The 70,507-nt window shown below is 46.2% G+C and overlaps 3 protein-coding genes across 6 annotated transcripts in view; 2 read left to right on the top strand and 1 right to left on the bottom strand.

Annotated features, from left to right (window-relative positions):
* Positions 1-2,216: 2,216 nt before the first annotated feature.
* Positions 2,217-28,819, bottom strand: ZBTB49 (zinc finger and BTB domain containing 49). 2 transcript variants are annotated; one of them, XM_027545025.1, is made up of 8 exons: positions 28,680-28,819; positions 23,659-23,829; positions 19,242-20,344; positions 15,813-15,859; positions 8,858-8,931; positions 7,033-7,115; positions 6,785-6,946; positions 2,217-3,296 (listed from the first exon to the last, which is right to left on the bottom strand). In XM_027545025.1, exons 2-8 carry the CDS (start codon positions 23,808-23,810, stop codon positions 2,620-2,622), a joined length of 2,298 nt encoding a protein of 765 aa, XP_027400826.1. In that variant the 5' UTR covers positions 23,811-23,829; positions 28,680-28,819; the 3' UTR covers positions 2,217-2,619. The 2 variants fall into 2 exon arrangements, with proteins under 2 accessions (XP_027400826.1, XP_027400827.1); XM_027545026.1 differs by having other exon boundaries at positions 28,719-28,816.
* A 29-nt stretch (positions 28,820-28,848) lies between these two features.
* On the top strand, positions 28,849-49,569 carry LYAR (Ly1 antibody reactive). Of its 2 annotated transcripts, none has more exons than XM_027545027.1 (9): positions 28,849-29,018; positions 37,770-37,947; positions 39,266-39,380; positions 40,232-40,339; positions 40,461-40,544; positions 44,109-44,520; positions 44,915-45,001; positions 48,630-48,715; positions 49,245-49,569. In XM_027545027.1, exons 2-9 carry the CDS (start codon positions 37,826-37,828, stop codon positions 49,377-49,379), a joined length of 1,149 nt encoding a protein of 382 aa, XP_027400828.1. In that variant the 5' UTR covers positions 28,849-29,018; positions 37,770-37,825; the 3' UTR covers positions 49,380-49,569. The 2 variants fall into 2 exon arrangements, with proteins under 2 accessions (XP_027400828.1, XP_027400829.1); XM_027545028.1 differs by lacking the exon at positions 28,849-29,018 and adding an exon at positions 34,499-34,712.
* A 14,068-nt stretch (positions 49,570-63,637) lies between these two features.
* TMEM128 (transmembrane protein 128) overlaps positions 63,638-70,507 on the top strand; it is a 15,246-nt gene continuing 8,376 nt past the window's right edge. The window contains exons 1-3 of one of the 2 annotated variants that reach the window (XM_027545030.1): positions 63,638-63,775; positions 65,392-65,533; positions 69,640-69,798. In XM_027545030.1, the coding sequence (XP_027400831.1) occupies positions 63,679-63,775; positions 65,392-65,533; positions 69,640-69,798 (398 nt within the window). In that variant the 5' untranslated portion in view covers positions 63,638-63,678. The remainder of the gene's footprint in view (positions 63,776-65,391; positions 65,534-69,639; positions 69,799-70,507) is intronic. The other variant, XM_027545031.1, reaches the window with a different exon arrangement.

A 70,507-nucleotide genomic window follows, 5' to 3' on the forward strand; every position in this document is an offset into this window, starting at 1 on the left:
GACTAGGGCTTCCCCCATGGCTCAGTGGTAAAGAATCTGCCTGCCATACAGGAGACGCAGATGGGGGTTCGATCCCTGGGTTGGGAAGATCCCCTGGAGGAGGGCATGGCAACCCACTCCAGTATTCTTGCCTGGAGAATCCCCATGGACAGAGGAGCCTGGCGGGCTGCAGTCCATGGGGTTGCAGAGTTGGACATGACTGTGTGTGCTTGCTCGTTTGCACCAGAGGTCAAGTTTCAAGTTCACAGTCAGGCACGCCCCCCGCAAGGAGACCTGAGGCCTCAGTCTTACCAGCTACACGTCCTTGGGCAGGTCGCCAACCTCCCAAACCTCAGGCTCTCCCATCCGCAGGGCGGGGATGATGCATGCCGCTCCAGCCTTGCGGGACGGCGGTGCCCTTCAGGCTGGGGAGCGCCAGGAACTGAACCTGCACCTGACTTCAAGGCTGACTTCCTTGAAGTGTTTCCATGGAAATCCTCACCTAACGTATGTTTCTCTCTCAATGGCTGTATTTCCAAGCCAGCGCTGATGACGACAGTATTTGGAGGTGTCCTTACGAGCCCTAGTCCTTTGTGCGAGCAGCTCTAGAGGCCAGTGACTTCCACTGTCCACATGCGTAACTACAGTTTCACGCACTTGCTCTCACTCGGAAGCTCCCTAGACAGCACTACAAGGCAACTCACCCTGCGGGGGCCAGCGCGGCTCTGCCGGGCGGCTGAGAAGAAGGATGCATTCAGAAGCTGTCGACAGCCAGGCCCTGGGCAGGTGTTTTCAAGTGGATGAGGAGATCATTTGAGCCCTGTAAGACTACCGAAAGCTACTCACCTCGCACTACAGAAAAGTGGGAGAAGGCACTGGCAACCCACTCCAGTATTCTTGCCTGGAGAATCCCATGGACAGAGGAGCCTGGCAGGCTACAGTCCATGCAGTTGCAAGAATCGGACATGACTTAATGACTAAACCACCACAGAAAAGTGAACCCACAGAAGTTTCTGGGAGATTGAGGAGCTTGCCCATGACCTGACTGGGATGTGGCAGCCAGGACCCAGGCTCTGATCTGTGGGTTCCTGAAGCCACTGTCCAGGATGACGGAAGAACTGAACCAGGTATTCATCCTCAGGGTGAGACCTCCTGGACGCTTTTTATTTATTTTTGGCTGCACCGGGTCTTTGTCGCTACACACGGGCGTTCTCTAGTTGTGGTGAGTGGGAGCTTCTCTCTGGTTGCGGTGTGTGGGCCTCTCATTGCAGTGGCTTCTCTTGTTGCAGAGCGCAGGCTCTAGGTGCACGGGCTTCAGTAGTTGTGGCCTGAGGGCTCAGTTGCATGTGGGATCCTCCCAGATCAGGGATTAAGTCCATGTCCCCTGTGCTGGCAGGTGGATTCTTAACCACAGGACCACCAGGGGAGTCCCTTTAAAAAAAAAAAAAAAAAAAAACTTTTTCTTTTAAGCTTTCAATTTATTTATTTGGTTCTGACAGGTCTTCGTTACACATGCAGAATCGGGGTGTGTGGCTTTTCTCTGGTGGCGGCAGGCAAGCTCTCTAGTTGTGGGGCACAGGCTCTGTAGTTTGGCTCAGTTGCCCTGAGGCATGTGAGATCTTAGTTTACAGACCAGGTATCCAACCTGTGTCCCCTGCATTGGAAGGTGAATTCTTAACCACTGGACCACCAGGGAAATCCTGATGTTTATTTTTATTCCACTATCGGAGAAGGCAATGGCACCCCACTCCAGTACTCTTGCCTGGAAAATCCCATGGGCGGAGGAGCCTGGTAGGCTGCAGTCATGGGGTCTCTAAGAGTCAGACACGACTGAGTGACTTCACTTTCACTTTCATGCATTGGAGGAGGAAATGGCAACCCACTCCAGTGTTCTTGCCTGAAGAATCCCAGGGACGGGGGAGCCTGGTGGGCTGCCGTCTATGAGGTCTCACAGAGTCGGACACGACTGATGTGACTTAGCAGCAGCAGCATGGTCTTTAGGTTAGGGCTTCCCTGGTGGCTCAGTCAGTAAAGAATCCACCTGCAAAGCAGGAGATCTGGGTTCCATCCCTGGGTCGGGAAGATCCCCTGGAGAAGGCAATGGCAACCCACTCCAATACTCTTGCCTGGTGGCCTACAGTCCATGGGGTCCACAAGGGTCAGACAGGACTTGGCAGCTAAACCACCACCGCCACATGGTCTTTAGGTTAATAAGAATGTTGGAGGAAACACAATAGTATGCAGAAAGGCAACTTCCATTTATTCAAATTAAATTATTGTATGAGTTCCCTATACAAATAAAACCTTTTTTGTAAATAAAAATACAAAATGCTACAAATTTCAACCATGTAAAAATGCAAAAATAGTATCTGGATTATTATAGATGTGTATTTTCCCTTTACCATGACCAAAATGTGCGGCGTTCCCCGCAGTCCACACCGCCCGGTCCATGAGCCTTGTTCAGTCCCACGTGCCCCTCCGCGAGGGGCCGGGAGGCTTTCTTCCGCACGCTGAGCTCAAGGTGCTGGGGCGCTCAGCCCCTCCAGGTCAGGATCGGGCTCTGTCTGGAGCTGGTGAGAAGGCGTCCTGCCCCGAAGCCCGGCCCCAGCGCCCGACGCTGAGTGAGACCCGACAGGGGCGTCATTGGTCTAGCTCGCTTTCGTTCTGCAGCGTCTTCATCGCCAGCCCCCAGAGGGTCATGCTAGAAAAGAACTGGCCCTCCGAGTTCCTGTAGGTGGGGGCAACGGCGCGGCTGCCCAGGGGGTCGGTGCAGGGGGGGTGGTCCAGGGCCGCCAGTGACGATCGCAGGGCGGCCACGCCGTCGGCCTGCAGCGGCTCAGCGCCGGCTGGGGCGTCCACGTCCGGGTAGCCGTAGGCCTGGTGCTGCGCCGGCGGCACGTGCGGGGGCTTGGCCAGCTTCACCGGCTCCAGGCTGAGCTTCTCTGACTCACTCGGCCCGTGCTGGGGCTGAGCCACCGGCTGGAACTTACAGGGGCTGTCAAACCCCGCCACCGAGTCCTCATCCACCGGGTGCGCGGGGATTTTGACGGACACGGCGGGCATCAGAGGCACGGACACGTCCTGGGAGAAGGAGTCGGAGCTCTGGGACCGCTCCAGGTCCGGGGCTTCGATGGCCCGCGCAAGCGCCTCCAGGGCGCCCGGCCCCTCGTCACTCGCCCGGCAGTGCGTCTTCTTGTGCCTCCGCAGCACGGCCGAGCGTGTGAAGCACTTGTTGCACACGTCGCATGTGTACGGCTTCTCCCCGGTGTGCGTGCGCACGTGCCTGCGGAGGTCGCCCGACCCTCCGAAACACTTCCCTGCAGGGACAGACAGGGCGCTCTTCAGAGGAGGACGTTCGGGAGGATGTCCCCGCCGCCCCCAAGTGCCAAACGACCCCGCTTTCCTGTGAACTCGGCTGCGCCCTGCTGTCACCCACTCATGTCGGTTCCAGACCCTTCCACGCCCCTCCGCTGCAGCCCCCCAACCTGCAGCCTCGGTCTCCACGTGCCGTGTCACCTGAGGGCTCCGGAGCCCCATCCCCCTGTCCAGGAGCATCCCCTGGGGGCCTGGGCGCCTGCCTGACAGCCCACGCTGGGAAACCACATCAGGGCTATTCTGCTATCCCCAAATCGAACACAGCCAATCGCTACTTGAGAAGCATCTTTTCGAAAGTTACTTATACACTCCATTTTTAACGTAATTTTACGCTCCTTCTCCAGGTACTATTTCCTTTCTCTAGGTATAAGCTAGAGGTAGGTGATCTAAGGCCTACCATGAGGTCAGAACACCAGAAGAGAAAAACCAATACATAACCGTATAGAAGCCATTTACAAAGGACTGAAACAAACTATGCTTTGTTTGAAAAGACGCTTGCCCCTTGGAAGAAAAGTTATGACCAACCTAGACAGCTTATTAAAAAGCAAGGACATTACTTTGCCAACAAAGGTCCGTCTAATCAAAGCTATGGTTTTTCCAGTAGTCATGTATGGATATGAGAATTGGACTATCAAGAAAGCTGACGCCGAAGAACTGATGCTTTTGAACTGTGATGTTGGAGAAGACTCTTGAGAGTTCCTTGGACCGCAAGGAGATCCAACCAGTCTGTCCTAAAGGTGATCGGTCCTGAGTGTTCACTGGAAGGACTGATGCTGAAACTCCAATACTTTGGCCACCTGATGCAAAGAACTGATACATTGGAAAAGACCCTGATGCTGGGAAAGATTGAAGGTAGGAGGAGAAGGGGATGACAGAGAATGAGATGGTTGGATGGCATCACCAACTCAATGGACATGAGTCTGAGTGAACTCCGGGAGTTGGTGATGGACAGGGAGGCCTGGCGTGCTGTGGTCCATGGGGCTGCAGAGCCGGACACGACTGAGCAACTGAACTGAACTGAAACAAACTACATGATTTACATGGACACACCTTTCAGAACTTATCACGTAATCCTATGTCCCTGTATTTGAATTCTCAGCTATCCAGCCCTGGTCAAGCAATGGTGGGCTGTTTGGACTGCTTCCAACTGTTTGCTACTATACCTGAGGGTCAGCTCACATCATCCTTCCCCTTGTTTCCTTAAGATAAATTCTCAGTAGTGGACATTATGTGGCAAAAGGCGTCAAAGGATATAAATTTCATTTCAGCCACAGGAGAGTTCCCTAGAGAGGGGAAATGGGAGGAGGAGTCTTTCCTTTGTACAAGTCAAGACAGGGGCTTGATGCGGGTCCCTAGGAGGTCACAGTGGAGCAGCACCTGCCTCCGGCATGGGGAAAATGGAGACAGCTCGCTTACTGTATGGGCGGCAGACAGAGAGAGAGCAGACGGTCACCTCTTCACCCGCGTGGGCCTGCAGACCCCAGAGCACAGAACGTGAGTATTTCCACAGATCAGACGAGGGTCATGCTTGCAAGGAAGCCAGCCTCAGAACCTAAGAGGACTGCCCAGAGGGGCAATGGGACCCCAACAGAGAAAGCCTCCTCAGGATGAACGGCTACAAAACCGAGGGCTAAAGGAGAAAGTCCAGCCAGAAGAAAATGCACCTTTCCATCCTGCAAAGTGCAGCTAAGTGCTGGGGAAGGAGAACAGCATGTAAGGGGGAGGCTGTCTTACAAAGAAGGTGAAGGAGGAGGGAGGGAGGAAGAGGCAGAGAGGGCGGGAGGGGGAGGAGGAGGGAGGGAGGAAGAGGCAGAGAGGGCCCGGCTTTCAAGTCAGCAAAGCTCAGACTGTGAAGCCACCATGAAGTGGAAACTGTCTTTTGAATCCAAGAAAACGAAAACATACACCCACACATACACTTGCATGTGAATATTCCTAGCAGACGTGCTAAGTGAAACGAAGTCAGTTACAGAAGGCCACACATCACAGGATGCAATTTCTATGAACTGTCTGCAACAGGCAAACCTAGGGACGGAGAGCAGGCCAAGGGTTGCCGAAGGAGCGGGTGTGGAGTGACTGCCCGTGGGCACGGGGTTTCTTTTCTGGGGTGATGGAAATGTTCTAAGACCGTGGCGAGGGCAGCATAGCACTAATGCACCCCAACTGCTGACATGTTCACTCCAAATGGGTAGGTCCCATAGACAGGACTCAACTCAGGAAAGCTGTTACTACAGATCCGAACCGGTCACACAGAATCACTCTCGCTCCCTTCTTCTCCCTGCTTTCCCCGAAAGCTGACCTCATCTGGGTCAGAAGCCTCAGGCAGTGAGCAGCGGGGAGGGGTGGAGATGAAGGACAGGGGGAGACAGAGGCCCGTTGCGCTGCCTCTCCTACAGGGTCATAGCGGGCAAAAGCAGGTCCTGGCTGGAAGGAAGAGAACAGTGAATCTGAGGTCAAGTTCACAGTCGTAATAATAATAACCGACATCCTACACTAGGGATTTGAGACTGCAACTGTGATTGAAAGTGATGCAATTTTATCCTCTAAGAGGGAGCAGACAAGTCACGGAGCTGCCAATACTGGTGTCCAGGAGATCTGACCCAGCTTAAGCGGGAGACATGAAGGAAGCTGCCTCCAGCCACGTCCCACATATCCTGCCCTATTTTAGGGACCAACCACAATGAGAACAGAGCCGCTCCGAGGATGCCCCAATTCCAGGCTCCCCACGGCCTGACTCTGAGCATTTTTCCTCTTTGTTCTAACCAGGTAATCATAAAAATGGTTACTCACTCATTCAGTCCACATTGCCAGTGGCACACATGTACACGTGTGCGCACGCGCGCGCGCGCGCACACACACACACACACACACACACACACGCCCTCCCCTAGTTCTTTAGAAGCTCCAACACTCTGTGATCACGGGTACTTAACTCGAAGCCCCAGTTCCCTGGCCTGTGAAGTGATGTGCCTGGAAACTGAGCCTCCCGATGACGTCACTGATGCACTAAATGCCGCAGAGGTGACCTTTGCTTTGTGACACGTGACACGATCTCAAGAAGCACCCCTCCCGAGCCCACTGTGTGCCCCCAATGCCCCGCAGGCCACTGTGCCCTGGCCCTGCAGCTGCACCGCACGCTCTCCCCCACTTTTCCCACTGCCAATGCCCCGTGGCACCTGGGACTCTGTTATCAGTCACCTTTGTATCTAGGGCAGTTGCCGAGACTTTGGGTAAATGCCACATGGACACAGATGAATCAAAGACCAAGGTGATCAAGAAATAGCAATCCCTTCCATGCTACCCACGAGGAGAGGGGTGACTTATCTGAGCCCCCGCTAATGACCGAGGACGGTGTGTGGGCACAGAGCCCGGCATCCCTCCCACGGGGAGAAGCAGGTGAGCACGGGGTCTGAGGTGGGCGGAAACTTACCACAGGCAGAGCAGCTGTAAGGCCGCTCGCCCGTGTGCCGGATTCTGTGCTTTACCAACTTCCTCTGCATGTTAAAAGACTTCCCGCACTCATCGCAGGTGAAGACTTTGTCAGCCGTGTGCGTCTTTTTGTGCTCCTTCAAATTACTGAAGTTACTGAACCCTAGAGGAGACCACACACTAGAGTTAGGCTGAGGGACGGAGAACATTTTAGTCGGAAATCTTCTGAAGGGAGACGCTCGGCCGTACCTCGACCACAGATGTCACACAAGTGTGGCTTTTCTCCTGAGTGGATGATAATGTGACGCTGGACATCTCCCGAGGCTGCAAACCTGCAAATGCAATTTGGAAAGTCAATTAAGAGCCTGCCTGCGTCACTGCAGACCTTTCTAACTCCAAGTCGCCCAGGGAGGAGACGAGCTGCTCCCTCGGAATGTGACCAGGAGTGGCCTGATTTCGTTTGAGATGCTCATTAGAAAAGAACATCTTTTTTTCCTCTTCTTTTTAAAGGAAGAGTAGAGAATGATCCTAATGTTTCATTTCTAAAACAGTTTTTCCCTACCTACTTGCGTTAACCTTTCTTCCTCAGAGGTGATCGCTAGGTGGGCTGGGGGGGTGGAGGGGCAATCCCAGCCCAACCCAAGCCCCGGTGTGGAGCTCAGTCCCTCTCTGTCCTGCCTCACTTGATCGCAGGACCACAGGTTGCATCTGGGAAGATGTATCTGGGAAGACTATAAACGCACGCTTTACTTCTAAATGGGAGTTCAGAAGGCTCACACTGAAAACACCCTGAGAAACAAGACTTTCAAGGACCCGCCCCCAGCGAAACAGCAGAGGGCCTGTGCTACAAGGCACCCAAGACAGGCAGGACCCGGGACCTGGGCGCTAAACCTGGCCTTTAGTGTCTGGGCAGCTGCAGAGACACTATCAGGCCAGGAAGCCTTTACTTCTCTGTTTTCTACCATCTGCAGAGACAACTGCTTTTTCTGGAACTGAATCAAGGGTGCTGCCCTATCCCAGTAGAAGACTGTGACTATAACTGCCCCATATCATCCCACCCCCACCCCCGACTCCTGAATACGAACCTATCAGGGGCAGAAAATGTCAGTGTTCCCATCATAGCACTTTGCATATGCTGCTAAGTCACTTCAGTCGTGTCTGACTCTGTGCGACCCCACAGACAGCAGCCCATGAGGCTGCCCCGTCCCTGGGATTCTCCAGGCAAGAACACTGGAGTGGGTGCCATTTCCTTCTCCAATGCATGAAAGGGAAAAGTGAAAGTGAAGTCGCTCAGTCGTGTCCGACTCTTAGCGACCCCATGGATTGCGGCCCACCAGGCTGTTCATCCATGGGATTTTCCAGGCAAGAGTGCTGGAGTGGGGTGCCATTGCCTTCTCTGACTTAGCATATAGTAGGTGCCTAATAAATGCTAAATGGCTGAATGGTTAAATGGATGAAGAAAACACTAGTGACTGGTAGAGGCCTGGCTGTTGCCTCCTGTTGCCTCCTAGAACAACCAACCACCAGATGACAGAGGGAGTGGAATCCCGACAAACGCCCCCCAAGGGGCAGGGGGTACAGGCTGCAGGCCGGTATGCCCACAGGAGGGGGCACTTCCACCTCCAGGGGCAGACTGTGGTCTCCCAAGTGCTTGGCCTCCCTGGCCTGAGGCTCGCCTGTCCTTCCTATGGCTGCACTTTCAGCCTTCTCACGGGTCTGCGAGCAGGGCTGGCGTGTCCCCAGCCCCCCTCTCCTGATTCCAGGAATTGAGGCTGCCGAGTCTCATTTCCCTACCAGATGGTCACCTCCGTGGGACCAGTCATCTTTTAACAGACATTTCTGGAATGTATGGACATTTTAGCATAATTCTGTTTCCCGTAAAATCCCATTTCCTACGACTGCATCCTAGATTCCTTTTGATTAACATGTCCATCTCTTTCCACTGTTCTCATGTGTGTCACATGAAAGGCCAGCAGGTTTGGCTCTGCTGTGTTCCTGGGTGACAGCGGCCCCCTCGAGGCTCGGAGATGCCGAGACGGTTCCTCTCGGGCGGGTGACCGAGCCCTGCACTGACCTCTTCCCGCAGATCTCGCAGATGTATGGCTTCTCCCCAGAATGCCGACGTAAGTGAGTCTGCAAGTTACCCGCCTGTGGAAAAGGAAAAGAAAAAATATGCCAATAATGGAAAAAAAACTTTTTTAAGGGCACATACATTCCAAAGGGATACTAACAGATTTAGCCAGGTTCCAGTCCAACTTCCCAGTGAAGATCCCAGATGCACGACTCAGAAGCAGCCACGTGCAAGGAGATGGAGGCCCAGCCTGGTTCTGATTTAGGAGCGGCCCCTGCCTGGCAATGAACTGAACAGGGGGTGACTGATTTCAGCTCGGCTCCATGCCAGCCCCTGGCCCATCCCTCATCAGGGGTACAGGCCACCATGTCCCTGTAAAATGGGCCCGACGTTCTGTGGGGGCTGCTTTTAGGGTTGCTAAGCTTGTATTTTGAACAGCTGTTGATGTATTATATTTCTTGTTGTTTTTTTTTAACCTCGACCACCTACATGCAAACATCATTTGAAAAAAGGTAGTACTTGTACTTGGTCATTTCAGTATTCATTGTTTTTTTTTGAAAAACATGCTTTTGTTCATAAGGAAGGTAAGACATTTCCAAAAAGTATTTCCTCTGGTGGTACAGTTGCTCTTACTGACAGGTTGGTCATTTTTACTTCTGTGCAAAAAAAGCGAATCAGGAGATGCAGGGTGGTCCTTCAGCTGCAGGCCTTCTGTTTCTAATCTCTGAAACAGCAGGGCTTTACGAAGAGTAAGTGATTTAAATGGAGATCACAAAATAGATTTCCATGTGCTAATCAACAGGAAATCAACACTAAATTGCCTAAAGTACAGTGAAATTAAACCTGCAAAGGCCTGACATTACAAAAGCTACTGGCAAAAGTTTCAAATTGGGACTGGAAAACACAATCTTCCATCGCTGTACTGTACGTTAACAGTCTCAATCTGTCACTTCCCGACTTAATTTTTTATAGTGTTCTGCTATGAAAAACACTGAGGAGGACGAAGATATCCAGGGTAATAATGTGCAGGCCTTACGTACAAAATAAGCCAAAAATAGAATGAGCAATAATCTCCAACTCATAAATTTGGCTTCTAATTTTTTTTTTTTGGACAGGTAAGAAGTGGATTTATTTAGAGAGAAACACACAGACATTGTGGGCCACCTCAGAAGGCACGAGTGGCTGGCTTAAACTGTATTTTAGATGAAATTCAAAGACAGTTCATGGTTATAGGACTGAAAGTATAAAGAAAACTGTGGATTTTATGTTATGTGACAGAAGATTCTTTAGGTCTATCAGATTCTGAAACCACTGAGTTAGATACTATATTTCAAAATATGATAAATATGGCTTAAGGGAAAAAAGCTGGTTTATTTTAGGTAACCAAAGAGAAAGTATTTGGCAAAACAATGGGAAATAACTAGCTTTTAACTGAATGACTATTAATAGCAACAAAACAGCAAATGTCAACAGCAATAGACATTTGGTCTACTCACACATAACAAATTACCCTTAGAAACTGGTATATTGTCTCTGTTTTCTAGGTGTACAATTGAGATTCAGATAAATCAGTTGCTCTGGTTACACAGTAGGCCAGAAATTAACGTTGGTTGATCTGAGCTTAAACTCTTGTCTTCCATGAGGGCCTGCAAGCTTCTGTGAATAAGCTAGCTTGGGCTGAATTCTCAGTATGCCAGTGACTGTGCTATCCAGGAAACAGCTCACTGGATTTAAGATAACACACATTTTAAATCAGTCACTTCCAACTTTCAGAAAAGTTGGTCATTTAAATAACAATTTGTATGGCACCATCTGCTCAATAGTTTAATTAGATCCTCGGTTTCAAGTTTTTATATAAACCATGTATTATGGTTGAAATACATTCGGATTCAATTCTTAGCAATGGTGCATCTTTCCTTTTTAAATACAGCTTAACAATTACTTGTTTTCAAAGTAAATAAAACTGAATAGTCTTCTACTTAACATTACAGTGGTGGTGGTTGAGTAGCTAAGTTGTGTCTGACTCTTGGGACCCTATGGACTGTAGCCTACCAGGCTCATCTGTCCATGGAATTCTCCAGACAAGAATACTGGAGTGGGTTGCCATTTCCTTCTCTAGGGGATCGTCCCAACCCAGGAATCGAACCCAGGTCTCCCGGATTACAAGCAGATTCTTTACCGACTGAGTTACAAGGGAAGCTTAAATATTACAGTAAACAATAGTAAAACAAACTTTAAGATGTTTTCTTAGCTATTTAATACTGATAATGTATAATGAAAATAATTATCGTTCCCCCTGATAAAGAAGCATATATTAGTCTGATAAATGGCATAAAAGTAGATTAAATAATGGAAAGATTCAGGCAAAAAAAATTCAATCATGCATTCAGATAATGTATACCAAATTACATAGCAAATTGGGGCCCTGATTATTTGCCCTTTAGTCAAAAGTCTTTATTTTTAGTAAATTTTGCTATGCTCTGCGTGCTTGCATGCTAAGTCACTTCAGTCATGTCCGACTCTTTGTGATCCTATGAACTGTAGCCTGCCAGGCTCCTCTCTCCATGGGATTCTCCAGGCAAGAATACTGGAGTGGGTTGCCATGCCCTCCTTCAGGGGATCTTCCTGACTCAGGAGTTGAACACTAGGCTCTTGCATTGCAGGTGGATTCTCTACCACTGAGCCACCAGGTTACTAATTATATGCTAAGTACACAGACAACATCTTAGAAATTATCTATATACTGCTGGATCCATGAAAACTCCAGCAAGTGGTAAATACCAGTAGGTCTCCTTTGTTAAGAGTTTACTATGAGTGGAACACTTGGCTCACCAGTTACAAACTGACTTTCAGAGAATCCTCACAATGTCCTCATAAAGTGTAATTCACCAGCTCCAGGAGGTAAACAGAGGCCCTGGGAGGGGAGCAGCCATGGCCCCTACAGCTGGGACGGAACACTCCCCAATTCGACTTTGTCTGTGGACTCAGCTGTTGGGCTGAAAAATATTAGCAAAAAAGGAATTCTACCCTTTCTAAGTGGACACCACTTTAGTTTAGGATGGAGTTGTCAGAACTCAAAAACTCTGCTGCAGAAAAGAAGTTAACACCTGGTTTGTTGAATAATTTAAAAAACAAACTCCTTCCAATAGGCACCTGAACCTCAGCATTTAATCATGATCAAATCAAACACATGTTCTTAGGCAGAGTACTCTTCTAGTGGTGGGTGACTGTTTCTGTACAGAATAGGGAACTGTGAAACTTTAGAGACAAAAGAGAACTCAGATCTTAAAAGTCATCTTGAGAAGTTTTAAGACTATAAAACAGGAAAAAAAAAAATCTGGAGATTAACATAAGGCTATCACCTAAGGAACAATGATTACTCCATTGATAAAAGGACATTTAACATCAAAAGCGTGGGAAATACCACCTCAGAGTTGAAGAATAATTTAGGTTCACTGAAGTATTATTTCTGGCACATTCACCACAGATGGGATGCAGCTTTGCGACCTCTGGCATGGGGCCGCATCAGCACCCTGGAACATGTGTAAGCAGCCTCCTAGGGATGCAGTGCCCTGTCAATCACACCCTGGACAAAGGAGACGCGGGGAGGGTACTGAACCTCTCAGAACCCGTCCTTCTGCAGCAGCTGTTCAGGGTCTCTATTCTGCTTCACTGGAGAGGCGAGGCAACTCCACTCCTCTCCCCCAAGACAGCTGAACACACCGGGTTTCCCTTTGCCTGTTTTTCTTGTGACAGGTATTCCCTACCTGCCATGGTCTTAGATTTCTCCTGTTTGCACTGAACAGCCGGGTTCTCCTGCACACGGGAGACACGTGGCTCCAAATGGGGCCTCGTGCATACTGTCAGCTCCTGCATGACTCTCACTTGCTGTCATCCAGGCAAGGGCCGAGTCCAAAATTGCATTAATACACGCAGAGCCGGCTGTCACAATCTAGGCTTATCACAGCTTTCCCAAAGCTGAGGTAAACTGTTTGCTGACTCATTATTAAGGTGGTGGCTATTTTAATTTTTTTTAAAGACTAACCAACCCTATTAAATACTACAATGAATAAAAAGTTAATTCTTATTGGTAGGTCTGCTTTCTGATTTCTGAATCTTCCAGAACGGAGGGTTATTTCCAGTCCACTGTAACCACATGTATTCCAGTTCATTTCAGAAATGAAGGACAGGTTACTAAAGTGTAAACACCGCCATTGCTCCCTCCGCCTGGAACGCCAGAGCCTCAGGCCCATCAAGGCCTCCCATCTTCAGGGCCCCGCCCCAGGGACACATCCCATGACCTCACCCACCCAAACATCACAACTTTCAGGTAGGAACGACCACTCCCCTCTTCACCCAAACTGTTCCCTGTAAAACAGCCATGGAAGTTCCACCGTTTCATTGTGCTTTACCACTTTATGCACCTGTTTCTTCCTCTAAACACAAAGCTCCTTGAAGCCTTATTCATCTTTGTGCCCCAGCGCAGGCAGAGCTCCTCAGACATTGTAGGTTTTTAATAAATATTTGTTGAAAGAGTCCTTATTCACAAAAACTTCATCATTAGGAGGTAAAACAGCGATATACATCTAAAAACCATAAATATATGGTTATGTTCATTAAAAAAAAAACCTTGATGTTTATAAAAGTCTGATAAAAACACAGACACCGATATAGAAGAGGATTTCTGTAGCGTCTATCAGACACGGCTGCCCTTGGTGGGACTCGAGAGGAACGTGTAGGACAGGTCTGAAGCAGAGGACAGGGTGCTATCAAAACCACTGTACTCAAACGCACCAACACTGAAGCCCCAGCCCCAACCAGCAGCGTCAGAATCTCTGAGGGTGAGCCCCGGCATTAACTCCAAGAGAGAAGGCTGAAGGCAGACTCAATGCCTCAATGTCTGGTTTCACTTTATTTGGCTAACAGTGAAAACCCATGGGATTCCGAGCAAGAAAAGGATAGAACCTAAACTGTTACCACAGTGTAAACGTATAAAGGACTTTAACGTCCATTTTTTTTTCATTTAATCTTCATAATATTCCCATGCGGTGGTATCATCTCTATTCTAAGAATTAGAAAAATGAGACCCAGAGAAGTTGTGATTGCTAACTATTAATGGCCATTAAGCCACTTTTTACGGCTTCCCATTACAGCAAAGCTGGAAAGATCAAAGTGGTGGGGGGTGGAGTGGGGGGGAGTGTGCCTTCGGAAGACTGGTCTGTAAGAGCAGAGAGGACAGAGAAATGAGAGGCAATGGCCACAGGAGAGGGACTACTGATGTGTCCTGAGGACTCACCACAGGCCAGGCGTGATGCTGAACATCTTTAGTTGCTCAGTTGTGTCTGACTCTTTGCGACCTCAGTCGTGTCTGACTCTTTGTGATCCCATGGACTGTAGCCCACCAGGCTTCTCTGTCCATGGGATTTCCCAGGAAAGAATACTGGAGTGGGTTGCCCTGTCCTTCTCCAGGGGATCTTTTCAACCCAGGGATCAGACACTCCTCTGCCTGCATTTGCAGGCAGATTCTATACCACGGAGCCACCTGGGAAGCTGACTGTCTTATAAACTCATTTACTCCTCACACACCACAGGGGTCAGTGGTCCCCCACCCCTGCTTCACAGATAAGGAAGCCAAAGTGCCAAACATGGAGCTTGTCCAAGGTCAAAGCAGAAAACCAGAGGCTGGATCCAAATCCACACTGTCTGGCTCTAGAGGCCAAGTTCTGACCTCCAGGGGAGGCTGGCTGGAAGCAGCACCGGCCTCAGCTCGAGTGCATGGCAGGTAGACCAGCAATCCCTCCACTCAGCTCAGCAGAAGCTTGGTGGGGTGCACAGCCCCTGACTGGACTGATAAGGCCACGGAACACACTGGGGCATGGCGAGTTGTGGCTCACAGCCAGCAGGAAGAGTGAAAAGCAGCCAGACGGCAGGTCTGGGTATGTGGGAGACTGAAGAAGGGGACGTGTCAGCGCTGGGGCCACGCCTGCGGTTCCCGTGCTCCACGGGGTGAGGGGGTCCAGCTCCCCCACCAAGGCCCAGCCCCAGGGTCCTTCCCCAGTCAAGGAGCATCTGTACATGCTCTTACTCCATGATTACCATGCGAGTGTAGAAACGGTTGTGAACTGTTTCCTCTGGGCACTGGGCCTTGCGAGCAGCTTCTGGGAACAGCAACCTTCTGTCACAGAAGGATAAGCAGGTTCCCACAGCCATTCTACTGCGTTCAGAATTTCCTCCGAAACCTTCGCTCTCTCTGTCTGGCGCCCAGGTCAGTACAGAGCCTACAGGAGGACACAACACATACTGGCCAAGTGAGAGGACGTGTGCAAAGGCAGGGAATGCCAAGTGTGTGGTATCTTCTCCAACACCCTAACACCTACAACCCCAATAAGAGTAAGAAGGCATCTGTCTTGGGTCCAGCCTGGCATAAACTGCAGCCCCCACGTGTGTGTTCAGTTGTTCAGACTCTTTGCGACCCCACGGAGTGTATCTCGCCAGGCTCCTCTGTCCACGAGATTCTCCAGGCAAGAATACTGGGTTGCCATTTCCTTCTCCAGGGGAATCTTACCCACCCAAGGATCAAACCCTTGTCTCCCATACTGCAGGCGGATTCTTTACCACTGAGCCTCCTAGGAATCCCGCAGCCCTCAAGTGGTGCTCAATATGGTTTATATCATGCACAGGAAGAGAAGAAATATATTCGAATTAGACCCATCGTTAATGAGGGAAAAGGTATTGTGAGAGTTCACAGTTATGTTTATAAAGAATGGTACCCCCCACAATGAGCTAGAAATTTTTTTTCTTGAAAATTATTTTCTCCTGATTTAGTCTGAAGTCTTTTAAGTTACAGATATCATCAGAGTCTTCTCTCACAAGTTCCAAAATTATGTGTCATCTGTAATAAAAATAAACACTGGTTTTCAGGTTTTTGATTATTAACAATAAATAAAAGTATTCCCACCTGAGAGAAGTGTTTCCCACAAATGTTACATTCAAAAGGTTTCTCACCTAAAACAAAAGAAAACAACAGCGGGTAAAATCATTAGTAATACCTGCACGACAGTTTTCCACTTACAATGTTTAAACTGCCTTCTGTGTCCCACCATTCAAAACAGCATATAATACTTCATCATCAGGGTACGAACATGGGGAGCCTCTGTCCTCACCATCTCTCTCACCCTCAGATACAGGCAGAGATGATAAAAGTGAGATCTATATCTGCGTGTGTGTGTGTGCTCAGTCACGTCTGACTCTGTGACCCCATGGACTGTAGCCCGCCAGGCTCCTCTGTCCATGGGATTTTCCAGCAAGAATACTGAAGGGGTTGCCATTTCCTCCTCCAGGGGATCTTCCTGATCAAACCCGAGTCTCCTGCATTGGCAGGCGGATTCTTTACCACTGAGCCACCTGGGAAGTCCCAATCTATATTTACTTCTCTCTTAAAAAAAAAAAAAAAAAGGTTCTTCAAATTTAAACCCGTATTGAAATCAAACATATTTATCTGCACTCAAAAGTATGGGGCTTTGGACACAGATTTCCCCTTCAGTCGAAAATCAAATGTGAGTTTTCTTGCTGAACAGCACAAACCCATCTTTTAGCCTGGCTCCTGCACTGACCACAGGTGAGTCCTAACAGAACCAGGGGGACTCATCCAAACAGAGCAGGACCTCCTGAGCGTGTGCTGGGAAAAAGCCCCTCCCCACTGCCTTTTAGCCTTGGTTGAAACGTGCCAACAGGGGAAAAGAAGATTCCACCATGGGACGTGTTCCCTTGCTGACTGCTTGGCCCCTCTGATTTCAGCAACTTTGAATGATCACATTTTGGGACAGAACAGATGTAGAGAATGGAACTCTACTACAAAGAAACCACAACGGTTCTGAAGACAGTCTCCAGAAAATGGTCTGTTTAAAGACGTACTTCAGGTACTGCCTTTAACCTATAGAACCCTAATAAACAAACAGACCCCATGAAGGCCAAGAACCTTTCACTTTCCCCATTCCCCTCAAATCAAGTGCTTTCATTAAGATCCCTTCTAAAAAATAATGTTTCCCCTCCTATTGTGTTGCTGGAGTTGGCTAGCTTTCTGGACTTCTGCTAAAGGACTTTTGATCTTATCCTCAAACTGTTTAATGGCTTCCCCAAGGACGAGTGGGGAGCTCCTGACCACAAGTACTGATGACCCTTGAAGCGCAAGGTTTTAACTGTGCAAGTCCACATACACATGGGTTTTTTACAATAGTAAGTATTACAGTAGTACATCATGGAGGTTGGCTGAATCTGCAGATGTGCAGGGACGGGTACATGGAGGACCAACTATAAGTTATACCAGGACCTGACCGCTCAGATGGTCAGCATCCCTAAGCCTCGAGTTGTTCAAGGCTAACTGTAATTATAATCACATGGATACGGCATTTTGAACTACATTTATGTCTGAAGATAAGGGAGATAACAGATAATGTTACATTAAAGCCCCCACTATGAGATACGAGAGTCTGAAAAAAGAGGTTACTAGTTCCTAAGAGTCTCAGGTGACCAGGGTTAATAACCCTTCACCAGTGGTTCTCACACTTTTTGCTCTCAGGACCCCTTCACACTCTTAACAGTTGAGGACCCTAAAGAGCTTTTCCTTACGTGGGCCATATCTGAAGGTACAGTCTGTATTAGAAATCAAAACGGAATGATTTTTTAAAGGAACGGCTAGACATTTTTCATTGGCCAGCAGGTGAAGCCCTCATCCCACATCCTGCAGCCTTGAGCCGACTCCACCGTACACTTGCTCTGAAGGAGGAAACGGCACCCTGCTCCAGTCTTCTTGCCTGGAAAATTCCAGGGGCAGAGGAGCCTGGAGAGAGACAGTCCGTGGGGCCACAAGGAGTCAGACACGACTGAGGGACTGAGCACTGTACACTTGTTGGGGGAGCAGGAGGGAAGGAGGAGCATCCTACATGAGGATACAAATAGTTCTGGCCTCATTGACCCCTGAAAGGCTTCCCCAAACCATGCTTTGAGAACTGCTGCCCTTCTCGATCTGTTTATGTCCCAGGAAGCAACTGTGCCACAGAACTGTCTGACGGCTATTATCCAAAGACGTTCTTGCAGAATAAAAATAATTCTTGTTTCCTTTAAAGCTAAAACAAGTAAGTTTCTCAAATAAAAATTATACTGATCTTTAGGCTCCAGAAAATTACAGAATGATCTAAATTAAGCTTTTTCAGGGCAAAATTTAGTCAATGGACTGTCTTTGTATGGAATAATTTTGAGCAACTAGTAAAAATAACGATAGTATTTTATATTCAAATACAACAAAATTTATAGAAGGCTTTCATAAATATTAATTCAGTCTCAACAATGCAATAAGGAAGTGAATACCTAAGCAAATGGGGAATCAGGAGTGATAACAGGACATTACACCAATAGTCACAATCACACAAGCACCTTGAAAGCAGTTACTTTAGAAGCCTCCAGAACATACTCCTTCTCATACCTCGAAGATAACTGCCAATAATGTGTGTACTAGGGTCATTAGGCTTAAGTGCAAGAAAGAAAGTAATATACACGTATTATATTACATACTGTATAAATATTGTTTAGCACTTTTTCAAAAGCTTTGGAAAAAATAAATATTTTGGAATGGGGAAGAGGTATAAGCTAAGGTAACAGAACTCTGAAAATTCAGTGTTCAAATGGAAGAATTTTTCACTTGAAAATACCAAATGGTTAAAGCTGATCCTCTTTCAAAAGTTAGCCTCCTGCCTCCCAAATCACAATTTTTAAAATCTGACATTCAAAGAGGGAGGGGACATGTACACCTATGGCTAAGTCATGTTGATGTATGGCAGAAATGAAACCAATATTGTAAAGCAATTCTCCTTCAATTAAAAATAAATAAATTTTAAAAAACACATTAAAAACAAACAAAAAAATTGGACATTCAAATTACTTTTCAAAGCTTTCAGAATTACTCAAACTAAACTACTTTGGTCTGAATTAACCAACATCATGCTTAAAAAAAAAAAATCTAATTCTAAAGAAAGAACTAAATATTGCTTATCTGTTTTAGAATTAATTTGAAAATCTGAGTGAATCAAAAGAATCTGCCATACTTTGAGATGGAAATCTTCTCAAAGAAAACCACAATTAAAAGATGAAAAGTGCACCATGTTTTTAAAATGGCTCTATGAAAGCTTTTACTAACTTAAGATTATTCTTTAAAAGACATCACCAAAAACACGAGGCAGGAGATAGCGAACACTCTCTGATTTTGGGGGTAAATATCAATGACATCATCAAGCAATAGCAAAACTTCTTACAAAAACGGAAGCAGGCAGTGGTGTCTGATCGTCTGGTATTATTTCCTTTCCTTCTGCCTGCAGGGACCAAATCAGTGTACCTGTATGAGACCGTCTGTGTAGCTCCAAATTGCTGGGGTGTTTAAAAGGTTTCCCGCACAATTCGCACGCGTACTGTCTCTGGGACTGCGGCAACTGGGTCTGGTCTTCCAGGGCCGCGGGGTCTTCGGGCCTCTCTGTCTCACTCACGCCATTAAAGTTCTCAGAATTGCTGAGTTCCTCGCTTTCCTTTTCTTCGGCGCTGGGGCTGTTCACTTTCTCCACACCGTGTTCCCGGGCAGCTTCTAGCCGCATGGTTAAACTGTCATCGGGTTTTGGTTCAGAGGTTTGCTCTGCAGATTTCTGTGACTTTAGGAAGTTGAGCTTCTTAAGGTGAATGGCCTTCTTGAGCCTCATCTGCCGGGTAGGCTGTTGGCCGGCGTGGTCGGACGCGGGGTCTGGGGCATTTTCACCCAAAGGCTGGGCCAGGAAGTTGGAAGGCAGGTGCTGGGAGGACTCCAGGACACATTCGGTGTGGCCGACCGCATAGGGCCGGCGATCCTCGGCGTGAAGGTCTGCGGAGGCGCTGAAGGTGAAAGGCTGCTCGGTCACTCGCTCATGACTGGGACAGCTGGCATGTTTATAGTACTGCTTACTGTACAAGTTTCTGAGCTTATAGTAACAATTGGGCTGTTTGAAAGGCAGTTCTGTGCAGCTGCCATCGAACGGGTCGGGGGCTTGTTTGGAGGTTTCGGCTGTGGGCGGATGAAGGCCGACTGAGGGTGGGGCGTGCGAGAGTGACCCGTCCACGGCCCTACACTGCTGGGCGCCCGCGGAGCACTCCGGCAGCAAGTGAGGTGGGTAGTTTTCACTGAGGACACAGTTCGTGTCGGGAGTCAGGGTGCTCTGCAGGGAGAAGGTGCCGTGACAGGGCAGGCCTGGAGGCTGGTCAATGGTGGCTGACTTCAAAAAGGTGTGACACAGACTGAGGACGTTCTGAACCTGCAAACACTGGGCCGTGTCCAGCATGACTTGTATGTTGTCCTGGTTAAGATCCAGATGCGACGTGTACATGAAGTCCAGGATCTGCCCGATGCCACTCACATTCTTAATATCCAAATGAAAAACATCATTCTTCTGGCCTGAAGAGTTCTGAAAGAGGCTCCTGATAAAAGAAAGGATATCTGCTTACAGGGTTAACAAACCATACATTCTGATAGCTTTTTCTTTTAAGTAATATGCATGCTAATGTTCAAAATGACTATCCTTTGATAAATGCTAAGATTAAAAATTAAGTATGCTTTTGAGAATTCCACGGACAGAGGAGCCTGGTGGGCTACAGTCCATGGGGTCGCAGAGTCAGACATAACTGAGTGACTGACACTTTCACACTTCTATCTGCAATAGCTCGGACCTGGAAGCAGGGCTTCCCAGGTGGTGCTAGTAAAGAACCTGCCTATAATGCAGGAGACGCAGGTTTGATCCCTGGGTTGGGAAGATCCCCTGGAGGAGGAAATGGCAACCCACTCCAGTATTCTTGCCTAGAGAATCCCATGGACAGAGGAGACTGGCAGGCTACAGTCCATAGGGTCGCATGGAGTCAGACACAAGTAAAGCAACTTAGCACAGCACAGGACATGGAAGCAACCTAGATGACCACTGGCAGATGAATGGATAAAGAAGTGTGGTACACATACACGGTAGACTATTACTCAGCTATGAAAAGAAATGCATTTGAGTCCATTCTAATGAGGTGGGTGAACCTAGAGCCTATTATACAGAGTGAAGTCAGTCAAAAAGAGAAAGACAAATACCATGTATTAATCCATTATATGGAATCTAGAAAGATAGTATCAACGATGCTATGTGCAGGGCAGCAAAGGAGACGCAGACACAAAGAAGAGACTTTGGGACACAGTGGGAGAAGGAGAGGGAGGGACGATTTGGGAGAACAGCATTGAAACATATACACCCCCATATGTAAAAACAGATAGCCAGTGGGAGTTTGATGTGTGACGTAGGGAACCCAAAGTTGGTGCTCCGTGACAATCTAGAGGGATGAGGTGGGGAGGGAGGAGGGAGGTGGGGTTCAGGAGGGAGGGGACACATGTATGCCTATGGACGATTTATGCTGATGTATGGCAGAGGCCATCACATTACTGTGAAGTAACTATCCTCCAATTAAAATGAATAAATAGAAAAAAGCTAACAGTTGCTATGCGACGTGAATAAGTGCCAGATCTGCTACACAACACAGCGCCTGTAGTTAACAGCACTGTGCCGCACACTTAAACACGTGTTAGGCGTTCTTACCACAGTGAAAAATGTCAAGTCTGTCAATTCCGAGTCAAGATCTAGGTGTGTTTGTGATATTATTGATTCTCAATGTTTTTCAGTATTTTTCTAATCACTCAAAATAAAACATGTCCTTTTTAAAAGCAAAAAAAAAAAAAATTAAATATGCTTCAATCCTTTAAGAAGTTTTTGCAAGCTATTCAATAAAGCAATTTGGATTAATTGAATTCATAAGCTGAATATCCAAACTTCCAAGGAAATCTCAACATAAGATTTAAAAATATACTCATTGTTCTTTTTTTTTCCAAAATGTAATTATACATATGCATTATTCATTGCATACAGACAAATTACAGAAAACTAAAGAACACACTTTTCAATATTTCATGTTTAGTCTGAAAATTAACTACCTCAAACCATAAAACACATACAAAAATACTTCCGTATCTTAAGTGTCTTAAAAACATCTGAAAATGAAAATAGCTATAATAAACCAACTCTAGATACAGTTCAGATACACACTCTTTTAAAAAAGGTTTTTAATTTGTTAATCATGGCCGAATACACAAAATGTCAAACAGCTGGCTATGTGGTTCATATGATAAATTCAGTGGCACTGTGTGCATTCGCATTGTTGTGTAACCACCACCACTACCCAGTTCCAGAACCTTTTCATCATCCCAAACAGCAACTCTATCCATTGAACAATAACCCCCATTATCCCCAGCCCCTCAGCCCCTGGCAACCACCCTTCCACTTTCCGTCTCGGTCAATCTGACTGATCTTGGTATCTGATGCTTCTCAGCAACCCAATGGTCCATAAACCAGCAGTGAGAGAGCCCTGTAAGTTAATGCAGGGAAAAGGCACCATAAGGCCCAGGCCCTTTGTTCTGGGCCTAAGTCAGGTTCACAGGTGAATGAATTTGTCTCCTGTAAAAATACTGAGTCAGGTAAGTTGTCCTGTAAGTTTGTTAAAGACATTTTATCAAATAAACTAGCCAATGTATCATAACATATAGACCTAACTGTCCTGGAAAGACAGAAGAAACAGGCAAAGCCCAAGCAGGGGACCATTTTGCACATGGGCAGAATGCTGCCTCAGGGAGTCAATCCACTAGAATACGACTTGCAGCACATATGACAGCTGAGACTTAATTTGATGATTCAGGATTATCAAGGAAAGAGTAAATACTGTTCCATGTATCATTTACTAGAGTAGTAAAACAGTATATATTTAAGGGGGAAAAGTTCTGAAAAAGTGCTTGTGTGTGTGTGTGTTAGTCGCTCAGTCGTGTCCGACTCTTGCAACCCCACAGACTGTAGCCTGCCAGGCTTCTCTGTCCATGGGATTCTCCAGACAAGAATACTGGAGTGGGTTGCCATTCCCTTCTCCAGAGGATCTTCTCGACCCAGAGATCGAACCCTGGTCTCCTGCATCGCAGGCAGATTCTTTACCTTTAGAGCTACAAGGCAGTCCTGAAAAAGTGCTTCAGGACAGATTATTCCAGTTAACCAGAAAATGTGTGTAGAATACTTAAATGAAATACTATTGCTTGATCTTATTGTTTATAAGTAAATCTTTCACTGAGGCAAAAACAATTATAGGGATAAGTAAATTGAGTTCAAATCTGTTTTCTTAGAATGGTAAAATGTGAAAAAAAAAAGAAAATGTTTTAATTAAAAAAAAAAGGCAAATAGGATGTTTTCCCCTCTCAGATTTCTTATTACAGAAATGTTCTTATCAGAAACTCTATTCCTCAATCTTTTTACCTGGAAAGGACAAGAAATGTATACAGAAGCCTGATATTAATTACAACTCAAAAATCAAAGACAAAGTGCCAAGTTACTTTCATGGCCCTAAATATATTTTAGTTAAAAAGACTCTTCTTCTCATGTGTGCTCAGTCGCTTCAGTTGTGTCCGACTCTTTGTGACCCCATAGACTGCAGCCCACCAGGCTCCTCTGTCCATGGGAGTCTCCAGGCAAGAATACTTGAGTGGGTTGCCATTTCCTCCTCCAGGGGATCTTCTGCTCAGGTTACTCTAAATACAAAAACGAAAAAGCCCACAATGTGCTACAAAAGATAAGGAGAATGAAATTGAGGAGAAAATAAAATTTAGACAAAAGAATTCCATTCCAGAAAAGCTTTCTCTCTGTACAATTAGAACAGTCTAAAACACGTACCTAAAGTACTGGCTGAAAGCTGCTAGAACGTTCTTATGAGCTTTAAAGCAGACTCCTTTCACCACCAACATACAGTCGCAGAGCAGGCCTTGAATCCGCTGCTCGTGCAGCTGCTGGAGAAGGTGGCAGCTGTGGGCGGCAACTGGGTCCATGCTCCACCATCCAGGAGACCTAGGACAAAGGACGCTGATAAGCAGTGATCCTTGATGCTATGACCGGACACGAAAGGGCACCCAAACCGACTGACTGATCTGTGCTTCACTGTCATGACTTCCTGTGCAACACGAACGCAGAAAGGCAAGCATTATGTCAGATGGCACGGCGCGGTCCACAGTGCCGAATCCTCAAGGGTGCTGAATGTCCAAATGACTGAGTGACCGGTTACCTACCCTTGCCCCAATGGTTGCCTGAAAAGAAAAGCCATCTTGGTTTATTATTATTATTAGCTATCATTTACTGACTAATATAGACTGGGCACTGTGCTAGGAACATTCCAGCCATTAACTCAAATAATGCTAGAAGAACCCTTTGATCACCATTTTACAAGCAAGGAAATTAAGAAACGAGGAGTTAAAGTAACGTGGCCATGATAAGAAAACTGTTATATTCCAAAGCCAGGACTTAAATCCTGGTTCCTAAACCCTGAAGTCCATGCTCCTATGCCCATGAGAAAAGGGACAGGAGAAACACAACACAGAACTTTCCTCCAAAGACTTAAATGCTAAGATACAGCATTTAATATCCTGAATCTACATCAGACATTCTCTGGCTATACAGAAGTGACACGGAAAGTTATGAAACATCCCACAATTTGACTATAAAAACTGTAACTATTTTTATGTTACTTAGCATAGTTCTCTAACTGCTTCATGATATCCATCCTGTACCTTCCCAAATAAGATTATAAAAAGCTCCAGAAAGAGAATTTGCATCTTACATTTCTTATGTGTCTTACAAATAACCGCCACAAATCATAATGTATCACATACCTCATAAGGATAATCATGGTATTTACCCAATGTTTCCTTTACGTCAGGCACTATTCTATCTAAGCCCTCTACACATATTAACTCATTCAGTTCTCAGAATAGCTGTAAGAGAGATACCACATACCATTAGCCTTACTTTACAGACAGATGAGGACAATGAAGCACATGGCAGATTAAAGATGGCCACAACATCCGTGACTCAAGAGGAGGTGGGATCTAGGTCTCCTCTCCTTGACTTGGGGCAGCCTCTATTTCAATCAACAGAACAGGTGAAAGGAAGGGTGTACAGCTGTGCTCTTTTCTGGGCCGAGGCCTTTGAGCCGACAGCTCCCACCTTCCATCTTCCGGACAATGGCTCCAGAAGGCCTGCGTTGCCAACAGGCCTGTAAGACGCCCAGCTGGAGCCAGTATATGGGGCAGGAGAAGGGCTCTGCTGAACCCAGACTTCCAGTCATCCCTTCCAAGGGACCAGACATGAGAGCAAAGTCACGCTGAAGGCTCCAGACCGGCCCCACTGCCAGTTGAACCCCATTCCCCACCCACACCACTGCAGGGCTGAAGAACCACCGGCAGAACCCTGCCTGAATTTCTGACTCACAAAACTGTGAGATAAAACAAAACAGTTTTTAAGTTACCAAGTTTTAGGGTAGTTTGTCACAAAGCAAATAGATAACCTGACCAGAGTTAGAGAGGACCGACGTGGCTAATAATAATAGGTTATCAATAAGGGCAGAGTTGGGATTTAAACCCGGGGAAAGCCCAAAGCCCACATGCTTAACTACTACTCCAAGTTACGTGAAATAGCTCCAAGGCCTTCCTTGGAATCCAGTCAGCACCCTCTTCAGTCTATTACCAACGCCTGACTGTCCAGGTGACCCCACAGATAAGCACCGAAGTAAAGCACAACACACATGAGGACGAATGTGTGCAACACAGGCTTTGTGCTATGATACAAGGAGCACAGTGTGTTGTCTTTGCGGCTCACTTTTTGACAAGTAACAAAAATCTACTGTCTTATCGATTAGCATATCTTTGGTATCCAGAAGAGTGCCTTGGACATAGTAGGTGCTCAATACATGGTTTTAAGATGGATGGAGACTCTGGTTCTTGGTGTTTTAATCTGTAAAAATAGAGGGTCCCCTATTGGGTTAGATAATCTCTAAGGTATCTTCCTGTTCTAAATCTACATTGAGAATGTGACGGTGGACTGAATGGCATCCAAAGGAAGGGAAATATGGGAAAGGAGAAAAAGGGAAACATAAGAAAAAGCTTAGATACATGCGAACGAAGAGGTGCTTCTACTGGGAATAAGAACCAGAACAGAATTTTATCCTGTAGCGACAGTTCCTAGAGCAAAGGCCCTTCGGTTCCATGAGGTGATTGATCAATTGGCCAAACACCACAGGAAAGAATTTGGGAAGTCTGTTCAGTGGGGCCACTGAAAGATTACTTCTCCAAGTGTCTGAGGTTCACACACACACTTGCCTTGGAGTGCCTCTCTTCCTCTCTGGCCATCATGCTTCTCAAGCGGCTTGGTCCCCAGCCCCCTAATCCAACCCTAATGACAAAAGCACTGGCCACGTGCACACAAGCCTAGACTCCGGTCTTAGCTCTACAATGACTCTATGATGCTACGGAGACCAATTGAGTTAAGCTGTTATGTGCCTAATACATGGCAAGATATTGTGGTGAGGATGGAAAGCTGATAAACTCAGGATGGAATGCTCCCTGCCCTCCACAGGCTGTGTCTCAGTTTGAGTCACTCAAACTTCACAGAGTGCGCACTATACACCAGGCACTGAGATGAGATGGTAAACAACTCAGATATAGTCATCCTATGCTTTCACGAAAAGTCAGTTCAGTGAAAGAAACACAAATAGGGCTGTACTGGAGATATTAAATGGGGAAGGTACAAATTCATTTGGGGGACAAGGCTCAGAAGAAAACCTTCTGGAGGAAAGACATCTATGCTGAAACCTGAAGGTTAAGTCTGCCAGAGAAAGAGCAAAGAGAATTCACCCTGAGTTTTCAGGGAGAGCAAACAAACAAACAAAAACGTGCAGAAGAGCACAAACAAGGAAGAGACTCACACATGTGCTCTGCACACAAACCCACCTCGAGTATCCAGCTTTTAAACCTGGGCAACCTGTCACTTCTGTTGGAGAATATTTCCCTCTCTGTCCATCCAACAAATTCTTTTGTGGGCTGAATTGTGTTTCCCTCCAAATCCATATGTTGAAGACTATATTTGGAGATTGGGCCTTAGGAGGTAATTAAGTTAAAATGGTAGTTAAGGTAGATCCTAATCCAATCTGATTGCTGTTCTTATAGAAAAAGAGGAAAGCTGGACATATACACCAGGGATGCTGTGCACAGAGGCAAGATCACCAGAAGGCATGGCCAGAAGGTGTGCGGCTGGGAGCCAAGAAGAGCAGCCTTGGGAGCAAACAAACCTGCTGACACCTTATCTTGGACTTCTAGCTCCCAGGACTGTGAGGAAAATATATGTCTGTTGTTCAGGCCCTCCAGGTTATGGCATTTTGCTACTGGAGCCCTTGCATACACCCTCTATTCCATTCCTGACACTGCTCACCTCCAGAGGGAAACCCTCCTTATAACCCCCACACCCGCACCCTAGTCCTAATTTAGCTTCTCACAGTTCTCTGTTCACACTGGGTTCAACCTTCATTTGCTCACCGAAGCCCCACAGTGACCACCACTGCTATTTAAGGGACCTGTCTTAAGGGTTGAAGTGAAAGTTGCTCATTTGAGTCCGACTCTTTGCGACCCCATGAACTATACAGTCCATGGAATTCTCTCCAGGCCAGAATACTGGAGTGGGCAGCCTATCCCTTCTCCAGCGCATCTTCCCGACCCAGGGATCGAACCCAGGTCTCCCGCATTGCAGGCGGATTCTTTACCAGCTAAGCCACCAGGAAGCCCAAGAATACTGGAATGGGTAGCCTCTCTCTTCTCCAGCGGATCTTCCCGACCCAGGAATCCAACGGGGTTCTCCTGCACCGCAGGTGGATTGTTTACCAACTGAACTTTGGAGCTGAAGTCGGGGCTCCCACATTTCAGGCAAACTCCTTAGCATTGCGGGATGACTCTTTACCATCTCAGCCACCAGGGAAGCCCCAAAGTGAAAATGAAAGTTGCTCAGTCGCGTCTGACTCTTCGCGACCCCATGTCCATGGAATTTCCCAGGCCAGAATACTGGAGTGGACAGCCTTGCCCTTCTCCAGGGGATCTTCCCAACCCAGGGATCGAACCCAGGTCTACCTCACTGCAGGCGGCTTCTTCACCAGCTGAGTCACCAGGGAAGCCCGAGAATACTGGAGTTGGGTAGCCTATCCCTTCAGCGGATCTTCCCGATCCCAGGAATTGAACCGGGGTCTCCTGCATTGCAGGCGGATTCTCGACCAATTGAGCTACCAGGGAAGCCCCTTAAGGGTTGAGAAGAGCAGATAAGCACTCTACTGAGTGCTTTGCAGGAAATCCTACAATAATCTTATCGAGTTAAGCACAGCAGTGTAACACGCGTTTACAGACGCGGATCCGAGGCATGGAGAGGTCGCACGGCCACGAGACTGGGCTGGGCTATAGGAGCTCTAGGGTCTTCAGCGCTAACTCTCTCAACTTTACACGGCGATGGAGGGAGCCGGAGAGAGGAGTGGGGACCCGCGGCTGCCCGCGGGCGGTGCCCCGGGCGGCCGGGAGGGGAAAGCGGGTGCGGCGTCCAGGCCGAAGGTGCTGCACACGCCGTGAAGGACGCGCTCAGGAGCCCGGCCTGGTCGTCGCGTCTCCTAGCCGAAGCACCTCACGGCCGCCGGCAGACACGCCCGACCCAGCAGCAGCTCTACGGCCCCTCCAGGCGCCAGAGGGATGCGCCGGGCGGCTGCCGGTCCCTGCCCTGCCCTACCCGGCCCGGCCCTTCGGGCGCCCAGCCCGGGGTTCCGGGCCGTTTCCATCGCCCTCAGACCCGCACGCTCTCGTGAGGCCGGCCTACCAGTCCGGCAACCCCCACCTTACCCTCAGAGACCGCTCCCTGCCCCGTCGCCTCTTCTTCACCTGCAGCCGCCACCTCCGCCCTCAGCGCTCCTGACCCGGCTCAGCCGGCAGCGGAACCATCGCGACAACACCGCTCCTCCCACAGCATTGGGTCGGCGGCACCCGCCCTCTGGCTTCCGGTTGCGTCACTTCCGCCAGGAGGTGTGGTCGCGGCGGGCAGGCGCGCGGGGCGCCTCCGAAGCGAATTCTGCGCGCGGAAGCCCTGGAGGGAGGTGCAGGTTATAGAGCCTTGCGGGAAACCGCGATTCCACGTGCTCCTTTCTCGGCGGGTTGAAACCGTTGGCGGGCGCTGGCTGAGAGGTGAGGGGCGGTGGCCCAGAGGTCCGACCTGTGGGGCTGGAGCTCAAGCTGTGGGGCGGGGGGTGGAGCGGGGTAGGGTGGGCGTAGTGGCCGTTGCCTGCGTTTCCACCGTTAGAGAGTCTTTCCTTTGGCTTAAACTCATGGAAGAAAGAAATGCATTCAAGTTTCATTCGTGCTCTGGGGGAAATGGAAGGAGTCCTGGAGTTAGAATGACCAGTTCCTCAGGGTTTTAAAATGGAAAAGTCGTGCCGGGAACCCGTAGAGGGGGTTCCAGCCGGGATGGTTGGTTGGTTCCCCCACCGGACTGCGTTGTGCAGGCTTGCGGCATATTGGGGACGAGGCACTTGCCTTCTTTGAGTCTTGGGGAGCTCGATCCCCAAGGAGGAGGCCCTTAGGGCATGGTTGAGAGCGCGGGGCTTTAGGGCCGGGAGTAGCTGCGTTGTGAATCCAGGTTTGCCACCAACTGCACGTGTAGCTTGTTGACAGTTATTGAACCCCTTTGTGCCTGGTCTGTCAAAAGGAAATAATAATAGAACCTACCTAACTCAGAGGATTCTTGTGAGTATTACAGGAGCCAGAGCTTGGCACATAGTAGATGATCCGTCAATGTCCGGATTTTCTGCAGCCCCTGCCTTTGTGGAGAGGTTAGAGGCATGAGGTGGAGTTTGAGTGCTTGCAAGCCTACCATTCTCGCAGAGTGCCTACCTGGGATTTATTCACATAGCACCCTCAGTCCCCCCGGTGCCTAACGTAGTGCCTGACGTGTCGGCTTCCACAGGTAGTTATTACACCAGTGAACAGATGCTGTTTAAACCACTGCTGTTGATGTAGTATGTGGGGAGGGTGTGATACTGGAACTTGGGGTTTGAGAGACACCACTCAGCTTCTGTGGGCCTTGGCTCATCTGTCAAGTGGAGATGGATGTACCTTCCTTGAGAGTCTTTGCAGAGCAAGGGAGAGATCCTGCCTGACTGTATACCCTGCAGTCAGGAGCTTCTGCGTGATGGTGTACAGTGTGTGCTTGTCTGTCTTTCCCTTTCACCATGCCCCTGGTTTCTTGGAGTTTTCCTCTTAGGAGGAGCTCAGAGCTAGCCTAGTTGGCCTAATGCATTGTTTCACAGCCTGAAGAACTTAAGTCCCTAGGGGACAATGACTTGCTTCAGGTCTCAGGGCTCACTGGAGGCTGTTGACAGGTTGGCCCTTAAGGTGGGCAGTTTTGGTGGTGATGATGTCAGTGGGGTTTAGGTCTGTGTGTATATGTTTGTGAAGGAATTTTTTTTTAAGAATAGTAAGACCATTCAGGTATGACCTAAATCAAATCCCTTATGATTATACAGTGGAAGTGAGAAATAGATTTTAGGGACTAGATCTGATAGAATGCCTGATGAACTATGGACTGAGGTTCCTGACATTATACAGGAGATAGGGATCAAGAACATCTCCATGGAAAAGAAATGCAAAAAAGCAAAATGGCTGCCTGGGGAGGCCTTACAAATAGCTGTGAAAAGCAAAGGAGAAAAGGTAAGATACACGCATCTGAATGCAGAGTTCCAAAGAATAGCAAGAAGAGATAAGAAAGCCTTCCTCAGCGATCAATGCAAAGAAATAGAGGAAAATAACAGAATGGGAAAGACTAGAGATCTCTCCAAGAAAATTAGAGTTACCAAGGGAACATTTCATGCAAAGATGGGCTCGATAAAGGACAGAAATGGTATGGACCTAACAGAAGCAGAAGATGTTAAGAAGAGGTGGCAAGAATACACAGAAGAATTACATGAAAAAGATCTTCATGACCCAGATAATCACGATGGTATGATCACTCACTTAGAGCCAGATATGCTGGAATGTGAAGTCAAGTGGGCCTTAGAAGGCACCACTACGAACAAAGCTAGTGGAGGTGATGGAATTCCAGTTGAGCTATTTCAAATCCTGGAAGATGATGCTGTGAAAGTGTTGCACTCAATATGGCAGCAAATTTGGAAAACTCAGCAGTGGCCACAGGACTGGAAAAGGTCAGTTTTCATTCCAATCCCAAAGAAAGGCAATGCCAAAGAATGCTCAGACTACCACACAATTGCACTCACCTCACACGCTAGTAAAGTAATGCTCAAAATTCTCCAAGCCAGGCTTCAGCAATATGTGAACCGTGAACTTCCAGATGTTCAAGCTGGTTTTAGAAAAGGCAGAGGAACCAGAGACCAAATTGCCAACATCCGCTGGATCATGGAAAAAGCAAGAGAGTTCCAGAAAAACATCTATTTCTGCTTTATTGACTATGCCAAAGCCTTTGACTGTGTGGATCACAATAAACTGTCGGAAATTCTGAAAGAGATGGGACTACCAGACCACCTGACCTGCCTCTTGAGAAACCTGTATGCAGGTCAGGAAGCAACAGTTAGAACTGGACATGGAACAACAGACTTGTTCCAAATAGGAAAAGGAGTTCGTCAAGGCTGTATATTGTCACCCTGCTTATTTAACTTCTGTGCAGAGTACATCATGAGAAACGCTGGGCTGGAAGAAGCCCAAGCTGGAATCAAGGTTGCCGGGAGAAATATCAATCACCTCAGATATGCAGATGACACCACCCTTATGGCAGAAAGTGAAGAGGAACTCAAAGGCCTCTTGATGAAAGTGAAAGAGGAGAGTAAAAAAGTTGGCTTAAAGCTCAACATTCAGAAAACAAAGATCATGGCATCTGGTCCCATCACTTCATGGCAAATAGATGGGGAAACAGTGTCAGACTTTATCTTTTTGGGCTCCAAAATCACTACAGATGGTGAGTGCAGCCATGAAATTAAAAGACGCTTACTCCTGGGAAGGAAAGTTATGACCAACCTAGATAGCATATTGAAAAGCACAGACATCACTTTGCCAACAAAGGTCCGTCTAGTCAAGGCTATGGTTTTTCCAGTGGTCATGTATAGATGCGAGTGTTGGACTGTGAAGAAGGCTGAGAGCCGAAGAATTGATGCTTTTGAACTGTGGTGTTGGAGAAGACTCTTGAGAGTCCCTTGGACTACAAGGAGATCCAACCAGTCCATTCTGAAGGAGATCAGCCCTGGGATTTCTTTGGAAGGAATGATGCTAAAGCTGAAACTCCAGTACTTTGGCCACCTCATGCGAAGAGTTGACTCATTGGAAAAGACTCTGATGCTGGGAGGGATTGGGGGCAGGAGGAGAAGGGGATGACAGAGGATGAGATGGCTGGATGGCATCACCGACTCGATAGACGTGAGTTTGACTGAACGCCGGGAGTTTGTGATGGACAGGGAGGCCTGGCATGCTGCGATTCATGGGGTTGGAAAGAGTCAGACACGACTGAGCAATTGAACTGTACTGAAGACAATACAAAAATATGTAAAGAGGAAGGTTAAAAAATAAAATCACTCCAAATACAAGCTTCCCTGGTGACTCAGATGGTAAAGAATTTGCCTGTAATGCAGAAGACCCGAGTTGGATCCCTGGGTCAGGAAGATCCCCTGGAGAAGGGAATGGCAACCCACTCCAATATTCTGGCCTGGAGAATTCCACAGACAGAGGAGCTTGGCGTGCTACTGCCCGTGGGATCGCAGAGTCAGACACAAACGAGCGACTTACATGTTCACTTCACAATCCCAGAACCAATTTGAGTTCATGTTATCAGGGAACAGGGTGGTAGTGTAGGCACCCAGCGGATGGGGAGCCAGCAGAGACTGGGGTGAGTTTATGAAGATGGGTAGATTGAGGATCATATTTAAAGAAGCAGTGTTTGGAGGGGACTGGGAGCAATATCATTGATGTGCAAGTAAATAGACCACAAGAAATTCTACCATTGAGTAAGGATTTATCTTTCAAATCTGGTATCTTTAATTTTCCACACAATACTGTGTGGTATTAGACCCATTTTATAGATAAACAGATTCTGAGAAGCTTAGGTATCCAGGTCATTTAGTTTTTAATTGGCGGATGCAGACTCCAGCTCAGATCTTCTGGCCCTGAGTCCAGGCCCAGGTCAACAGAAGGTGGCCACCAGCTTGATAAGAGGAGACTTAGGTGCTTGAATTGCTTCACAGGTTCCCGGCTCCTAGGGATGCTGTCTGCTACCCATCAGCTCAGCAGTGCTGTTCAATACCCATCATCCTCTGCTGTGACATGGGTGGTCTCCTTGTCCAGGGTGGCCTAGCTTAAGAATAAAAGACTTAGGGTCGTAATATTTTTAAATGAATGGTCATGAGACACGGCACTTAGACGGTATATAGGTGTCATGAAAGTCTTAATGCAACATGGTTTTAGCTTTTCCAACTTGTGAAGTCCAAATGTTACAAATTTACCAAGACATCATTTGAAAATGAGACTGTTTAAATTTCTTCCACATTTATTGAGTCCTGTGAAGTTTGAATGAGTTGTCTTTTGTGTGTAGGAGGTGCTTGCTGTTTTCAGTTGGAGGGGTGTCTTTTTGTAAATTCAGAAGCATGTCCACTTCTGAAATTGTCAAACCTGCTCTAGGATTTGCCACACTTGAGTCTGCTGTGCAGTTTGGATGGTTTTGATCTTGGGGTTGTTTGTAGTCCCTTCCTCCCGCCACAGACACACATACCACTGTTTACCGCACAGAAGCAAGGTACTTCCCTGGAGGCCTGGGTGAAGAGGGACGGGTAAGCTCCTTACAGAGCTTATCTCCTTAGCAAGCAGGCGGCCACACTGCCTGCGGTGCAGATTAAGGGTTAGTATGCAGTTGTGGCTCTAAAACTCCAGAGGAAGGCCCTGGGAGAATGAGTTCCAGCTTACTATGCAAGCAACCCATTCTATCTTTGACAAAACCCCAACAGATTTCTGAATGTGAACATATGCCACAAAAGACCAAATGAAAACGATTGGAGAGGTATCTTTCCGATCTACATGTGACCAAAATCTAATTCTCTCCTGAATTGATGTTTACTCTGTGTGTGTCTAATCACTAGAGAGAAGACGTGTTTTGCACAGATATGCTGAGCACCATTTTTTGTCAGCATCACTGGCTTCATTCAGTAGAGAAATTTTGTCTCCAGCCGTCCTTCCCAGGCCTTTTAATTCCTGACCTTCCATGGCAGGCTGCATCTCTCAGCTGTATCTCAAAGCTTGGCAAAGCCTTCCTCCCCTCCCCTCTCTGCCTCAAACAAGATACAGAATAGACCTTAAAAATGACGGTTGGAAAGCTGTAGGCCATAGCTGCAGTTTGCGGGGGTTCTTTTTTTCATGGTCGAATCTCACTGAAAGTACTTTCAACATTGTCAGCAGGTACTTGAGTTTGTTCCACCTGTGTGTAAGGTGGCAGTCCATCTCTTGGTGCCTGTGGTTTACTCTCATTTTGAGACTGAGACCACAGTGCGCTTGTGTGCATGTGCGTTCAGTAGTCTGCCAACTCTTGCAACTCCATGGACTGTACCCCGACAGGCTTCTCTGTCCATAGAATTCTCCAGGTAAGAATACTGGAGTGGGTTAGCCATTTCCTTCTTCAGGGCATCTTCTTGACCCAGGGACCAAAGCTGCTTTGCAGGTAGATTCTTTACCACTGAGCCACCAGGGAAGCCTGGCTGCTTTTGTTGCCTGCCAGCAACCTGGTCGTCATCCTGCTGAGAGCAGAATGCTGGCTTCGAGGGAGTGGGTCACAGTCCGCGTGAGACCAGCTCCCCCGGACCTGTGGCTGTTTCATACGTCTTTGACCGTAACCAGGTGAGAAGATGCTCTTGGTTGGTGCACATCCCAGAACAGTCAGTCTTTCTTTCCTTTGGATTTGCTGCTCGGCTGTAACTGACCCCATGTAACCCTGATGGAGAGCTGAAGAAGGGGGTCTCTGGGCCAGGGGCCCACGTTTTATGAGCACATTAAGCAAACTGCAGGGCAAGAGACCTCTAAGAGAGACCAGCTGAGCCTCTGTAAACCCTGGAGTTGCAGCCAGGATGTACATTTTCATTTGAGGCTGAATGGATGGGCGTAGCCCTGCTCCTTTCTTAGGTTTGTCCTCTCTAGCGGTGACTCAGAAGGTGGGAGTACAGGAGAGATGCTGATCTCATGCATGAGAATTTCCTATGAACCAGGAGTAGTCTCATTTGTGCCAGAGGAGTCTCAGATGAAGTCTTACCTGAAAAAACTGTATCAGTGTGCTTGACCTTACCTTCATGATGAGAAAGAACATGCTGGGTTAAACATTTGTTCTCAGTATTTTTGCTGTGAAACTTATTTATAATGTAAAATGACAATCTAGTGATTAAAAAAATCAAGATCTTAATGACTGAGATAGCCACAGTGGTGTTATTACTCACCTAGAACCAGACATCCTGGAATGTGAAGTCAAGTGGGCCTTAGGAAGCATCACTAAGAACAAAGCTAATGGAGGTGATGGAATTCCAGCTGAGCTGTTTCAAATGCTAAAAGATGATGCTGTGAAAGTGCTGCATTCAATTGCCAGCCAATTTGGAAAACGCAGCAGTGGCTACAGGACTGGAAAAAGTCAGTTTTCATTCTAATCCCAAAGAAAGGCAATGCCAAAGAATGCTAAAACTACTGCACAATTCTACTCATCTCACATGCTAGTAAAGTAATGCTCAAAATTCTCCAAACATGTCTTCAACAGTATGTGAATTGAGAACTTCCAAATGTTCCAGCTGGATTTAGAAAAGGCAGAGGAACCAGAGATCAAATTGCCCACATACTTTGGATCATTGAAAAAGCAAGAGAGTTCCAGAAAAACATCTACTTCTGCTTTATTGACTATGCTAAAGTCTTTGACTGTGTGGATCACATCAAACTGGAAAATTCTTCAAGAGATGGGAGTACCAGACCACCTTACCTGCCTCCTGAGAAATCTGTATGCAGGTCAAGAAGCAACAGTTAGAACCGGACATGGAACAATGGACTGGTTCTAAATTGGGAAGGTAGTATGTTGAGGCTATATATTGTCACTGTGCTTATTTAACTTATATGCAGAGTACATCATGCAAAATGGTGGGCTGGATGAAGCACAAGCTGGAATCAGGATTGCTGGGAGAAATATCAATAACCTCAAAAATGCAGATGACGTCACCCTTATGGCAGAAAGTGAAGAGGAACTGAAGAACCTCTTGATGAAGGTGAAAGAGGAAAGTGAAAAGGCTGGCTTAAAACTCAACATTCAAAAAACCAAGATCATGGCATTGAATCCCATCACTTCATGGCAAGTAGATGGGAAAATAGTGGAAACAGTGACAAACTTTTTTTCCTTGGCTCCAAAAATCTCTGCCGATGGTGACTGCAGCCATGAGATTAAAAGATGCTTGTTCCTTGAAAGGAAAGCTATGACCAACCTAGATAGCATATTAAAAAGCAGAGACATTACTTTGCCAACAAAGGTCCTTCTAGTCAAAGCTATGGTTTTTCCAGTCGTCATGTATGGATGTGAGAGTTGGACTATAAAGAAAGCTGAGTGCCAAAGAACTGATGCTTTTGAACTGTGGTGTTGAAGAAGACTCTTTTTTTTTTTTTTTTTTTTTGAAGAAGAAGACTCTTGAGAGTCTCTTGGACTGCAGGGAGATCAAACCAGTCAATCCTAAAGGAAATCAGTCCTGAATATTCATTGGAAGGATTGATGCTAAAGCTCCAATATTTTGGCCACCTGATGTGAAGAAGTTATAGAAAAAGACCTTGATGCTGGGAAAGATTGAAGGTGGGAGCAGAAGTGGGTGACAGAGAATGAGATGGTTGGATGGTATCACCTACTCGATGGACATGAGTTTGAGCAAGCTCCAGGAGTTGGTGATGGCAGGGAAGCCTGGTGTGCTGCAGTCCATGGGGTTGCAAAGAGTCGGACACAACTGAGCAACTGAACTGAATCTTGGAAAGTTACAGTGATTTCTAGCACACTTTTAAATGAATTTGTGTTTTGTTGAGGGCAGTAGCACCTCCATGAACTTTTTAAATGGTAGTTATGTGTAGGTATGGACCCACTGAATCACGGGGCAGCGCTCCAGACGCCTGGGTTTGGGAGCCCACTCCAGTAGTTCAGCACCCAGCATTGGGACACCTGGAAGGGTTCTGTGGTTTCTGATTGAGCCAACAGGGGACCACATCTGCTCCTGTCTGCTGAAACTGATGCGCACATCTGCATTTTTAACACCTGTGGATACACGGTTATGCCTGTATGAGTGCTGTTTGTGCTTATAGGAATGAGTTTTAGGTCTCTTCTCCACTTTGTGAACTTTCCATGATTCCCCTTTGGCTGTGTTCTTATTGTATTTGGAAACTTGGAGTACTTTTAAGTGCTCACCTAGAGGCAGTAGAGAGAAAGAGACTGCATGTGTGCACTTAAAGTTATTGGAAAAAGTAGGATATTGCACATGACATCCCCAAACTTCATCTCTAGAGCCAGCCTGCCAAGTTTAAATCCTGGTTCTGCTACTGCGTGACTTTGGACAGTTTCCTTAGTCTGAGTCCCAATACCACGAGTAAATTGTGAACGACGAGAGTCCTTCCCTCATAGGGTTGCTGTGAGGGTTAATGAAGTCCATAGACGTAAAGCTTTTAGAATAAAGCCCAGCGCATGGTGAGCACACACTCAACCAGTTTTCAGCCGTGTGAATATTGTTGAATACAGTTTTACTTAGATGATGGTAAAGGTTAATGTAGATTACGAATCAGCTTTGATTCTATTGTGTTATTTTCATGTGAAGAGTTAGCTGTCTGAGTCATATATTTGGAAAAGAAGTTTCACATTACAATGATAATTATCTTTTTTCCTTTTTAATTTTTTTTTAGGACAGGGCTTAAAACCCATCTTGGGTAAAAAAAAATATTTAATCATTTAGCTAAAAATGGTATTTTTTACATGCAATGCATGTGGTGAATCAGTGAAGAAGGTACAAGTGGAAAAGCACGTGGCTCTTTGCCGAAACTGCGAATGTCTTTCCTGCATCGACTGTGGCAAAGACTTCTGGTAAGTCCGTATGGATCTGTACTAAATGTCCAGACCAGTTATGGGATCGTTGGTTCCACAAAGCATTTTAAAAAAAAAAGAGCAAGAGGCAAATTTGAGGAAAGAAAATTAAGAAAAAAATGTAGTGCCTGCCAGGACCATTTGCTCTTTAAAGCTGATGCAAAGAGAAGACTCAGAAAAAAAGGAAGTTGCGGGTTTGGTCATAATCTGATGAGTCCGTGGCACTTGCTGACCTGTCCTTGGCACCATTACCGGAGCCAGGGAGGTGAGCATGCAGAGCAGGGTTTCCGGGTGTGCTGTGCTGATCACAGGGAAGCGATGGATTTACAGACCCGAAAATGAAGTTATGCATTCACAGTGGAGATCCCTCGGAGAAGAGACTCGTCCTCCCCCAGAAAATCAGAGGTGACGGGGGGAGTGAAGCCCCTGGCCCCGAGTGAGGCAGGTGCTTCCAGTGAAGGGGTCTCTGGAGAGGGGAGGACTGAGGAGACGGGGCAGGGTGGGTCCTGCCCATCCAGTGTTTCTCAGGGAGGGTTGTCTGCAGTTGGCTACCCTCATTCTTGCACTGATTGCCTTCAGCTTCAGAGGGTTCAGCTTTTGGCACGTGGGCCCTACTGGCCTCTGTAGCATTTGAGAGATATTTGCAAACAGTCCCTTTTAATTTCATTCTAAAGCAGTGATTAAAAAAAAAAAAATGTTTGGAAGGTGGTAAAGTCTTTTTTCGTACCTAATCCTAGGAGGAAGGATATACAGAACAGGTGAAAATTGGGCTGTTTCTCCTTAAGGGACTTTGCCCCTGACTTCTTCCCAGTGTTTCCCTGAGGACCCTGTAGAGCTTCAAACGATCATATAAGACAGAATCGAGTGTCCTTTTTTCCCAAGACTCCCAAGATCCAGAACTTTCTCATGACCTGATAACTACCATTTTATACCACCTTTTAACTTAGTCTACAGCTGATGATTGATTGTTCGCTATATATTACCAGGAAACCCTACAGGTTTTGTAACTTAAAGCCACCCTGTTGCAGAGAATTCTTTTTTATTTATGACTATTCCCTTATGACTTAAAAAAAAATACTGTGTATCAATATGATTTTAAGACATTTGTATATAAAAATGGGTGGAAAGTTTGGTGGTGGGATTTGAACAGTTGGGAGGAAGGAAATGTGATGTGACCAGGAGGTTATCAGTGTAGTAAGTGAAAGGGGTGGGGTGGCCGTGCAGAGCACAGATGGGAAGGTAAGTGTGGACTGTATGCTAGCTTTGCACAGACTCCGATTTGGGAATCATTCTAACGGTGGAACTTTCTCACTTTAAGGGGCGATGACTATAAAAACCATGTGAAATGCATAAGTGAAGATCAGAAGTATGGTGGCAAAGGGTATGAAGGTAAAACCCACAAAGGCGATGTTAAACAGCAGGCTTGGATTCAGGTAAGGTCTTCCTAATTCATCAAGCAGTTTCATCTGTCACCTGCCTTCTTGAGTAGCCTGGGAAGACAAAAATAAATGTATCCCATGCAACCAAGTACATTCACAGTGTTGTACAGCCATCACCACCATCCATCTCCAGGACTGTTTCATCTTTTGATAGAGGTTACATCTGAACCTGTAGCTCTCTTTGAATAGTATTGACATTTTAATATTGTCTTCAGTTCTTGGACATGGGATGTCTTTCTGTTTCCTTGTATCTTCTTTAATTTCTCTCAGCAGTGTTTTTTAGTTTTCAGTATATATGTATTTTACCTTGTCGGTTAGTTAAGTTTATCCCTAAGTATTTTATTCTTTTTGATAGTATTAGATAGTATTATAAGTGGAATTGTTTATTAATTTCCTCTCCAATTTGTTCTTTATTAGTGTAGAGAAATGCAGCTTGATTTTTGAGTGTTGATTTTTTTGTATCCTGCAACCGCTGAACTTAGTCCTAAAGATTCTTTCTGTGAAATCTTTTGGGTTTTTGACATGTAAGACCATGTTGTCTGGGAACAGAGATCATTTTACTTCTTTCTTTCCAGTGTGGATGCCTTTTATTTCTTGCCTTAGTCTCGGGGAGATAGTGAAGCAGAGGGAAGCCTGGCGGGCTGCGGTCCATGGGGTCACCAAAAGTCAGACATGGCTTAGCAACTGAACACCAACAATAAATGGCTCTGGCCTTTGAGCACTCTGTTGAATCTGTAAACATAGACATTAACTCAGAATCTGGACTTGAGGTGTGAACTCAGCAGTTTGACTTTCATGAAACTCATCTGTCGATTGTTTATTGCTTTTATCTTCCTTTTCTGTAGAAAATTCATGAATTAATAAAAAGACCCAATGTCAGCCCCAAAGTGAGGGAACTATTAGAGCAAATTAGTGGTTTTGACAACGTTCCCAGGAAAAGGGCAAAATTTCAGGTATGTGTTTGACTGGACTTCCCTGATGGAGGGGATATGGGCACCTCAGTGACAGCTTATGTGTCCCTCTCCGCATATGGGATAAGTGGGTTTTTTTCTTTTTTCTTTTTCACCCATACAGAATTGGATGAAGAACAGTTTAAAAGTTCATAATGAATCTATCCTGGAGCAGGTGTGGAATATCTTTTCCGAAGCTTCCAGCAGTGTAAGTCCAATCTCACTCTAGACTTGCAGTGTGGCAAAAGTGGTTAGTAAAAATGAAACGGGAATGTCTTATCTTTGGAGGTCAAGACAGCCTTCTTTTTCAGAGAGCCTCTTTGTGCCTTCATTAATGGGAAGGAATACACTGAGTGCATTGCAGAGAAGATTTCCTTATTGTGCAGAGAAAGATATTTAATCCCGATCTTTGATAACAGTTCCAGCTGACTAGACTTGATCGGCTTAGACATCAAGTAGTGGGATGATTGGAAAAGAACAGGGGCTTTGGGTTTCTGACAAACCCGATTTGAATCCCTACTTTGCTATTTGCCAGGCGTTTGCTCTTGGGCATTTTATTTAACCTCTCTGAGCCTTCGTTTCCTTGTCTTAAATAGAGGTGGGTCGTTAGACTAAGTAGGGGCTTCCCAGATGGCTCAGTGGAAAGAATCTGCCTGCGGTACGGGAGACCTGGGTTGGATCCCTGGGTCGGGACGATCCCCTGGAGGAGGGTATGGCAATCCACTCCAGTATCCTTGCCTGGGAAATCCCGTGGACAGAGGAACCTGGTGGGCTACACAGTCCATGGGGTCGCAAAAGAGTCGGACGTGACTTAGCAACTAAGCGACAACACAAAAGACTCAGTACTTACTGTGCCCAATACGAGTCAGGCCCTGAACAAAAAACAGAAAAACATCTCAGGTGGGTGATCGTGGCAGGAAGGAAAAATAAACAGGGTGAGAACAAGAGAGGGTGACCAGGTATTCTGGTAGGTGTGGGGTGAGGGATTGTGTCCTAGTATTAAAGCAGATGAGGGAGTACAAGCCTCCCAGCTCGTGCCCAGCAGGGCGTGGGCGCTCGGTAGGTGCTGGTCTCCTTCCTTCCAGTGGCCAGAGGGATTGCTTGGAACACATCAGTAGACCACCTTCCGAGAAGATGCTTTGATTCGAGAGGCCCCAGATGTGGAATACACCTGCAGAAAGTTGTGGTGTGACGTCTTGTAGGCATGTCCTTGCTTCCGTTGTTCAACATTTTTTCTCATTAACTCACTTGCACTTTGCCCCTACTTGGAGCTTATATCCCATCTGAAGACATCATTAGTGTTTCAAAACAACAGTGGGGTCCAACTGGGCTTCTATTCTCCTCACAGTTGTCAGCTGTTGATGTGCTTTATGCAGAGAGAATAGTTGTGACCACAAATTGGGATAAAAAATGAAACTTTCTCTTGGCAGTGCATCTAGCATTTGTCTCTAAACACACGAATGGGCCCTTGAAACCTTGTAACCAATCATTCAATTGGCACTTATGTGGCACCTATTTTTTAAAAGGTTATTTCCATTATTTGGGGCTTCCCTTGTGGCTCAGCTGGTAAAGAATCCGCCTGCAATGCGGGAGACCTGGCTTCGATTCCTGGGTTGGGAAGATCCCCTGGAGAAGGGAAAGGCTACCCACTCCAGTATTCTGGCCTGGAGAATTCCACGGACTGTATAGTCCATGGGGTTGCAAAGGGTTGGACGTGACTGAGTGACTTTCACTTTCACTTCCATTATTTTAGCTAACAGTCATAAAAGTCTGTGGTTATTTAGCTTAACTCCAGAGTTCAAAAAATAGAGTTTTCCAATTTCATTTTTGAAGCTGTGAATATATAAGAATTAAATAAGATAACCAGTAAGCAGCTCGTGGTAAACTCTGAGCTCTGTAAAATGCAGCTTGTCATTGCTTTTGGGCAGTGAATGTCCCAGCATGTCCTGGAGTTGGAGGTGGAGATGGTGCCAAGGCCCTGGGGGTGCTGGGCTGGAGGCTTTGTATCCTTCTCAGGTGAAACACTCACTGCCCCAGTGCACAGCGGCACCTGGTAACTGTGGACCCAGCCATCCTTGGACCTGGGTCCCTCCCTCCAGAGCTGCATTCTGGCAGGAGAGACTGACAGCTGCTCTAAGAGCTGATGCTGTGATGTCAGGTGGTGACACAGGCCAGGAAGAAATGGGAGGCAGAGGACAGGGCAGAGAGTGAAGGAGGGGAGAGTCTCGCTGTCAGGACAGAGGCAGTGAAATCGTGTCTAAGGAGACCACGTTGGAGGAGAGTCTGGAACGAAATAGGAAGCTGGTGGGATGTGAGTTTGTTCACTCATTGATTGAGTGGCTGCTGGGTGGGTGAGTGTGTGTCTCCCTCCCTCCTTCCTTCCCTCCCTCCTGTCTCCCCTCTCTCCCAGAAGCTGGAGTGCAGGGGGCGGACTTGGTTAGGAAGTGGAGGCAGGGCAGCAGCTGGAGACTGGGCTGAAGGGGTCAGGCCTGGGGCTGCGGTGCTCTGACCCTGGTGGGTTGCTGCTCACAACACACTGTACCATAGGACGGAACTTGTAGGACAGGGCGAGGTGTCCTGGTCCCCCTTCCTCTTGAGTCCTTTCTGAGCTCATCGCCTGCCTCCCCGGCATGTGCCTGGATGATTTGATCTCTGAATTCTTACTGAAAAAACTCCAGTTGTTTAGTCTCAATACCCAAATACTACTCTTTGAGCCTATGACTGGGTCTCACGGGCCACGTGACCTCAGCAGAGTGCTTGTACAGGAGTGAAAGCCAGTCCTCCTCCATTTGGTCCCCTCGTGACCTCACCTTTGAAAGGAGGAGGACTACCACCTGGCCAGTTACTTAACAGAGATGGAGCTTGACCATGAGTCCCGGGGTTTGCAGGACCCCTGCAGCGGCCCCAGCCCTGCAGATGCATCAGGGCTTGCGGAGCAGTTCAGTGAATTGCTCCACGTCCTCTCTTAGGAAGGGGCAGGCGTGGAAGCCGTAGCATATTTATAGTCAGAGTGCAGCAGGCAGTGGGGCTGGCTGTGCTGAAGTCACTCGGTTTGAGTCAGGTGGGGCAGTAAATAGGAAGTTTGTCTTATTCCAGCGCGTATTTCCATGGTTCCTTACTTACCATTCTTGACATTCCGCCCAGGTGTCCCTCCCTGACATTCCTCTCAGGGTAGCCATCCATCTGAACAGTGATGGTGATAAGGGCACCTCTGTCTAGTACTCAGGAGTTTATAAAACTCTTCCTGTACATCCAGCTGCTTTCTCAAGCTTAGCTTTTCTCATTTTATTTGTACATAAACTGTGTTAGGTAGGTGTCACTACCTTTTTGTTTATAGATGAGGAAATAGGTTTGAAGCAGATAAATAACTTGCTCTGAGTCACCTGGCTAGTGAACAGAGCTGGAACTTGAACCCAGGCCTGCAGATGCATAAATCTGGTGGTTTCTGCCACACCTACATGCCTGTCTTCTACGTAACAGGCGGCTAGTGAGCCAGAATTAAAGGTCTGACTTTTCCGTGACATAGAGATCCTTCATTTTTCTAGTGGAATGAAAATATCTGTTAAAGGCAGAGAGGAATGTGGGCTGGGGGTAGTTTTATTCATTTTGTGTATTAACTGCTACATGTGAGCAATGGGGCGGGGGTGAGGGTCGCAGTTATAAAATGGTAAGTAATAACAGTTTCCTTAGAGGAATTTATTCAGTAGATACACACAATGATATGTGTCTGGAATGAGTATTTATGTGTGTCTTGGTTTTGCTTAATAATAAGGAACCTGTTGGTAAGGGGCCAGATCAGCAGCCGCCAGAGCCAGTGACCAAGCCGTGTGCAGAGAACAATGCCGACGTCCCGTCCTCCAAAGCAAACAGCAGCACCGAAGAGCCAGCAGAGGCCAAGAAGAATAAGAGAGAAAGGAAGGCAGAACGGCAGAAGAATACGAAAAAAGAAAAGAAAGAACTAAGACTAGAAAACCACCAGGAGGACGCAAAGAGTCAGAAGCCTAAAAAGCGCAAAGCAGCACAGGAGGCCGAGCAGGAGGCAGCCGACGGCTCCTCAGGGACGAAGAGCCAGAGGAAGAAGAGCAAGGCCGAGCGCGCCCAGGATGGGGCGGTGGATGGAGGCGCCAAGGTGGGGGAGCAGGCAGACGCTGGTCCAGGGAAAAGAAAGCGCAAGCACTCAGAAGGTTTGTGGCTCACTTACGCTCCAAGGGTTTGTTAGGTTTGTGGCTCACTTACGCTCCAAGGGTTTGTTAAAGAATGTTTGAGCTGTGAGTTGGGGATGGATAAAAATATGTCAGACCTTACTGTTTGAAACCACTCGCGGCAAAGAGCATAAGGTTTGGGAGCAGGCCAACCTGGGCTTAGTCCGGGGCAGGCGACACCACCTCTCGACTGCCCATTTTGTCATCTGCCTTGGAGGAGAAACCCCACGCCTCGGGACTGGGGTGCCTGGGGGCATGAGCAAGGTGATGGGTTTTTTTTTTTAGGGGCTTGGCCCTGTAGGCCTCTCATTAAACAGTAGGTGCTGTTATAAATGTGAAATCTGTTTTTTTTTTTTTAATCTTCCTAATGACTTAGTTGAAGCAAATTCTAAGAAGAAAAAGATTAAGCCCCCAGAAAATTCTGAGGATGGAGAACCGGAAAACCATGAGGCTCCTGCAAAAGGTACGGCTACTGTGCTTTGCAGCTCTGCCCTCTCTAGGTTGAGGGAGAAGGGGAAGGGTTGGGCCCGTCAGGTGGGTCGTGCCCTCTGGATGTACAGGAAAGAGTCTGGAGCAAAACCCATACTCCAAGGTGTGACTTCAGAGTAATAGTGAGTACTCTGTCAGTCAGTCTCACAAGGGTCTCTCCAGCTGTAAGGATAGAATGTAGAGCCGTCTGGATTGGAGACATGTATGGTCTTTGGAGCTTAAAGTAAGCCCCTTCTTGTTCCTAACTCTTATCACTCCCATAGATGTACCCTGAAGTCCAAGGTACAGGAACAGGCTTGACTGTTTCTCCTCCTGTCTCTGGGTCTGTCCCTGGTATCCCCTTGCTTGGAGCCCAACAGCCACCATCTCTTTCAGCCAGAATGTGTACTTGTCAGACTCCAAAGTGAAAGTGTAAGTCAATCAGTCTTGTCCGACTCTTTAAGACCCTATGGACTATACAGTCCATGGAATTCTCCAGGCCAGAATACTGGAGTGGGTAGCCTTTCCCTTCTCCAGGGGATCTTCCCAACCCAGGGATCGAACATTGCAGGTGAATTCTTTATCAGCTGAGCCACAAGTGAAACCCAAGAATACTGGAGTGGGTAGCCTTTCCCTTCTCTGGGGGATCTTACTCAGGGATCGAACCCAGGTCTCCCACATCGCAGGCAGATTCTTTACCAGCTGAGCCACCTGGGAAGTCCAGGGCTCCTGTTAAATGCTGTCTTCTCCACAGAGCTGTTCCTACTGGTCAGACCGGGAACACTCCCCCAGGCCTGCCACTAAGAACAGGCCCAAGGGCCCAAATGGGATTTGAGGCTTTATTCACGGAAGTTCAGTAACTGCCCAAGTGTAGTTAGATTTCTTAGCTTATAACTTTGTATATGTGAAGTTTTTTTTTTTTTAACTTAAAATTTTTAGGTCTGAGATAATTGTAGATTCACGTGCATTTTTAAGAAATAATTAGACTTCAGGGATCCTTCTGTGGCCTTACCCAGTTTCCTCTGCGGCTGAGACCTCCCACAACCGTAGGACAAAACTTCCCTGGGTGCTGACCCCAAACAGTCAAGAGACAAACATTAGACAAACATTCCTGTCCCCGAAGGGAATGCTCCCACTGCCCTCTTATAGCCACGCCCACCCTCCTCTCGCCCCATCCCCCCTCTGCCCCAGAGGTCAGCCTATCCCTTACTTCCATGTAGCTCTCCGTTTTCCTCTCCATTTCGGAATTGTGTCATTTCAGAATGTGACATAAATGGCATCATTTACTGTGTAATGGGCTTCCCTGATAGCTCTGTTGGTAAAGAATCCGCCTGCAATGCATAAGACCTGGGTTGGGAAGATCCCCTGGAGAAGGGAAAGGCTACCCACTCCAGTATTCTGGCCTGGAGAATTCCATGGACAGTATAGTCCATCAGGTTGCAAAGAGTCGGCCACAACTGAGCGACTTTCACTTCACACTGTGTAACCTTTTGAGATTGGCCCTTTTCACTCAGCCTTATTCTAGGGAGATTCATCCAGGTGGCTGCACATCTCAGTAGTCCATTCCTCTGCACTGTGAGCAGTGGTCTGTGGTGTGAGTGTCCCACGGCTTGGTTATCCATTCATCTGTTGACGGACATCTGGGTTATTTCCGGTTCGTGGTCCTGATGAATAAAGTGGCTGTAAGCCCTCACGTAGAGGTTTTCCTGTGTCCTGTTTTCTGGAAGAAGTGTTCAGGAGGTGCAGTGGCTGTGTGGGACGTTACTTGCATGTTTAGTTTTTTAAGAAACAGCCAGGTTTTTCAAGAGTAGCTGTACCATGTTGTATCCCCACCAGCAGTGTGTGAGAGATCCAGTCTCGCTACACCCTGGTCAGCATTTGGTGGCGGTACTGCATTTGTAGAGCAAGTTTTTGGTCTTGATGAAGCCTCGTTTGTCAGTTTTTCCTTTAAGAGATGATACTTCTGAAGTCATCTGAGAACTCTTTGCCAGCCTTAAATCCATGGAGGTTTTTTTTTTTTTTTTTTCTGTTTCTTTCTTAAAGGTCTTATAGTTGCATATTTTACACTCAAGTCCATGATGCATTTTGAATTAATTTTTATGAGATATGAAACTTGGTTGAAGGTTTATTTCTTTGCTCATCAATGTCTAGTGGGTCCACACCATTTAAAAAGGCTGTCTTTTCTCAGTGAAGTGCCTTTCTCCAGCATCGGTGTGGGTCTGTTCTGGGTTCTCTCTCGTTGGTGTGTGTCCGTCCATCCACCACACACTCTTGACTCGAGTAGGTATATCCAAAGTCTTGAAAAGGGGTAGGCTTATTCTCACTTTATTCTGTTGCAAAATTAGAAGATTTATAATAATCTTGCCTATATCTATAAAAAGTCTTGCTGTGATGATAGAGGAATTGGATCAGTTTGGGGAGAATCAATCACTTTATTTACTGTGTTGTCTTCCAAGCCATGAACATGGCATGTCTGTTGATTTAAATCTTTGATTTCTTTCATTTCATCAGAATTATGTACCTTCTGCATACTCGTCTTCATCTTCCCAGAAGTAAAGGTTCCCTAGATGAGTCCTAGCCTGCTGTCAATCTTTGCTTTGTTTACTGTGTTTACACAGCCCCTTGATCTTAGCTATGACCAGTGCATTTTCTTGGCAAAACTCTATTAGCCTTTGCCCTGCTTCATTCCATATTCCAAGGCCAAATTTGCCTGTTACTCCAGGTGTTTCTTGACTTCCTACTTTTGCATTCCAGTCCCCTATAATGAAAAGGACATCTTTTTTGGGTGTTAGTTCTAAAAGGTCTTGTAGGTCTTCATAGAACCTTTCAACTTCAGCTTCTTCAGCGTTACTGGTTGGGGCATAGACTTGGATTACTGTGATATTGAATGGTTTGCCTTGGAAACGAACAGAGATCATTCTGTTGTTTTTGAGATTGCATCCAAGTACTGCATTTCGAACTCTTTTGTTTGGCCACCTCATGCGAAGAGTTGACTCATTGGAAAAGACTCTGATGCTGGGAGGGATTGGGGGCAGGAGGAGAAGGGGATGACAGAGGATGAGATGGCTGGATGGCATCACTGACTTGATGGACGTGAGTCTGAGTGAACTCCGGGAGTTGGTGATAGACAGGGAGGCCTGGCGTGCTGTGATTCATGGGGTCGCAAAGAGTCAGACACGACTGAGTGACTGAATTGAACCGACTGAACTGATCTTAGCAGATCCTTAGTAAATCTTGAGTTCATTAGAAATAACTCATGTCTTTCTACAGGAATTTGTAGGATGGTGGTACTTAACGATACTTAGTTTTTCTGCTCATTTTGAGAATGAGTATTATAGACGAGAGTCAGTGCCTCTCGGCCACTGTGATTAGACAGGTCAGGTGCCTGCTACGCAGAACTGTGGCATCCTGTTCATTCTGGTCTTGTTCATATCCTGCGTAGCAAATAGGTGGTGGAGAAATGAGGCTTCATCAAGACCAAAAACTTGCTCTACAAACGTCGTACCACTACCAAATGTTGACCGGGGTGTAGGGAGACTGGATCTCTCACACACAGCTGTTTCTTAACCCTTTTTGTAGTACCATAAAACGCAGTATTTTACATATTATTTTCTACATTGTAGGTAAATTCAACTGGAAGGGAACTATTAAAGCAGTTCTGAAACAGGCCCCAGACAATGAAATAACAATCAAGAAGCTAAGGAAAAAGGTATGAAGGGTGCGAATCAGGTATATAATGCTGGGGAGAATCAGTTCTTTATTTTAAAATGTATAATTCTGTTCTGTTTTTCTACATCTGAAACACTAAACTTGAGTGTATATATACACACGCTGTAAACATAGGTGTGTGTATGTCTCAGTGACATTCCAGCTTCTCCTTTTTAGCCGTTCAGGGTGCGGATGGGGATGGCGTCACACCCCCCCCACCCACACCTCCTCAGCCAGAGCAGCGTCGGTGTTAAATCTGAAAATTACTGCTCTAGATGTGTTACTGTCTTTCGATTATTCCAGAACAGTGTTTTTTTCCCTCTTTGTAATTTTTTTTTGCTGGTGTCTGACACAGGCGGCCACATGTCACACGTGTGCAGCTGTGTGAATTGCCACAAGCAGGACACCCCCATGTAACCAGCACCTGGGTTCTTTGATTTGTCACTGTCCGCTGTGTTGGGGGCCAGAGAACCAACACTCCTAAATTTTCAGGACTAATACCTATTTGACCACTGTCTTTCTTTGTGAAGGTTTTAGCTCAGTATTATGCAGTGACAAATGAACATCACAAATCTGAAGAGGAACTCCTGGTCATCTTCAACAAGAAAATCAGCAAGAACCCCACCCTGAAGTTGTTAAAGGACAAGGTCAAGCTTGTAAAATGAACATCTTTATATTTAATAATTGAGTCCATTCTGTTGACCTCTTTCCTTTCATAGTTGTTTGTAAAACATGTAACAAATTGTAACAACTCGAATTTTGCTTTCCAAAGCCGTATTTTTAAGTTAAGAAAAAAGTATATTTTTGGTAGAACTTCTATGAGAAAATAAAATATATTCTTATCCCAAGTTCTAATTCTGTAGCAGTGAAAATTATTTTACTTAAAATATTCTTGTATGGGAAATAGTACCAACTGTGACAATTCAAAAAGTAACTTGATCAGACTAGAAAGCGTTTGTTTTTATCACATCATTTTCTAAACATTTAGAGGGTTTACGGGCATTAATTTTTGGTGTGGTTTAAATGTATGTTTAAAGTTGTGGTGTTTCACCCAGGAGCGGTCGAAACAGTTGTTTATGTGTAGTAACCCTTGCCCAGCCAGTTCTGCTCTTCAGTCAGGGTTTCTATGTAAGTCTGACCCATCCACTCTGACCCAGTTCATCTTCAGCCAAAGACAGATTGATCGGTGACTGGATTTGGGGGTGTGTGGCCTGTGACCAAATACAGGGAACCAGCCGTATTAACGATACAGCTAATCCATTGTTTAGCTGTATTACCGTTTCAGTGCCCTGCTTAGATGGTCTCAGCCCTCGTTCACTGTGCAAGAGGAGAGCCAGGCCACTTTCTGATACCTGAGTAGGTTTTGCCCATGAGTCCCTCAACAGCTGGTATGTGTGGTAAGAATCACTCCTTTGGGACGTCCCTGGTAGTCCAGTGGCTAAGACCCTGGGCTCCCGGTGCAGGTGAGCTGGGCTCCATCCATGGTCAGGGAACCAGATCACACATTCCCGCACGCTGCAACGAAGATCAAAGATCGTGCATGCTGTGACTAAAACCCGGCACAGCCAAGTAAATAAAAAAGAAAAAAAGACTTAAATAATAGAATAAAATTTAAAAGAAAAGAATCTCCCCTTTAACCAGTGTTAACTAGCATCTTTAATACCTTTTGCTAGAGGTGAAAGCAAGAGTGGGACGTGGAACAAGTGTTGGAAGGATTAGGCCAGGGGGGATTAACAGGAGGAAGGGCAGCGGGGTAGATGGAGATATGCTGTGGGCCTCTAAGTCTCAGATGGGCCAGCTTACCCCAGACCTTCCCCACATTCTGGTCTGATTGGGGACAAGCTGCTGTGTCGTGGCTGGATGCAGGGGCACTGTGTCCAGAGGAAGGAAGACTCCTGGGAATCAGGCCTGGAGTCAGGCCCTGGCTTGGTCTCTCCATTGTTAACCTCTTTGAACCTCACTCTTTTCATCCAGACATTGAAACAGTAAAGGGTGTTCTCTGGTTGCGATTGAAGGACCTAATTTGTGAAAAACTGACAGCACCATACCTGGAGGCCAGAAGCATCCGTTCAGTGGTTGCCATCACTGCTGTTAGCAAGAACAACTTCTGAGCCATGAGCGGCTTTAGACATTTTGGAAGTAAAGGGGAAAAAGTGGGAAAGTGAAGCTTGACCTAGAACACGTGCAGGTGTGCTAAGTCACTTCAGTCATGTCCGACTGTTTGCAACCCTTTGGACTGTAGCCCACCAGGCTCCTCTGTCCATAGGATCCTCCAGGCAAGAATAGAGTGGGTTGCCATTCCCTTTTCCAGGGGATCTTCCCAACCCAAGGACTGAACCCGCATTTCTTACACCTTCTGCATTGGCAGGCAGATTCTTTACCACCAGCACCACCTGAGAAAACCCAGGACACAGTTAGGGGCAAAGCAGAGCCCTGCGTCCAGCCCAGGACGTCTTCCTGTCTCGGGGCTGCAAGGAGCAGAAGCAAGCGACACTGTCCGCCCTGGGGCGGGGTGGGTATGCAGCACTATCTGTGCGTACGAGCACCACAGTACTTCAGGATTTGTGTGGATTTCTATTCTTTGTCAGTTTTGCTGTCTTGCCTTTAAGGCAGAGTTTGGAAATGTGACAGAAAACACATACTTGAACTGGGGTGGGTCCTCGCTTCTGCCTTCCGTGTCAGCCGTCACCTGCGAGTCTCCGGCATTACAACTTGCTGGCAGCACAGCACGCGGGGTTGGCTGTGTCGGAATGCTGGAGAGCAGCGGGCTGGAGAAGGCAGTGAAGCAAGGCCAGCAGACAGCGATTCTGACGGTCAGAGTCATGGCCACGCGTCTCTTCATTGGAAATTGCAGCTGGCGAGAATGGCTCCTCTGTCTGCTGTTGCCTCATGGCTCTAACTGCAAAGCACAACCCACAGATGCTTCCCGTGGTCTTAGCTCGGAGACCACCCTTTGGTCAGTTGCCGGCTTGACTTGAACTCAAACACACATGATATTGGAGCTCCGGGAACTTCGGAACCAGTCTAATGTTTGTTTTGGGCTTTACAGCTTTGTTTCGTCTAAGTTGAGAGTAAGATTGAATTCTATGTTCTGCTGTCCCCTTGGTCTGATGGGTCTGGTACTTGGCTTTCCCCAAATCTGCCAGGGATGTATTTTGACACATCATTAAATTTTTTTTAAATTCATTTCTTTCTAGTATTCCTGGTTTTGTCAGCTGGCCTTTTTCTGTGATGCTGTTTACAAACAGCATTTGAGAGAAGATGGGGTGTATTCTGCCCAACAAAAGATTAAGATGTGTTGCAGGCTGGGGTCCTCCTCAATGTCAGACACAGCAGGCATCTTGCAGTCTCAGGAGGAAACTGAGGCTCAGAACAGTGAAGGGAGGCCACGTAGGAGTGAACTCGGGGCTACCCTTGCCTCTGATGGGTTGTAGCAGCCAGACTCAGGTAATGCAGAAGTCTAAAAATTCAAACAGCTGATGACAGGGGGCATTGAGGTGGAGAAAGTTTAAAAATTGCAAAAGCACTGGAGTTTCCCCAGGTTCATTTTGCTTCAGGCAGGTATAAGTGACTTGTTACCTTGGTGTGAAGTAAGACGACCCCTCTGAGGAAAGAGGCTTTCAAGGACCCTGTTCCTAGTTCTCGGTTTAAACCCACCTCCACGGGGTGATTACAAGAATAAGATAATAAAAGTCAAGATTAATAACATTGTTACAGATCTGCAGATTTTATGAATATCCTTAAAAAATTCCTAGTGTCCTTCAAAACGTGTCATTTTTCTTTTGAAGTTAAAACTTGAACTGACCAATTCCTATTAAAACAATTTACTTTGATAGTATCAAAGCAGCCTAAAATTACTTCTGTTTCCCCCCAAAATTTCTAGGAGTAAGAAAAAGATTAGCAGTCTTTGATATAGACTGTTTTCTTTTAGAGAGCACTTTTGCAGTTGAATGAGGAAAGTTTTAAGAAATCAGTGGTTTTATTAGTGAAAGCACATTAATAGTGTATCTTAGTTCTTTATTCCACCACTGAAAACTGATCTTCCTAGCTGTTTTTTGTTTGTTTTTGTGTGTTTTTGTTGTAGGGTTTTTTGGTCTCAGTGATGAACCTGGGCTCAGCATAAGTAATTTTACATCACTAACTTTTACCTCAATACAGAACCATGATGCCATAGCACTCTAAAGATTATAACTCCTTCCCTGTGGAAGGAAATTAGAGATCAATTATTATGCTCATTCACATGAAAGAAAAGGCATATATATTTACCAGTACTTTGTGGTAACTGGAGGGGCTTTCCTGGTGACTCAGATGGTAAAGAATCTGCCTGCAGTGTAAGACCCAGGTTCAATCCCTGGGTCAGGAAGATCCCCTGGAGAAGGGAATGGCAACTACTCCAGTATTCTTGCCTGGAGAATTCCATGGACAGAGGAGCCTGTCAGGCTACAGTCCATGAGGTCGCCAGGAGTCCAACAGGACTGAGCAGCAGTATATATTCAGCCTTTATCCCTTCTAATTAAGCATTCAAGATGGCTAGAATAGGGCTTATAAGTTTCTATTCTCCTTAGTGAGCCAAGAAGAGCACATTGTATTTCTCATTTACACTGGAACAGAAGTGTTACTTTATATTGATTCCTACACTGCACCTGGGCAGGAGGCTGGTTATGTAGTTCATCCTTGTTCTCTCTCCAGTAAGCTGGTTTTTAGCATCTTTCTACTAAAGAGAACTAAGATTCTCTCTCCAGAAAAGCTGGTCCATGTGAGAACCTTGCCCCTTTCAGCTTCAGACAAGAAATTGTTGATCATAAGCATGTAGTGGGATTTTCCTTGAAGAGATCCTGTTGGGAAGTTGTCTTGTATACACTGATTTTTGCTTTTCCTCACAAACATGTTTGGACCTGAATCCTCCAGTACCGGACCTGTGGTTCTGCTCTAAACTGTCTTGTTGTTGAAGTTATTCTAAATTACAGGAACTAATAAGATAATTCCAGAGTGTCCACCCTGGACTGGGCTGTGTGCTGTCTTTAGGGAGAAGGAGACAGAAGACCCTGAGGCAATCTCAGAAGTCCTGGAGGCAAACTGGTTGTAGGGTGCACTCAGGGAGGGATGGGGTCATGCTGCCTAGCATGAGGATAGAATGGTTGGGTTATTACCAGCCCTCTGGATTAAGTGATGGGTATTTATTAACTACTTGCAGTATGGGGTCGTCTTTCTCTTCTGCCACCTCACTGTAACCGAGCAGGACCCTTGAGGCCTTCCCTGAATAGAACCCCCCACCACCCATGCCCTCCACCTGCCTTTTGTCTGTAGAAAAACTTAGGCAAAGAATAAATTTTAATCAGAGGAGTGAGAAAATGTCAAATAAGACAGAATAATCATACTTTAGCCATTAAACAAAGTCAGGGACCTTTAGTTCTTCCTCAAGGACTATAGATAATATTCTGAGCCATGTCTTTTGCGCTGTTTTGCAGATACTAAGACCCCCGCCAGGTGGAAAAGGTTAACTTCATGCTGACCATAAGCACATAGACCCCAGTCCAGTTGGAAGATGGTTAATGATACTGACTCCTGGTGACCTCAACCACCAACCAATCAGAATGTCCATGAGTTGACCACGCCCTGCTCCCTGAACACTGTAAAACTCTTCACTAACCCCTCCAGTTGGGGACACGCAGTTTTGAGGACATTAGCCCACTGTGGGCCCCTTTGCCTGGCAAAGCAATAAAACTGTTCTTTCCTGAAAGTGAAAGTTGCTCAGTCGTGTCCGACTGAATTCTCCAGGCCAGAATACTGGAGTGGGTAGCCTTTCCTTTCTCCAGGGGATCTTCCCAATCTAGGGATCGGCAAAGCAATAAAACCATTCTTTTCTACTTCACCCAAAACTCTGTCTCTGAGTTCCTATTTGGTACCTGTGAACAGAGGCAGAATTTTAGCAACATCACTTACCTTTCACCTGACACCCATTCCTACATACATGGGAGACAGCAGGAGGTGATAAACTCTGAACAGTTTACTTTGCCCCAATTGCACTGAAACTAAATTTCATCTCTGTATCTTCACGTATGCATGCTGTTGTGTCCGACTCTTTGCGACCCCATGGACTATAGCCTGCCAGTCTCTTCTGTCCATGGGATTCTCCAGGCAATAATACTGGAGTGGGTTGCCATTTCCTTCTCCAGGAGATCTTCCTGACCCAGGGATTGAACTTGCATCTCCTGCATTGACAGGTGGATTCTTTACCACTGTGCCACCTGGAAAGCTCATCTCTGTATCTAGCTCCTCAAAATAGCTGTATAATCTCTGGGGTTTACCATTAGGTTATAAAACTGGAAAACATCATCTCCAAGTTTTCACAGATTTCAGTCTTGAATGATGTTAAAGATAAATCAGAATAATAATTTCCCTCAGTTAAAAAAAAAAAAGACATCTACTTATTAATAGATACTCTGAGACTGTCCTTTTAGATTTTATATTTTTTAACTTCTGTAATTTGGGGCTGAACCTTCCTTCTAACTCTCCATCTTGCTTTCAAACAGTGAGGATTTCTGAGAAAAGCTGTGTGCCCCAGTGAAAAAAGAGGTTTCTTTGACCGCAAAGGCTAGTTGAGCTCTTTTTGTTCTGGGATCCAGGGAAGCTTTAATTTATTCCCTTTGATAAAAGTGATTAAACTGCCCCTTTAGTAGCTTAAGTTGTAATTGCTGAGAAAATATATACATTTGTCAAGAGTTGAAAGGTCAGACATTGATGGGAAGGTCAGCCATTGTTTGTCCACAGAGAAGGTATTGTGAGCCGCTGAAATATGACCTTTGCTGCTGCGCCTTCCTGGTGACCTGTTGGAGGCCTGTGGTCATCCATATATTAGATTTCTCCATTGTAGATCAAAGGTAGGTAAAGACTCAGTTCTGTTGGATAGTTTGAACAACACTGCTCTTGAGATCTGGCATCACATTGACATCAGATACTAATGGTAACATTATAGGATTGCCCTGCTCCATCCAATTTTATCCTGAACAGAGGGAGACTTTATAGTTAAAATTGGAATGATACTTCTCAGTTTTAGAGAAAGGTTAAGGTAATAGAATTTTCTCATTGTTAAGCTGTCCCTGCCTAGAATTTCTTCAGCCTCTTGGCCCATATCACCCTCCATTCTAGTTTAGATGCTGTGAGAATTGACATAAATTTTTATAGGGCATGGCTATTTTTATTTTTTATTTTTTGCTTTCTAATGAGAACCAATTGATTAGAAAAGACCCTGACGTTGGGAAAGATTGAAGGCAAAAGGAGAAGGGGATAACAGAGGATGAGATGGTTGGATGGCATCACTGACTCAATGGACATGAATTTGAGTAGACTCCAAGAGATAGTGAAGGACAGGGAAGCTTGGTGTGCTATAGTCTATGGGGTTGCAAAGAGTAGGAAATGACTTTGCTACTGAACAACAAAATTTTTTGCCTCATTTATCCATATTTCATGAGGTCCCCCCAAAGTGCTTGGTACTCTACTATTTGAGGATGTTTGAGAACACTGGGTCTGGAAAAAGAGGGAGTGGTTCCGAAGCACTGTTATGGTAGCAGGCTCGGGCATTGTCCTAAGCCTTTTGTGTATATGTATATGCATGCGTGGAGAAGGCAGTGGCACCCCACTCCAGTGTTCTTGCCTGGAGAATCCCAGGGACGGGGGAGCCTGGTGGGCTGCCCTCTATGGGGTCGCACAGAGTCGGACACGACTAAAGTGACTTAGCAGCAGCAGCAGCATATGCATGTGTATACATATAATTAAATCTTTCAACAGCTCTGGGTGGGTGATATTACCGTATCCATGTCACGGATGATGAGTTACAGGGAGTTTAAGTGACTTGCCCCAGGTCACACTGTAGGTAGCAGAATCAATTCAAACTCAGGTGTTTCTCTGATAACTTAGATTTTTTTCCCCTTTGGTCAGGATCCCATCTTTGCTTGCATTTTTATTTTCTTAGCACTGATGATTTAGATCATTGTTATAAACTCCAGGTAGAGCTTTTTTTGGGAAAAAAAAAAAATGTTCAGGCCAAAGATTTCCAAGTGGTTTCCGTAATGGGTCATGAGATCAGAAAGCCCTTTTCATGGTTTTATCTAATTCAAGATACTTTGTGGTGACTGAATCTCAGAATGTATTGTATTTATCCCCTCTACCAATTAAAACTTTCAAGAAATGGCTAAAATAGGTCTTCTAAATTTGTATATTTAGTGGAAATGGATGACAGTGTGAGGTAGTGAGGTAGAAAAGGAACAGGCCAAACTGACTCCATCTTGAAAAAGAAGGCAATTCCATCTCGCACTTTCAGTGAGCTTTGGACTATATGCCTGGTAGCCATGAGGATAACATACCTACGGCCAAACTGGCCTCTGGGACTGATAAACACCAGATTCCACACCAAGATTTCCCGACGCAAAAAAGAATGTAATAATCCCCTGTGTATTCAATTACCTTTGTAATCTTTATGGCAGCCATTAGTGTAGGCTACCATGCATACCCAGCTGACCCTTCTGATTATGAATCATGGCTGCAACCTGCTTGTATCTCCCTTTAACACTTTTCAGGCTAGGTTTAAGGAATTTGGGGATGTGGGCTTGAGCAGTACACTTAAGGTATATCAGGTTTTCACCAAAGTCAGTTGGGGTTCCTTGGCTAAGAGGAGACTCTGCCTTGGGCCTTCTGGTGTAATAAACTGCACTCCACTGTCTGCATTGTCCTTTTGAGTGAGTTTGTTTCCTGGAATGCGTGGCTACAACAGTAAAATATATTATTAAAAATATAGGAGTTGTATGAAAGGAAAAAATTGTTTTATTTGATGACATTAGTAACAGGCCAAGTTCTAGGCTCTGAACAGTTTAGCTCGTGTCACTGGTCGACCAGCATTAACGGCCTGGAAGATTCTGGGCACCTGGGGAGCAGAGGCAGCCAGGACACACCTTCATCCTGCTCTGGGTTTGTAAGCCTGATAGCAGGTTTCAACAGCAATTTAATACGAGGGACAGTCCTCTCACAGAACCCGGTGGACTCAAATGTAGTTCCCAAATTGGCCACACAGCCAGAAATGTCAGAAGTGTTTGGGGACACACACCGACTAGGATTCCTGCCTACCTAGCCTCTCAGTGTTAGGCCAGTCCCCGCCTACCAACCTCTTCTTCTTTCTTGTTTAGGAACAATCCTTTTCTGTGTCCTGATCTTTTGGTTGAGACCAGCACCTGTCTCTCTTCTGCCGGATGAGCTGGCAGCCACAGGGAAGTTTCTCCACTCTTCTTCCCAGCACCCTGTCCAAGAAAACAGCATGCTGCATGGCCTTAAAGGGTGCCTGGGGGCTTCTTTTGCTAGTTTAGTAGACATCTGTTTGGTTCATGTTGATTTCCCTTCTGCGAGAATTCCCTTTCTCTCTCTCACCGCTAAAAAGGATGGACCGGAGAGAACCCCAGGCAGAGTGACATCTGAGCTGAGTCAGCAGCAGGCTGGCATGCATAGACATGCTAAGGGCCAGAGGAATGGGGCAGGCTCACTGCCATCTGCTACAGACTTATTCTTGTTTGCTTTCCCAGAGCCATCCCGGGTGTCACCCTCACCCAGACCTGGTTGAAATCCTATTTGTCTGTCAGTCTTGTGAAATACTTCAGAGGAATTCCAATAAGTTTCTTTTTTTCTGGCCATGTGGGATCTTAGTTCCCTGGCCAGGGATTGAACCCATACCCCCTGCATTGGGAGCACAGTCTTAAACACTGGACCACCAGGGAAGTCCCAAGATTCTTTTCTTTTTCCTTTTTTTTTTTTTTTAATTGTACATGTATTTTGTAAGGACTATCATTATGGCTGTCATTATTGTTGCTTAGTTATTTTCAGTTGTGGTTAACTAAAATAACTTCTCCCAGTAGTTAGTTGAGTAACAAATGGGCAGGGAATAACTAGGTCCACTTAAAAAGGGTTCAAGTTATAGTCACTGTGGAGTGAATATACACGAGCACTGCCTGGGCACTTTCCACCGGCCTGGATCATCCATTCAGACCCCCACTGGGCAAATTCATCCAAACTCTTCATCACAGGCTATGGAGAGTGAAGAAAAACAAAACGAAATAGAGGTATGAGCATGATCACCCTCAAAAGGTAAATAATAAACTGGAAAAATATACAATGATATCCTTGATCTATAAAAAAAAAATAAGGGATGAAAATCCCCAAAGAAAAGTGATGTACAAATGGCCAATTAGTGTGTGAAAAGAATTGCTAATAAAAAATTGAAATGATAGATTTTTCCCTCCAACTATCAATTGGGAAAATTTTACCAAAATGATAAAGCCAGTGGTTGGAGTAAATGATGAAGATGGTTGCTCCTGCCCACTGCTGCTAGGAGTTAAGTAGTGCAGTCTGCACTTTCTGAATGAAGCTAGTTTTAAAATGTAGATCTTTCTTTCGACTGAGTGTTTCCAGTTCTATTGCTTTTATCAGAGAAACAGACATGCAGAGAGACATATTTCATTGAATTATTTATATAATAAAAGGGAGACTTTAAAAAAAACTGCCTTTCTTTTTGGAATAAAGGGTTGCATTCCAAATGATAGATATTATCATTTACTGAGCATTTTCCACATGTCAGGTGCTTTTCTAAGAGCTTTACATATATGAACCCACTCCTGGAGGTATTTGCAGTCCAGTGAAAGACCAAGGGGGCAGGTACGGGGTACAATGAGAACATTGTACAGGAGAGGGTGGTATTGGTACGGCCTCACGATTGCGAGTATCAGAAAACCACTCAAATTAGCATTAGTTTGAAAAAAATCCTTCTTTTACTTTTGGCTCAGAAATCTGTGAAATGTCAACAATGGATAAGAACAGGTAAGACTTACTGAACGATAGTTAATATCCTGTGTATGTGTTAGTCACTCAGTTGTGCCTGACTCTTTGTGATCCCATGGACTATAGCCCGCCAGGCTCCTCTGTCCATGGAATTCTCCAGGCAAGAATACTGGAGTGGGTTGCCATTTCCTTCTCCAGGGGATCTTCCTGACCCAGGGATCAAACCTGGGTCTCCTGCATTGTGGGCAGATTCTTTAACATCTGAGCCACTAGGGAAGCCCAAATATCCTGTAATAAACCATAATGGAAAAGAACATGAAAAAGAATATATACATATATATATACACACACACATATATATGTGTGTATATATGTATATATCTGTATAACTAAATCACTATACTATACAGCAGAAACTAACACAGCATGGTAAATCAACTGTATTTCAACTAAAAAAAAGAAAGGCATATCAAGAGCTTTCTACGGGCTAGGCACTGTGCTAAGAGGTTTGCATATATTAATACTTTTAATCTTTATCCAATCTTGTAGGCAATGGAGAAGATCCATGGCTTGCCCAAGGCTGAAACAGCTAGTAATGACAAAACAAATTCTGACAGCTGGCCCGGCAGCTGGTTCCAGAGTTCTTATTCTTAACTACGTCAGCTAGGTCTTGGCTAGATTTGGAAGCTGAAACAGTGCTATGAGACTTCTTAGCTTAGCTTGCATCTGAGCTTCCTTCCTGGGTGGGCTCCTCTGTGTGTCTCCACAGTGGGTGGCATCCCCAAGCCTACACTGACCTCGGAACAATCTTCCCAACAGCCCCAGCCTGAGTCCTGGGGGCTGACAGGTCTGGTCTAGGTCCTGAGCCCTCCCCAAGGACAGAATCAGTCTACTGAGACTATTACAGGGCTATTACAGGAGGGAGAAAAGGTGGTTTCTCAGAGGAAGACACATAGATGTCTATATCAAAGACCAGAGTTAATTGTGACAAGGGTCAAACTGAAAACCAGGTAATAGAATCCTTGCTACATGCCAGGTGTTTGCAAGGCACTGCTAAGATGTGACTGTAGTCCCCAGTCAACTTGGAGAGCCCAAGCAAAAGGAAACTGCCACAAAGAGAAACTGGAGCCCAAGGAGAAAGGAAGAACTGATAAGGAGCTAAGCAGGAACCAGATCCAGAAGACCTGGCAAGCCCAATCAAGTAGTGAACAATGACTTAACCTGAACATAACCCTGCTTGACCATGGGAAGCATCAGGCTAAACAGTCAGCATGCATTTATCTTCACTCTGGTACCCCCCGGCATCACTGATGAGGAAACTGATACCTAGGACAATGAAACAACTTGCCCAAGGGATCCAGAATGATGGAGCCAGGATTCAATAGTCTGTAAACACCTTGGACCTAACCACATTGCTAAGGGGAGGCCAGCAAAGATCACAGTCAAATTTATTTCCCCCCCACAAGTAATCCACATTGAAAATGGAATTTCTTGGTTGGCAGCAATCTGATATCATGTATCCATCATTATGGTGCTCAGTACACACATTGAAGAACTTCCTTAATGGGCCCCAGCAATGAAGATGTCATTAAACACTGGATTTTTTCCAACCTGCTTTTAAGTATCATCAACGTGGTCTGTGAGTTGTGCATTTAAAATATTAGGGGGAAAAAAAGGCTGAAAAGAGTTCAGATCCAAATACAAAGACTCTGAAACCACCAAAGGGGAAACTGATCTGACCTGAACACACTACATATGGAAACCCTGGAATGCCTGAGATGCTCTTGGGAATATTCAATTACAAGGGAGACCCAGCACTGACCTTTTCGCAAGGAGACAATCAACAGAAGACTGCATTTGATGAGGAATTTGCTTCCTGTTAACAAGACTTCTAACTCTGTACCAGAGAGAAGAGAAGGGAGGGTGAAGACCCCAGGTGGCTTTGAAGAGGTGAACTCTGGTTATTTACGAGTCTGAAAAGAAAAAAGGGTGGGGGGGGGGGCGGAAAGCAAGACAGGAAAAAGAAGGTATTGTGTAGAAAAGCCATATGATCCACCCAGCTGTTAAATACTATGCGCTGAAGCATTTGCTAGAAAGGCTGAGGAAATGATACTAATAAACCTGTAGAAACTTGACATTCTTTTCTTGAATATTTATTACATTTCTTATGCAAATTCTCAGGACATATAGAAGGTATTAAAAAGTGACCACTAATTCAAATTTTACTTCTGGGGTGACTTTTTGGACTATCCATCCCTGTATATAACCCACCTCAAGCCACTCTGTGATCTCCACACAGCCCAGCAGAATGAAGGGCTGCCCTTTATGCATTGAGTCACTTAGTCGTGTCTGACTCTTTGCGACCCCATGAGCTGTAGCCCACGAGGCTTCTCTGTCCATGGGATTCTTCAGGCAAGAATAGGGGAGTGGGTTGCCAGTTCCTTCTCCAGGGAATCTTCCCGACCCAGGAATCAAACCCGGGTCTCCCACATTGCAGGCAGATTCTTTACCATCTGAGCCACTAGGGAAGCCCTTTATTCAACCCGTATACAGTATCTCTGTCATGGCCTTGGATGGAAATTGTCTTCTCCACTAGATCTAACTTACCTCTGTCCTCAGCATTTTAGCAGATGTAGCTGCTCAGAAAACATTTGTTGACTGAATGAATGAAATGCTTCCACAAATTTATATAAACTGTTCTCTACTGTAGTAAGTCTCTGTGGTCATTTTTAGCCCAGGAGCTCCTCAAGTGCAACCTCACATCTCATCCATCTTATCTCCATTGTCTAGCAAGGTGCCTAAGAGTTCCTAACGGAGAAGGCAGTGACACCCCACTCCAGTACTCTTGCCTGGAAAATCCCATGGGCAGAGGAGCCTGATCGGCTGCAGTCCATGGGGTCACACAGAGTCGGACACGACTGAAGTGACTTAGCAGCAACAGATAGTAGGTGCTCAGCAAAGGTTGGAAGGGTTAAGAACAAAATTTCTCAACAAATGACACGGTAGGAAGGAGGCAGGAGAATAGTAAACAGGACTAATTCTTTTGCCTGTTTTTTTTTTTTTTTTACAACTACGTAACTATAACTTTATGTATTTGCCTTTGAAATCTTTTTTAAAATTTTATTTATTGGCCATACTGCTGGGGCATGTAGGATCTCAGTTCCCTGACCAGGAATGGAACCCCATGCCCCTGGCATTGGAAGGCAGAGTCTTAACCACTGGACTGCTAGGGAAGTCCTGTAAACAGGATTATTGATGGAGTAAAACTTGTGAATTCGTGGCAAGAGCACCCATTCGTGGTGGGTTCCTGGCCAAATACCGTGTACATGAGTTTGAGCAAACTCCGGGAGACAGTGAAGGACAGAGGAGCCTGATGTACTGCAATCCGTGGGGTCGCAAGGAGTCAGACACGACATAGCGACTGAACAACAACCGGTTTAGCTCCCACGATCCTGGCTGGGGGCAATTTCTCACAAAAGTCGTAAGAAGGGAGCTAACACAAACCACACACAGGTGCTTCACATTTAAACCGCCAAACATCCATAAAGCAGGCATAATCCCCATGGTACAGAAGAACAAACAGGCTCAGAACGGTTTTTATTTCTTGCCCGGAGTCTGTCCAAGCGGTCAGTGCCAGGCCCAGGCTCCACCGCAGGCTCCCGGACCCGGCCCAGTGATCCGTCCCTCCTCCTGGGAGTCCTCCAACCCTTTTAAGTCTAGCTGGGCGATTCCTGAGGAGGAGGAAAGAAGCTGACGGGCTGAGACACTATGGGCACAGGGGAGCCACGGAGGGTCCCGGATGCAGAGAGCGGGAAGAAGCCGAGTACCAAGGCAGGGACCTACAGCCCTGCCCGCGCGCATCCGCCGGCAACTGTAAGTTTGATCCTCTGGGCTTCCGTAGCTCGGAATAAACGGAGCGTCTTTCGTTTGGGAAAGGTCAACATTTCGAAATTCAAATCCTGTTTGCAAATTTGAGCACGGAGACAGCTAAGCCAACGCTACCCTACGTTCTTACCAACTAAAACCTAGAAGACAACATAGTCTCCACTTTTCATAAACGGGAACCCCTCCTTCCGCCCGGATGTCCCTACAGGAAGTTCCGGCGAGGTTAACGTCACTTCCGCCCCGTTTCTGGGTGGTGCCAAGATGGATGTTCTACGGGCTCGGGAGCAGCTCCGGCGGCGGTACCTGTTCCCGCCGGACGCGGAGGTCCCACTGGAACACGAGGGCTACCCCAGGCCGGGTGAGGCGCTTCCCCCGGACACGCTTCGAGCCGCCTCGAGGTTCCCGTAGGCAAGGCGCCCGGAAACGGCGACCCGACGTCCCGCAGGCCCACCCATTCCGGAGGGACTGGGATTTGTTTTTATCAAGGCTTACCAAGTAGTTTTGCACGTTAGGTATTTAAGTATCGTAAAAAAGCGTTAGAGATCAGGTAGCCTTCCGCATCTTCATCTCAGCTGCGCTTCAGGATTCCCTGGAGAGCTGGTTTAACACCTATTTGGCAGTATCCATTAAAATAAAATTTCCACTGGTTGTGTCCCTAAGAAAAGAAGCATATTTGTAGCAGTACACAAGGACGTATGTGCATGTGCAAAGTGTTTCATCTCAGCATTGCTATTGCTAGTAATAGCGAACGACTGGAAGCATCTAATTGTCGTCAGCAGGGAGCTGGTTAAATACTCTTGGATATCCGTATGTCACACAGCAGGCCGACTTTATGTACAAGTGTGGGTAATTTTCAAGAGGAGGCGTATAGCATCGTCCATCAGCAGGGAGCTGGTTAAATACTCTTGGATATCCGTATGCCACACAGCAGGCCGACTTTACCAGTGTGGGTAATTTTCAAAGGGAGGCGCAGAACAAAGTATGATATACCACGGTTCGGGTTCAACCCAGGTAACATGCAGTGTATGCTCACCTGTAGATGCATAGAATATGCAGGAACTCAATAGACCTTGATACTGGTAGTTGCTTTGCGCTGGGGAACTGGGGTTAAGGATCGAAAGAGATTTCATCTTAGGTGTTTTTGTCCTGTATGATGTTAAAACGTTGTGTATTTATTACCTTTAATAAACAAACACAGAAGACTTCATGAGGTTTTCTGGTTATACATTTTGTGGATATCTCCCACAATTTGTATTATGAGTAAGGTGACCAGGAGTTCTGATGGTCAGCTGAAGTCAGGAACCTCGGATGCATACCAGTGGTTCTCGCATGAACTGGGAGAGCGGGTATGTCAGTCACCTGGGGAACTTGTTAGACCCCATTTGACCCAGAGCCAGCCAGTTGTTCTTTCAGATCGGGTCCCAGGTGGAAGGAATTTGACTTATCCATCACTAGTCTAGACAGTACGGTGTTGGAACTGTGCCTCCAGTGTGACCTTTCCACTTCTGAGGTGCCTCAAAAGGTTGTGTTTGTTTAAAACAAGTAAATATGTAGTGTTTGTAAGTAGTGTTTTTGGAAAATCACAAGTCCATTTTGTGTTCTAATGTTTGTCACTTGCATATTTCTGAATTAACAGGAATAATCACTTTCCTAGGCGATATATGAAGCACAACATGAAAATTTCTACACTACCGGATGGCATTATTCTTCCCAAAAGACTATAAGTAAATTTAGTCCCAAAATTCATTTGGCGGAAAGAAGTTGACAATACTGAACAAGTTTTATAGCAGCTCCTATTATTTCTAAAAATATAAACTTATTTTGGTGGTTTTACAGAAGAAATTGGTACTCTAATAGGAGAGAATCGGGCTGTTAGAAAGCTCTAGGAAATTATTTTATTTGACTTGAAATAGGTGTAATTTTTCCTGTGGAGCTAATGGTTACTTGATCAGTTGAAATCTCCCTTATTTGCAGAAACCTCTACAGCTGTTGAGAAAAAGGAGAAACCTCTTCCAAGACTTAATATCCATTCTGGGTTCTGGATTTTGGCATCCATTGTTGTTACCTATTATGTTGACTTCTTTCAGACTGTTAAAGAAAACTTCCACACCAGTAGGTAAGAAAACTTGATGGCTCTTATTTTTTCACATTATGTTTTGTTAGACTCTTAGTAAGCACCTGCTTTCTGCCAGCCAGCAAGTTGGAGGTGCTGGTGATACAAAGTTGAAAAAGAGTGCACGTCCTGGGCATGTGCAACAGAGTGGACATTATTTCAGTGGGCCTTTTCAGCCTAGATGTTTTGTAGGATGAGGAAGGCAGTGAATTTAAGGACCTAATCATTTGTAAAACATGGAGAGAGAATGACTAAAGGTCTTTAGGAGATCAGATCCACAAGCCCTGGGAGGAAGGAATGAGAACTGTGGTAGGTGAGAATCAGGTCTCAGAGCTCATTTTTAGAGAGTAGTTAATGGCCAGTGAGCTACATGTACAGGCTGTGATTGAACTAGAGTTGAGTTCACTGGTGCGAGAAGTCAGGAGCTTTGTGGCAGGATGTCAAATAGTCCATCATTCATGTGAATTGAGATCTCTTTCAGGAGCTGACGGCAGGTGTGGGGGGTTGAGGGGAAGGTTGTTGATCACTCTCCTGAGTCTTCACTGAATGTTAGAGAGTGTTCTGGAGGTCCCTAGAAAACAGAAAAAGATGGGGAGGTGTTGGTGAGCGTTAGAGCTGGCATCGGGAGGGGTGGTTCTCTTAGAGAGCAAGTGTAATTGTCTGGAAGTATCAAGTAAGACTTCCCTGGTGGCTCAGATGGTAAAGAATCTGCCTTCAATGGGGAGACCTGGGTTCAACTCCTGGGTTGGGAATAACCCCTGGAGAAGGGAATGGCAACCCACTTCAGTATTCTTGCCTGGAGAACTCCACGGGCAGAGGAGCCTGGTGGGCTACAGTCCATGGGTCCCAAAGAGTCAGACACCGCTAAGCGACTGGCACACACACATATCAGTGAGGCTAGAAAGGTGCAGACAGGACTGCTGATCAGGTGTTTTTGCTGGGGATGGGGGCATACAGTTTTTCTCTGTCAAGGCCTTCAGGAGGGGCGGTGACTGCTGGAGGGGCGCCTGAGGAGAGTGAGGGAGCAGGCAGCCAGGGGACAGCAGGGGTGGGGGAGTTGATGTAAACTATGGGAGGGAGAGAGCTTGTTCACTTTCCTTATCTCCACAAGCAGGAGCTTTCCCTAGACACTGCCCATCACTGCTTCCCCATCCTTCCCCATCACTGCTCCTTCTCTGGGAGGTGCTGGACCTCCTGATGGGGTTTGGGATGAAGAACCAGACTTGTAACTCAGCACCTTCTTTCTCTTCGGAGCCAGCTGCTCACAGGAAGCACAGATTCTGGGATGCTTGTCTATGCCATAATTTTTGTTGTTGTTTGTTTTTGTATTTTTGGAGCTCTTTTTCTTAAAAAACTTTTTTAAATTTCAGTTTTAATTGTTTTTTATTTTGGCTGCCCTGAGGTTTCGTTGCGGTGTGGTGCACGGCTTTCTCCAGTTTCAGTGCGTGGGGCTTCTCTCTGGTTGTGGCACAAGGGCCTCTCTCGTTGGCGAGCACAGGCTCTAGAGCACTTGAGCTGAGTAGTTGTGGTGCAGCAGCTCAGTTGCCCTGAGGCATGTTTGATCTTAGTCCCCCGACCAGGGATTGAACCCGTGTCTCCTGCATTGGAAGGAGGATTCCTAACCACTGGACCACCAGGGAAGTCCCTGCACCATCGTTTCTTGGGGCAACCCTAAGATGAGAAGGTCTCTAGGTTTTCACTGTGTCTTGAAGCCAGTGGCTAAGTCTGTCTATTCCTGGGTTTCAGTGTGAGGAAGCACTCTGTGACCGTTCACCAAAGCCATCTTCTTTCCATAGCTCCATTAGTGAAAAAAAAGCTGACTTGATCTTCATCAGCCTGGCTCCTTTGTCTCTCTCAGTTGGCTGGGAAAAGAGGGAACATTCACTTCAAACTCCTATCAGCTGCCCCTTCGTTCACTGAATATTTAATGAGAACCTAAAGTGTGTCCAATTTTGGTGCCAGTGATGAACAAGGCACGTTTCTCCCCCTCCACCAGTTCATTTTAGGCTGTGATAGATGAACAGGTCACGCGGTATGTACTGTGTTAGTGTATGAGTGTGTATGGGACGACATAGGAGTGCCTTGAAGGGGCACCTCGTCTTGCCCAACCTCGGGTTGTTGTTGAGTTACTCAGTCATGTCCAACTCTTTGTGACCCCATGGACTGCAGCACACTAGGCCTCTGTCCCTCACCATCTCCCGGAGTTTGTCCTAGTTCATGTCCATTGCATCTGTGACGCCATCCAGCCATCTCATCCTCTGACACCCTCTTCTCCTTCTGCCCTCAGTCTTTCCCAGCATCAGGGACTTTTTCAGTGAGTCAACTGTTTGCATCAGATGACCAAAATCCTGGAGTTTCAGCATCAGTCCTTCCAAGGAGTATTTAGGGTTGATTTCCCTTAAGATCAACTGGTTTGAGCTCCTTGCCGTCTAAGGGCCTCTCAGGAGTCTTCTCCAGCACCACAGTTCAAAGGCATCAGTTCTTCCCTGCTCTACCTTCTTTACCATCCAGCTCTCACAACCATGTGCCAAGCTTGTGAGGTGGGCGTCTTTGCGGTTTTAGGAGAGGTGAGAGTATTTACCCATTTGTGTCCTTCTATATCCTTACATAAGAGAATACTAAGTATTAACAGTTAAGGGAGATGGGAGGTGAGGAATAGCTCCTTCCACTGTGAAATGTTTGTGGGCGCCTGCAGGAGTAAGAGGCATGCCCAGGTGTGTGGCAGAGCCTGACTCAACCACCAGACCAGGGTAGTGGGGCACAAAAAGGAAGTGGAAGTCATAGGTGTGTCCTCGAATAAGTGTCATCTTAGAGGAAAAGAGACAGAAACACCCACTCAGAGGCTGAGAACTTTGAGCAGCATTGTGTTCTTGCTGAGGCCTCAGTTCGTGGGGAGTTGGAGCAGCCAAGGCATGAGAGTGCTGCCCAGAGGTGGTCCGTGCAGGCTGCCTTCTGCTTCCTCAAAAAGGGTTCTTTCCTCTGATTTTCCAGATCTGGCCGCATCCCCGTGACTGGCCGAGGCTGATGAGGGTTCCTCACATACACTGAGCCAGGTCTTGGATGGAGTTGGAAGAAGAAAAAAGCCATTACCCCTTGGGGGAGTACTGGGAGATAGTCTAGGAATGGGAGGGTTTCATTTAGAAATCTTTTATGACAGGCAGTTTAATTCCTTCCAAACTGATTGTCAGTATTCCAAGAAACCCTGCCTGACTTGGAGAAGTTGATGGTATCTGTTGAAATCTTTATTAATCTCACACTCAAAGCTTCAGAAACAACCAGAAAGCTGCTATTTTTCCTGTATTTTTAAAGAAAATGCACTAGTGTAACGAGGGTTCTTTTTTGGTTGGTTAGTTTATGAAAGAATGTGTGTGTGTTTAAAGTCTTCCTTTTTCATCCTTTCATGAGTCTCACTCTCATATTTCTCACCCATTTCCTACTAGATCTAGACCTTCTGAAAGCTGGGATTGAGTAACGGGTTCCCTCTGTGCCCCTTTTCCAGTTGACACTCTTCTTAGAAATAGGTATCTTGTCTGTTAATGAAAACTCTTAAGATCCCTGATGTGTTAAGTGCTGTCATTCAGCACTTTTAAAAATAAATCATTTTAATTTTGTGTCCATATTTGCTTAACAGTCACTGAATGCCTAGGCCAGCTTCAGGGAACTGAAGAGCCTTTATAAGTAGTTTATATTGTCTACACCCAAGTTATATGCACACAGTTGGAAGCAAAATTGCAGAATGGGCTTGGAAGTTCTGATCTGAAGAATCATAAAGACACTTCCTTGCTCTAGTAGCAGGGCTGAGTCATACCTGGCTGGTGGGACACCAGACACAGGTAGAGCCAAGAAAACAGGGTGCAGAGCACCAAAAACCAAGCTGCCCGCCCTGTGGATGGTACAAGTCTCCCAATTCAGACCGCCTGTATTCAGAGATACTTATGAAACCTTTGTCAGGTACATACACTGTTACGAATGGGATTGCTCCCATTGGTATGGTTAGCCAGCAGCTGTCCTGTGTCACACTGGAGATGTGTCAGAAAAGACTATCTGCCCTTGGGCCTCAGAGACGTCGTGTGAGAGGATAACGGAAGGGTATTCTTCTGTCTCTACAGTTGGTTTCTCTTCGGCAGTGCCTTGTTGCTCGTTAGCGTGTCGATTGCATTTTACTGTATCATCTATCTGGAGTGGTATCGTGGAATTGAAGATTATGATATCAAGTATCCAGCATTGATACCTATTACAACCGCTACTTTTATTGTAGCAGGAATTTGGTGAGTTACCTTTGGAATGACTAATAAGAATATTGTTTGATCGGGTAGTGATATACATGGTACAGAATTAAACGGGGAAAACAAGGAATAATGAAAAAGTAGTCTCTGATTCTCTTTTCGGTAGTGTCTTTCTTTACTTATATAGCAATTTAAAATACATATGGTAACATGCTATATATATTTTGCATTTTGCTTTTTAAATCATTTTCATTGTGAAGTTTAATACAGAAAAGTGGAAGAATCTAAATTGTATGGCTGAGAGAATTATCACGCAGTGAGCCTTTGTGTAAACCCTAAGGAGGGCAGGAGGAGAACAGTGCCAGCCCCCTGTAACCCCTCCCCTGCACCCCTGCCCCAGTCATTCCCTCTTCCTTCCTGCCCACAGGAAGACACTGTCCCCACCTTCCTGGTCGTTCCTTTCTTTTGCATCTCTTAAACACTGTTTTTTTGTTGTTGTTGTTGTGTCTGTTTGAACTCTATAGAGACATGTTGCTGTGGTATGTGTTCCTTTATCCTTGGCTGTTACATGCAATACGAAGTATGATTCCTCCGTGTTGTGCGTAACGGTAGCGCATTTTCATTGCTGTTCAGCATTCCATCCTATAACTGAATTCCAGTTTATCCGTTCTGCTCTTGATAGATGGAGAAGGCAATGGCACCCCATTCCAGTACTCTTGCCTGGAAAATCCCATGGATGGAGGAGCCTGGT

Source organism: Bos indicus x Bos taurus, chromosome 6, assembly GCF_003369695.1.
Source record: "Bos indicus x Bos taurus breed Angus x Brahman F1 hybrid chromosome 6, Bos_hybrid_MaternalHap_v2.0, whole genome shotgun sequence".
NCBI classification, from domain to species: domain Eukaryota; kingdom Metazoa; phylum Chordata; class Mammalia; order Artiodactyla; family Bovidae; genus Bos; species Bos indicus x Bos taurus.

Coding starts and splice junctions, on each gene's coding strand:
- ZBTB49 (XM_027545025.1), bottom strand. CDS start 23,810: ATGGACCCAGTTGCCGCCCACAGCTGCCACCTTCTCCAGCAGCTGCAC. Junction 8,932..15,812: donor GTGGGAAACACTTCTCTCAG/GTGGGAATACTT, acceptor CCTTTTCCACAG/GCGGGTAACTTGCAGACTCA. Junction 6,947..7,032: donor GTGTGACATCTGTGGTCGAG/GTACGGCCGAGC, acceptor GGTCTCCTCTAG/GGTTCAGTAACTTCAGTAAT.
- LYAR (XM_027545027.1), top strand. CDS start 37,826: ATGGTATTTTTTACATGCAATGCATGTGGTGAATCAGTGAAGAAGGTA. Junction 37,948..39,265: donor GACTGTGGCAAAGACTTCTG/GTAAGTCCGTAT, acceptor TCTCACTTTAAG/GGGCGATGACTATAAAAACC. Junction 44,521..44,914: donor AAAGCGCAAGCACTCAGAAG/GTTTGTGGCTCA, acceptor CTAATGACTTAG/TTGAAGCAAATTCTAAGAAG.